Source organism: Narcine bancroftii, chromosome 13, assembly GCF_036971445.1.
Source record: "Narcine bancroftii isolate sNarBan1 chromosome 13, sNarBan1.hap1, whole genome shotgun sequence".
NCBI classification, from domain to species: domain Eukaryota; kingdom Metazoa; phylum Chordata; class Chondrichthyes; order Torpediniformes; family Narcinidae; genus Narcine; species Narcine bancroftii.
In genome coordinates, this window is record NC_091481.1 from 88,737,835 (window position 1) to 88,809,923 (window position 72,089).

Sequence of the window (72,089 nt, forward strand, 5' to 3'; positions counted from 1 at the left end):
AATCGTTTATACCGGTTTGGCATAAAAATAAACCAAAAAAGGTGACTCAACCGTGGATAACAAGGGAAATTAGAGACAGCATTAGGTCCAAAGAGAGAGCATATCAATTGGCCAAAAAAAGTACCACAACCGAAGACTGGGAGCAGTTCAAGATGCACCAAAGGAGGACAAAGGGATTAATCAAGAGAGCAAAAATAAATTACGAAAGTAAGCTTGCGGCAAATATAAAAACCGACTGCAAAAGCTTTTATAAATATGTCAAGAGGAAAAGATTGGTGAAATCCAGAGTAGGTCCCTTGCAGTCGGAATCAGGGGAATATATAATGGGGAATAAGGAAATGGCAGACCAATTAAATTCTTACTTTAGTTCTGTTTTTACAAGAGAGGATACAATTGTTGGGAAACATAGAGACTAATGCAAGGGAGGAACTGAAAGAAATCAGTATCTCTAAGGACATGGTCTTGGGGAAATTGATGGGATTGAAGGCAGATAAATCCCAAGGGCCTGATAATCTACATCCTAGGGTACTTAAAGAAGTGGCCATTCAGATAGCAGATGCTTTAAGAATTATTTTCCAGAACTCGATAGACTCAGGATCAGTACCCATGGATTGGAGGGTAGCTAATGTTACCCCACTATTTAAAAAGGGGGGTAGAGAAAAAGCGGGGAATTATAGGCCAGTGAGCCTTACATCAGTAGTGGGCAAAATGATGGAATCCATTATTAAAGATGTAATAGCGGAGCATATGACTAGCAGAGAAGGGATCGGACGGAGTCAACATGGATTTACAAAAGGTAAATCGTGCTTGACAAATCTATTGGAATTCTTTGAGATGGTGGACAGGTAAAATAGATGGGGGAGAGCCAGTGGATGTGGTGTACCTGGACTTCCAAAAGGCCTTCGATAAGGTCCCGCATAAACGACTGGCTTCCAAAATCAAGGCTCATGGGATTGGGGGCAAAGTATTGATGTGGATTGAGAACTGGCTGGCAGGTAGAAGTCAGAGAGTTGGGATAAATGGCTCATTTTCTGAGTGGCAGGCGGTGACCAGTGGGGTGCCATAGGGATCTGTACTGGGACCCCAGCTGTTCACAATTTACATTAATGATCTGGATGAGGGGATTGGATGTAATATCTCCAAATTTGCAGATGACACTAAGCTAGGAGGGGTTGTGTGCACGGAAGAGGGGGTCAGGAAGCTCCAATGTGATTTGGATAAATTGAGGGACTGGGCAGATACATGGCAAATGGACTACAATGTGGATCAATGTGAGGTTATCCACTTTGGTAATACAAACCAGAGGGCAGATTACTATTTGAATGGCAATAGATTAAGAGATGGGGAAGTGCAGAGAGACCTAGGGGTACTTGTACACTAATCTCTGAAGGCGAGCATGCAGGTACAGCAGGCGGTTAAAAAGGCAAATGGTATGTTGGCCTTCATATCAAGAGGGTTTGAGTATAGGAACAAGGATACCTTACTGCAGCTGTACAGGGCCTTGGTGAGACCACACCTGGAGTATTGTGTGTAGTTTTGGTCACCTTATCTAAGGAAGGATGTTCTTGCAATGGAGGGAGTGCAGAGGCGATTCACCAGGCTGATACCTGGAATGGCAGGAATGACTTATGAGGAAAGATTGCGCAAATTGGGATTGTACTCGCTGGAGTTTAGAAGATTGAGAGGGGATTTCATAGAGACCTATAAAATTCTGGCAGGACTGGACAGAGTGGATGCAGAAGGGATGTTTCCAAGGATGGGAAAATCCAGAACCCGGGGTCATGGTTTGAGGATAAAAGGCAAACCATTTAGGACCGAGATGAGGAGGAATTTCTTGACCCAGAGGGTGGTGAATCTGTGGAATTCATTGCCACAGAGGGCAGTAGAGGCAGGTTCATTAAATCTATTTAAGAGGGAATTAGATCTATTTCTTCAGTATAAGGGTATTAAAGGTTACGGAGAGAAGGCGGGGACGGGGTACTGAACTTTAAGATCAGCCATGATCTCGTTGAATGGCGGAGCAGGCTCGAAGGGTCGAATGACCTACTCCTGCTCCTATCTTCTATGTTTCTATAACTGGACAAAATATAGTTTTTCAAATATCCACTGCTGGTGAAACTCAAATGGATCGAGGAAAAGAGTGAGCAACTCTGCTGATGAACACCTAATGTCCTCACATTCAGAAATAAATGATCATCCTGTGGGCAGATAGAAATACTGCACAAATCTCCAGTGTTGTTAGGGTCAAAGTAGGCATTGTTCACACAGCGATTTGTATAATGAAGCAGAGGGATGCCTCAACAATTAGTGCTCTTGCCCCACAGCTGCATCTGACAGCAGGAGGGGGAGGTTAAATTGGATAGCGAGAAAGGATGCCTACATTTATAGCAGGATCTATATCAGTTGGGTAGGTGAACCAGGAAGTGCTCAATGGAGTTTAATTTTGACAAGTGTGAGATGTTCCACTTTGATATGACCTGAAGACTTGACTGATCATGGATCCTCCCTGACCATCAGAGACCCCCCAGCTCGCATTGATGGCCTAGGTGAACTCCATCTTTGTTCAGTCCATATGGGGGGGGGAGGGAAGAGTGCAAGAGAGAATATGACAGCAGGGTGGGGGTGGAAGGAGGGGAGTTGGACCCACATGTTTAGAGAAAGAGGGCCTCATCCAGGAAGAGATGTGGTGGACAAACAGGGAAAATGGGAGTGTCTTTATGTGAGACGGAATGGGAGGAGGTGCAGGTGCCAGAAATAGTTTCAATATCACATTTGCCTTTGGCCAAGAAAAGATGGAAAATACAGAAGAGATCTGCTGAGTTTCTCCAGCATTGCTGTGCATTAACAGAAGAAAAAGTGGTAGGTTTATGTTACAGATTTCAAGCACAGTGGGTGGAAAGGAATGTTCACATCTCTGAAGGAATTAGATAGATCAAATGTATGGCCTTTTCATGAAGAGATGTTGCAGGTCATGGATAGGATGGACTAATGATTGTGGCTTAGATTTCATCTAGTTTCTTGAGTACAATGAGAACAGGGTGGACCTGTTTCTAATGCCCACATTGATTAAAGAAACATTGAGTCCAATTCATTAAAATTAAAACCTTTTAATTTGGTGGCACACCAGCAGAGCTTACAACCTCAGGAGACAAAGAATTACAATGGGGGCAAGAAGAAGAAACAACATTACACTGGGCTGCTGCCTTTCCACAGACAACCAACGACACTGTCTTGAAAGAGTAAATCCCCAAATACTTCCCTAAAGAGGGGAGAAATCCTGAGACATTTAAGTGCTGCAGTACACGAAACCTTGAAGAAAAGTTCAGGCCTGAAACATTAACTGTCTTTTATTTCCTGTGGATGCTGGGTCAACTGGCTGAGTTTTTCCAGCACTGGACCCCAGCATCTATTTGTTTACCTGCATTAAAAGATTGTTTTTTTATCCCATCCAAATGTTTCACCACATTTCCAAAATACTTTATTAATTGTAAAATCATTTTAAGATGCTCTGATATCTGAAGTCAGAAAAGGGCAGACATTATTGGAACCAGGACGGAAGCTGCAGGACCTGTCATCTTCGTATGAATATAAAACACAGTGTCAACAATTTGTGAACCTTTCCAAGGAGCAACAATTAACTGGAATGCTGGTCTGAACACACCCCTCTTGTCCATTATGTTACCCCCATCAGTTCTGGTGCATCATGTTTTTAACAAAGAACATCTCTCTGAGAATATCGGATATTTCCCAAGTGTTTCCATAACACTATCCCCTTTATGCATTTGGGAAAAATGAGTCTTTCTTCCAATGGCATTGAGAAATTCAACAGGTCGTGTTTCCATCATGCAGCTGTGCCTGAGCAGGGATCCAGATGTTCCTAACAGGTGTTTTTGCTCAGTGTCTGCTGAATTCTCCATTAGATAGCAAGCTCTCTTTCTGCCACATGTATCCAATTACAGAGGGAGGGGGCAGTGGGTTCTTTATGCCACTTGTTTGTGCTTCTGCGGCAGGAGTTCTACCTCTAGCAGATGAGCTCCTGTTGCAAGGATGCCTCATTCCTTCAAGGACCCCTGTACCAGATATTTCTCAACAACAGGAACCTTTGTGCTCCTCCTGCTGTGTTGTGGCCCATGCAATCATTTGTTCCTTCTAGGAGGACTATCAGTGACGAGTGTTTGATGGTTGGCACGGGCTCAGTAGGGCAAGGGGAACCCTCTCGTGTTATTTCTATTAGTCTTTGTGGTGGGGAGGGACTGCACTGGCCACAACCAGCAGTCAACTTGCTCCCATTACACTGGACAAAGAAAATTTTGCTTCCTGAACACTTGGATATATTTTATGGATTTTGGGCTACATTTTCCTATCACATACCATTTCTATTTTTAGATATAACCTAATTTTGTGATTCATCCAGCTGACTGATGTTTCAAGCATACAAATCCATGAAGAGCACATCCATGAAAATTAATTTTCTGCATTCGCCTTGGACTTCTTCCCTGCTGATATTGGTGCAGTCAGTGATGAACACAGGGAAAGTTTTCACGAAGACATTGTGACTATGGAAAAGCAGTATCAGGTAACTGGAATCCATCAATGCTGGGCAACTATTGTTGGACACTAATATGAGAGGCATCAGATGCTATCCAAACAAAAATCAGTGGCAAAACATTTTTAGGTCAGTTGAACTAATGCAATGTATTAGTGTCACTATTCGATTAAACCTGCTAAATTCAATAAAAGTTAATTTAATGTATCTCCAACTTCCTACGTGATACAGCAAATCTGAAATGATCTTTGTGTTCAGCTTGAAGTTGTTAATCATAATCCCCAATATATTTTCAAGAAGCAAATCTTTTGAGAAAATTTGTTGTCCGGTGTTCTAGGAAAACAAGACGTTTCACCTGGTGCATGAAAGAACCTTCAAAGAAGCAAAACCTCGTTGACTGATGACTGATTCTGTGTCAGGGCAGTTGTTGGGTGATCTGAAAATACTCAGCAAAGGGATCACACAAAACTCAACTTTGTTCTGCAAAGTCAAGTTCAATCCTTGTGGTAAAGGCGTGTGCATACCCTCTAATTTTGTCACCCCACGCTCTGGCATTTGATTATCTCAGGTCACCCCGCTGCGACCAACAGCCCAATGAAATGCTGTTTGCAAAGTCACAGTGAAGGAAACTCAACATATAGTAAAATCAAAAGTCTGCAGACATTGGGGTTGAAGCAAAAAAAATGCTGGAGAAACTCAATAGATCAAACAGTGTCCTTTATATAGCAAAAATAAAGATACATAAACAACGTTTCAGGCCTGAGCCCTTCATCAAGGTATGAGTTGATGATGCCTTGATGAAAGGCTCAAGCCCGAAATGTGGGTGATCTTTACGATATAAAGCACACTGTTTGGTCTGCTGAGTTTCTCCAGCATTGATTTTAAACCCAACATTCAGACCAACTTCCACAAACTACAAAGACATACCAAGCAGATATCTATTTCACAGAGCAACAAAGTGGGCTGGGCTTCAAACATTTTCTTTGTTAAACAGAGTTTTACACAATCCCTGTGATAGAACAGTAATCACAATCTTGAAGTAGTTAGTGCCAGTCAAAGAATGAACCAATGGACTATTTAATTACAAGAGATTTTTTGGTAAATAATTCTCTAAAATAATATTTGTCAGAGCAGAAAGATTATAGTGCAGGATGGGAGAGAAGACAACTGGAGATAATGAGAAATTTGGTCCCATCAGAGCTTAGAGTAAGTTATATCTCTGGGAGACTTCTTCTCCATTGCAGCTTGAGCCGACTTAATGATGTCCTCCGTTTGAAGCATCGACATGTTCCACGTGGCCTGCAGGGAAGTAAGGAGGTCTTCGTTAATCTGTGATGTGTGGCACAGGAACTAGAGGTTGTGTGGCACAGGAACTCTTATTTATTTATAAAGCTTAGAAGTTGGCACACCTCACAAGAGTGTAAAATAAACCCCATAATTATCATTACTATAGATATGGATTAATCCATAATATCTATTTCTCGATATCTACAGAGCTGGATATACAGGTAAATAGATATAGATATTAGGAACATAGGAAGTAGGAACAGGAGTAGGCCAAAAATGGCCCATCGAGCCTGCTCCGCCATTCAATACGATCATGGCTGATCTAAATTTAGAGGATCACAAGGTAACAGTCCCTTCTGGGTTCATGAGCCCGTACTGTCTAATTATCTTTCTTCTTTGGCTTGGCTTCGCGGACGAAGATTTATGGAGGGGGTAAAAAGTCCACGTCAGCTGCAGGCTCGTTTGTGGCTGACAAGTCCGATGCGGGACAGGCAGACACGATTGCAGCGGTTGCAAGGGAAAATTGGTTGGTTGGGGTTGGGTGTTGGGTTTTTCCTCCTTTGCCTTTTGTCAGTGAGGTGGGCTCTGCGGTCTTCTTCAAAGGAGGTTGCTGCCCGCCAAACTGTGAGGCGCCAAGATGCACGGTTTGAGGCGTTATCAGCCCACTGGCGGTGGTCAATGTGGCAGGCACCAAGAGATTTCTTTAGGCAGTCCTTGTACCTTTTCTTTGGTGCACCTCTGTCACGGTGGCCAGTGGAGAGCTCGCCATATAACACGATCTTGGGAAGGCGATGGTCCTCCATTCTGGAGACGTGACCCATCCAGCGCAGCTGGATCTTCAGCAGCGTGGACTCGATGCTGTCGACCTCTGCCATCTCGAGTACTTCGACGTTAGGGGTGTAAGCGCTCCAATGGATGTTGAGGATGGAGCGGAGACAACGCTGGTGGAAGCGTTCTAGGAGCCGTAGGTGGTGCCGGTAGATGACCCATGATTCGGAGCCGAACAGGAGTGTGGGTATGACAACGGCTCTGTATACGCTTATCTTTGTGAGGTTTTTCAGTTGGTTGTTTTTCCAGACTCTTTTGTGTAGTCTTCCAAAGGCGCTATTTGCCTTGGCGAGTCTGTTGTCTATCTCATTGTCGATCCTTGCATCTGATGAAATGGTGCAGCCGAGATAGGTAAACTGGTTGACCGTTTTGAGTTTTGTGTGCCCGATGGAGATGTGGGGGGGCTGGTAGTCATGGTGGGGAGCTGGCTGATGGAGGACCTCAGTTTTCTTCAGGTTGACTTCCAGGCCAAACATTTTGGCAGTTTCCGCAAAGCAGGACGTCAAGCGCTGAATTATACAATGTGACCAAATAACCTTCTCTTCCTGTGCATCTTTGGAGCATGGGAGTAACCCACGCAGACACAGTGAGAGTGTACAAACTCCTTATAGACAGCACCGGATTCCAACCTGTAATCGCGTTGTGCTAACAATGACACAAACATGCTGCCGTTTTATATCACTAAGGTGGCTTTTCTTTGTCTTGTATCTGAAGACAGATGACATAGGAGAACCACGTATAAAGGAAGAAAGTGACAATGAAGTGAAACACAAAAGTCTGCAAACACTATGGGTGAAATAAAACACAACACTGGAGAAACTCATCAGGTCAAACGGTGCCCTTTATAAAAGAACGATAAAGGTACATAACTAACGTTTCGGGGTTGAGCCTTTTATCAAGGTATGAGCAAAATATGGGCGGGCACCTGAATAAAACGGTGGAGGGGAGGGGCAGGGGGAGGAACACATCCCACAGGCAGGAGGTAATAGGTAGGGAGGGAGGGCACAAGAGAAAATGGGGGAAGGGTCATTGCTCTGAATGGAGCAGGAAGAGGATGGAGAGCTGGAGAAAAGGAGTGGGGAAGAGAGGGAGAACGGGAGTGATCTAACAGATCTAAACCGGAGAAGTCGATGTTAATGCTATCTGGTTGGAAAGTGTGCAGAGAGATTACGAGGTGTTGCTCCTCCATTTTACAGGTGGCACTGGTTTAGCTGTGCATGAGGCCATAGACAGACATGTCCACACAGGAATGGGACTCAGAAATGAAATAGCTTGCCATTGGGAGATCCTTGTCATAGATGTGGACAGAGCAAAGCTGCTCAGTGAAGGAATCTCCCAGTCTGCGACCAGTCTCCCAAATGTAGAGAAGCACACAATGGGAGCACCGGATGCAGTAGATAACTCCCACAGTCTCACATGTGAAGTGTTGCTTCACTTGTAAGGACTGTTTAGGGCCCCGAATAGTGGTGAGGAAGGAGGTGTAGGTGCAAGTGTGGCACTTCCTGCAGTCAGAGGGGAAGGTGCCAAGGGGGAAAATTGGTGGGGAGGGATGAGTGGATGAGGTGTCGCGGAGGGAGCGGTCCCAATGGAAGGCGGAGAGAGGAGGAGAGAAGGTGTGTCTGGTGTTGTTGGTGATGGAAATGGCAGAGGATAACATGTTGAATGTACAGGCTGGTGGGTTGGTAAGTGAGGTCAAGGGAAACCCTGTTCTTGTTGGGTTTAGGAGTGGAGTGGGGGCAGGGAAATAGAGGAGATGTGGGTGAGGGCTGAGTTGATGGTGGTGGAGGGGAAGCCATGTTTATTTTTAAAGAAGGACATCTCGGATGATCTGGAATGGGACCTCAACTTGGGAGCAGATGTGATGGAGACAGATGAATTGAGAGAAAGGAATAGAATCTTTACAGGGGACTGGGTGTGAAGAATTCTAGTTGAGGTTGTTATGGGAGTTGGTAGATTTGTAGAAAATGTCTGTAGAAAGTTTTTCTCCTGAGATGGAGACAGAGAGATCAAGGGAGAGTGTCGCTGGGGATGGACCAAGTGAAATTGATGTCAAGTTGAAAGAGAATAAAGTTGACAAGCTCATCAAGGGTGCATGAGGCAGCCCCAATGTAGTCATCAATGTAATGGAAGAAGAGTTGAAGGGCCTTGCCCGTGTAGGCTTGTAGCATGGATCGCTCCACAAAGGCCACAAACAGGCAGGTGTAGCTAGGACCCATGCAGTTACCCCTTTGACTTGGAGGAAGTGAGGACTAGTTCTGCCGGGTGGAGGAGACAGGGTGAAACATGAAAGTCAGCAGACGCTGTGATTGTAGTAAAAACACACAGAAATGCTGGAGGAACTCGGCTGGTCTCACAGTGTCCATCGGAGGTAAAGATATATTACCGACATTTCAGGCCTGAGCTCTTCATGGAATAAGGAAGTAACAGGTAGGCATCAGAATAAAGACTAGTTGGATCTGTTAAGAGAGAAATGAAGGTCTTTGATACCTTCAGTTTGGGAGGATGCAGATGCAGGGAGAGATTGGATGTCCATAGTGAAAATGAGGGCTGAGTTGATGGTGGTGGAGGCGGACGTTCAAGGAATTGGAAGGTATTGAAGAGAAGGAGGTCATGTGAGGTATTGCGGATGCAGGTGGGGAGAACCTAGACCAGGGAGGGAAAAAAATGGAGTTGAGATGAGATCATAAAAGCAGGCAAAGAGAATTTTGGGATAAAGCAAGTGAAAATGGAGGAAAAAAATAACAAAAAGTGGCAGAAAAGCCAGTATTTTATAATTTTCTTTAGACATATAGCAAGGCTACAGGTCCTTTCCGCCTACGAACCCGTGCCGTCCAATTACACTCAATTAACCTATAACCCCCAGTACATTTCTAATGGTGGGAGGAAACCAGAGCCCCCAGGGAAAACCGGCGCTGTCTATAATGAGCCTTTTATCAAGGTATGAGCAAAATATGGGCGGGCACCTGAATAAAACGGTGGAGGGGAGGGGCAGGGGGAGGAACACATCCCACAGGCAGGAGGTAATAGGTAGGGAGGGAGGGCACAAGAGAAAATGGGGGAAGGGTCATTGCTCTGAATGGAGCAGGAAGAGGATGGAGAGCTGGAGAAAAGGAGTGGGGAAGAGAGGGAGAACGGGAGTGATCTAACAGATCTAAACCGGAGAAGTCTATAATGAGTTAGTACGTTCTCCCTGAGACTGCATGGGGTTTCCTCTGACCTTCCAAAACTAACAGGATGGTGTAATTGAGAGCCAGAAGTGGCTTCCACTGTGTTCGTAAATATTTGCGAATTTTGTTCACATTCCAAATATAAAGTTTACAAAAAGGCACATTTGAGTCACATGGTCAGCCCCCTGCAGAGATTTTACCTAGCAACCCAAATTATTGAGCAGAATTGCCTAATTTGTGGTGATTGCAGCATTATTTGCTACTGGAATGTCGTTGTGATGCCCAATGGCGCATAAGCTTATGTCAGACAAGAAGTAGGGGAGAGTAGAGGGTGTTGACGAGGCAACCTCAAGCATGGACTTGTACTCACCATATAGTCCAGGCCTTCTTTGACAGAGTGGTCCCTGGAGTAAATCATGTTCAGCTTCGTTCCCTGAACCGCCACGGGGCTCTTGCTGGCAATCTCAGCTGCCATGTCAAAGGTACCTTCCATCAGGTCTGCTTTGTCTTGGAAAATTCGGCTTTGGACGAAAAGAGGGAAATGGAGCTTGTGATAATGGACATGGATATGCAGGCCAGGATCCTCCAGTGCCCATTATTATACTGAAAGAGATGGGGTAGGGGTGGGGGAGCAACAGAGACCACTACCCTAAACCTCAATGCCTACCTAGCCAGGAAGAGGAGATAGATTTGATGAAGCTCATGGAATTACGGTGAAGCAACGAAAATGTTCAGTTCTGGTCGCCTCGTTACAGGAAGGATGGTTTGGAGAGGGGACAGTGGAGATTTATTGGGATGCTGCCTGGATTGGAAAATATGTCTTATTATGCAAGGTTGACACAGCTAGGGCTTTTCTCTTTGAAATGACAGAGGATGAGGTGATTTAATAGAGGTCTACAAGATTATGAGGGGCTTAGATAAGGTGGAAGTCAGTGCCTTAAGGACATCTGTTTAAGGTTTTTGGAGGAAAGTTCAGGAGACCTGGAATGCTGGAGGTGGGAGCTTGTACAATGGGGACATTTAAAAGACTCTTAGACAGGTACCTGGATGTAAGAAAAATAGAGGGTTGTGGGTGTGAGGGAGGGAAAGGTTAGATTGTTATGGAGTAGGTTTACATGGGCCAGCACAACATCATGGGGCTGTAATGTTCTATGTTCTATAATCACCAGATCATCTACTGCCTCAGGGACAGATTTTGGCCATGATCTTTTTTTTTAACCTCTAAAACAGTGGAGTGCGTCCTTCTGCAACCCCGATAGGGAAACAAGTGGCTCCTTTCAACCAACAGCACTTCTGTTGATGCAGCACTCCCTTGGTATTGCAGCCTAAGACACTGGGGAAGGATCCTGAATCTACAATCGTTTTGAGCTGTGAGAGCTGCCAGGGAACCAAGCAGAACAATACAGCGGGTAACGATGTGGTTCAGGTCTGGGGATTCAACCTGCAGCAGCGTCAGTCAACGAGGTCGTGATGAGATGGAGCTGACTTCTTCATTCTATAACTCAGTGCCCCAGTAACAAATCAGTCACAATTCTCAAGGGATCAGATGCAAGATAAATGCAGGTGGATTACCTCATTAGTCCACAGCGCACAGCTTCATCTGCCATCATCTTTCTCGCTGTGTACACAAGTTCACTCACAAGGCTACAAGCGGAAGAACACAGAGAATTAATTATATGTTGTACCAACCCTCCCCACACTACAATGCAGGTGAAAGTATTAAAGAGCCATCAGATAACTCTGAGGGCCTTGCAAGACCGAGCAAGAACAAAAGCCAAGGACATTGTGGAGCAAAAGCTACATTTTGCTGGTTGCCCACTCTCTCGAAGACTCACGGGAGATCACCAATTGCTTTGCCAGTGCTGCCAAGAGCTATGGATTGACAACCAGACAGTAGCAGACTCCAACCCAAGTCGCTGGCACTGTAACACTGTAACCGCTATGCTGGGGTGGCTAAACTTTTCTGGTTGAGGGCCACATACAAAAAAGTATGAGGAGTCACAGGACAAACAATATTAAGCCCAACCATTTCCAACCAATTACACTGCAAGAAGCATTGTCTATTTATTTAATTATGTAGCAACATCTACTGTTCAAACTAAGAAGTGCAATGTACATGAAGTGCAACTTATGGTTAGCGACTATGATCCAACGGGCCACTTAAAAATGGGCAACGGGCTAAAGTAGTTTGGCCACCCATGCGCTATGCTAACCGATGAAAAAAGGTGGTGGGATAAACTCACAAGATTGGCAAAATGGGATTTATAAACATCAGACAGAGGACTGCGATACATTTGTGGATGTTCAAGCAAAGGAACAGAATGGTCGCTTGTCACAACTGCTAAGTTTGAAGGGGAATGCAACTTGATATCAATTGGATGAATCAGCTCAAGAAAATGGGTTCTGACAAAACTAGAATCGAGTAAATGTTTATCCTTTACCGAACAGATTGCTTTAAAAAGCAATTTTTCAATCCTTAATGACAAACATGAAAGCAAAGTTTTCTGAAATGGGCGTACGCTGAATGGTGGATCCTGCCCAGTCTGTCTATCTTCATTGACTTTCCAAAAGGGTAAAATTTGAAACCTGCCTCAGTTTTCTGGGACTTGGAGGGATGCAGGTAAAACCTCAGATTCTTGCTGATGTTGCCAGCCAGGAAATCCAAGAAGGAATTGAGGAAACAGAAGGTGGGGAGAAGCGGGGCCGTTTACACAGTGGATAGGAAACAAGCTGAGTAATTAGAGAAAAAGGAACCGAAGGTTTCACTGATAATGATTGATAAGATGGATCGGGAGGTTAGTTCCATGGAGCAGGAACCACAGTATATGCAGACGTTGCTCTGAATGCAATGTGATTTTGGTAATAGTTTTACACAAACTAAAATGTGAAAATTAAAACAAATTAGCCTCATTATTTTCTTACCGAGCGCAGAAAAGAAAGGGTCAGTTGGTTATGGAAGGCTTGGTGTCAGAGAGGCAAGAGGACAGAGGAGAAAAGAGAGAGTATCAACAGTATCAGCGGGAGGGCACAGCAGCACAGACTGCATTGACAGGAGGCTTAATAATACCTGGCATTTCCAATAACTTTGGGAAGTCGCTGCAAAGTTCCCACATCAGCTGCTATTCCGATATCTACCTCCTGTGGAGGAAAAAAAGGATTGGATTTAAATGTTTTATGGACTGGAGGTAGACAAAGCTTTTGACAACACCTCACAACAAATTACAAGTACAGGGAAGTCACAAAAACTGATCAACATTCAGAACTTTAATTTCTGTTGCATTTTTCCTCTCTCAAACTTATTCAATGAAGTTCATCTGTCACCAAGATTTCTTTATTGTCAGGTAACAGTACATGAAATTTCCATCTGCATGCCGTAAGGCAGAGACACCATGAGTGTTGTCTGGCATGCCCTACAGTATGAGAGAAAGAGAAGCAGAAGAAAATCCCTTCAGAGGATTATACAGCCTCTGCAGCACATAGACCTGTCTGATCCATTGGCAACCAGACCTCCACATGCAATTCTCCAATCAGGAAGCCTTTAGCGCCTGTGACCCTTCGGGAGCTCTTATTGCCCTCGGCACCCTCTCGAATCCCAGCTCCAATACCTGGTTCCCATGAGCCAGTTCCCCTCATTCTTCTACACTTCAGGGAATAAAGTCCTAACCTATTTAACCTTTCCCTGTAACTCAGTTCCTGAAGTCCAGGCAACATCCTAGTAAATTTTCTCTGAATTCTTTCAACCTTATGGTTATCTTAGTTAGGTGACCAAATTTGCACACAATACTCCAAATCTAGCTCCACTTAAACCCAAAACTTTGATTTATGAACTCCAATGTCCCAAAAGCTCTGTATACCCATATCTACTTGTGACACCATTTTCAGGGAATTATGTATCTGTATTCCCAGAAACCTCTATTCTACCGCACTCCTCAATGCCCTGCCATTTACTGTGTATGTCCAACCTTGGTTTGTCCTTCCAAAATACAACGCCTCACACTTGTCTGCAGGAAATTCCATCTACCATTTTTCAGCCCATTTTTACAGCTCGTCCAGATCCCTCTGCAACCTTTAAAAACCTTCCTTGCTGTCGACTACACCTTCATTCTTAGTGTCATCTGCAAACTTGATGATCCAATTTCTTCTTTGGCTTGGCTTCGCGAATGAAGATTTATGGAGGGATAATGTCCACGTCAGCTGCAGGCTCGTTTGTGGCTGACAAGTCCGATGCGGGACAGGCAGACACGGTTGCAGCGGTGGCAAGGGAAAAATTGGTTGGTTGGGGTTGGGTGTTGGGTTTTTCCTCCTTTGTCTTTTGTCAGTGAGGTGGGCTCTGCGGTCTTCTTCAAAGGAGGTTGCTGCCCACCGAACTGTGAGGCGCCAAGATGCATGGTTTGAGGCGATATCAGCCCACTGGCGGTTGTCAATGTGGCAGGCACCAAGAGATTTCTTTAGCCAGTCCTTGTACCTCTTCTTTGGTGCACCTCTGTCACGGTGGCCACTGGAGAGCTCGCCATATAACACGATCTTGGGAAGGCGATGGTCCTCCATTCTGGAGACGTGACCTACCCAGCGCAGTTGGATCTTCAGCAGCGTGGATTCGATGCTCTCGGCCTCTGCCATCTCGAGTACTTCGATGTTGGAGATGAAGTCGCTCCAATGAATGTTGAGGATGGAGCGAAGACAACGCTGGTGGAAGTGTTCTAGGAGCCGTAGGTGATGCCGGTAGAGGACCCATGATTCGGAGCCGAACAGGAGTGTGGGTATGACAACGGCTCTGTATATGCTAATCTTTGTGAGGTTTTTCAGTTGGTTGTTTTTCCAGACTCTTTTGTGTAGTCTTCCAAAGGCGCTATTTGCCTTGGCAAGTCTGTTGTCTATCTCATTGTCGATCCTTGCATCCGATGAAATGGTGCAGCCGAGATAGGTAAACTGGTTGACCGTTTTGAGTTTGTGTGCCTGATGGAGATGTGGGGGGGCTGGTAGTCATGGTGGGGAGCTGGCTGATGGAGGACCTCAGTTTTCTTCAGGCTGACTTCCAGGCCAAACATTTTGGCAGTTTCCGCAAAACAGGACGTCAAGCGCTGAAGAGCTGACTCTGAATGGGCAACTAAAGTGGCTTCGTCTGCAAATGATCCAATTTACCACATTATCATCCGGATCATTGATATAGATGGCAAACAACAGTTGACCCAGCATCAGTCCTTGAGGCATACAACTCGTCACAGGTCTCCAGTCAGAGAGGCCATCATCCACCACCACTCTCTGGCTTCTCCGGTACAGCCAATGTCTAATCCAATTTATTGCTTCGCCTTGAACACCCAGCGACAGAATCTTCCTGACTAACCTCCCTTGTCAAAGGCCTTTCTAAAGTCCATGTAGACAACATCCAAGGCCTTGCCTTCATCAACTTTCCTGGTGACCTCTTCAAAAAAACTATAAGATAGGTTAAACACAATTTTCCAAGCACAAAACCATGTTGACTTTTCCTAATCAGTCCCTGGCAATCCAAATACTTGCATGTTTGATCTTTTTGAGTATCTTCCCCTTCCAATAACTTACTCACTACTGATGTCAGGCTCATAACCTATAATTTCCCAGGCTATCCTTAGAGCCTTTTTTAAACACAGAGCAATGTTAGTTATCGTTAATCCTCTGGCACCAATCCCGTGGCTAAGGATGTTTTGAAATATCTCTGCCGGGGCCCTGCAATATGTATACTAGTCTCCTCCAAAGTCTGAGGGAACACCTGAGGATGTATCCACCCTTATTTGCCTTAGGACATCAGGCACCTCCTCCTCTTTCATCTGTGTAGGTTCCATGGTCTCACTGCTTGTTTGCCTCACTTTGATAGATCCCATGCCAGTTTCCTTAATAGAGATTCAAAAAACTCATTTAAGATCTCCCTGATTTCTTCGGGCTCCATACATAGCTGTCCTCTCTGATCTTCAAGAGAACAATTTTGTCCCTTGCTATCCTTTTCCTCGTAATATACCTGCAGAAGCCCAGAGGATTTTCCTTCACATTGTTTGTCAAAGCAACCTCTTTTCTTTTAGCCTTTCTGATTTCCCTCTTCAGTTATCGACTACATTTTTTATACTCAAGTACTTCATTTGCTACCTCTTGCCTACACCTCTTTCTTCTTCTTAATCAGATCTTCAATATTATTCAATAACCAAGGTTCCCTATGCCTGTAAACTTTGCCTTTAATCCTGACAGGAACAAAGTTCCTCTCCAAGATTCCACATCAGAGAACCCCTGCCAGGAATGGAACTCACCAAACAGCCACTCTCACCTTCACTTGGAACCAGGCATCTTGTGAACAGAGTCGAACATCACAGGCTGTGATCAGATCTACCCCTGGGAAGGAGAGAGAGAGGGAAGTGAAGGGACACATTGCCCACTGGACATTATTTCAAGAATGGCCTCCTTTGGGCACCAAGACACTCCTTGCAACTGTACAGATTTGGAAGAACATCAAGAACAAAATTTGAACACTATCTGCTAGACGAACTCGGGAGGTCAAGAGCCATCTGTGGGAGATCAGCCATCCTTTCTCACCTACTGACACAGCTTGACATGCTGAGTTCCTCCAGCAAAGTGGGTCTTCAGAGTCCAGCGTCTGCCGTCTCCTGTGCGATTCCAAGGGCAATGGTGAGGCTACTGCACCCACTGCCTATTGGGCATGGAGATACACTTGAGCCACTGGCACAGCAGATACTGAGTTGTTTTCATGTGTGAAGACGGGTGACACATGCGTCCGGATAAAGGGGCTGCCCTGGAATGAAGAAAGGGCTTAGTGCGGAGGTTGTAAGGACCCAGTGTCCTTGGCCAGAAGGTTCGCAAACTTTGGGGTGAAGGTATGTTGACAATGGTCAGAGTATATTTAAAAAGATGAGAGTTAATTAATACTCACAACAATCCTAGGGCAAAAATAAAAGTGACCTGCAATTGTGTATTCATTTTGTGGTGTCAGAGCAGCCCATGATAGGTGCAACAAGATAGTTGTTGGAAGAGAACCTGGAGGTGCCTCTGGACCTTCTGCCTGAAGGGAGCAATGAGAAGCAGTTATGACCAGGTTGATGGGGGTCCTTTATGATGTTGGCTGCCTTTACTGGATGCGAGGTCAAAATCTGTGCTGGACCTGGCTATATTTGCTATTTTCTGTGACCCATGTTCCTGGAATTGCTGCAAGAATTCAGGAAAGGAGAAAACCAAACAGTGGCAGATTCTAGAACTCACAACCCAAAGGTGTGTGGGGCAGAATCTCTCATTTCATTGATCTGTAAGACCCGTTTTAAGAGCTGTGATCACCAGGCCATAGACAGAGGGCTGGAAAGTGGGAGGAACCTGAAGGTTCACCTCTGGTTAGAATGGTGGGGGTGAATGGCCGCTTCCTGAAATGTTCGTTTCAGTGACAATTAGAGAGATGAGCACTCACCTGCTCCGATGCAGGCTCCGTGAACTGCTGCAATGACAGGCTTCGGGCACTGCAAGAAACACAAGGTGAAAGTAAGCTCAGTGAGTGTGAAGAATCACGTCAATCTGCCATCCTGAGGGTTCGGAATTTGCCTGTGCTAAGAAACGACCACAGGAGGAGGAGAGTCCTGACACGGACTTGTCCGAGAAGGGGCAGCACAGTTAGCACGATATTGTTACAGCACCAGAAACAACCACAGGAGGAGGAGAGTCCTGACACGGACTTGTCCGAGAAGGGGCAGCACAGTTAGCACGACACTGTTACAGCGCCAAAAACCAGGGTTTAAATCCGGTGCTGTCTGTTTGCACGTTCTCTCCGTGGCTGCGTGGGTTTTCCCCAGGGGCTCCAGTTTCTTCCACCGTTCAAAATGTTTGGGGTTACAGAGCAATTTGGCATAACTGGGCAGCACAGGGTTGGGGGCCGAAGGGCCAGTAACCGTGCTGTATATCCAACTTAAATTATCTAATGGTCATAGCTCTCTACCTGAAAAGCAAAGTAAATCTGAATCAGAATTTATTGTCATCAAAATGTCACAATATTCATTGTTTTGCAGCAGAATTATTGCAAATTAATGACATTTCAAAAATCAGTAAAGAGCTCAAGAAAATAGGAGACAATGAGGTGGAGGTGGGGAAGACTGTGTACAAAGTGTTGTAATTTCTATAGGGGAAAAACAAAGTGTATACATTTCTAATACCTTTAATAAAATCTGGAATGCGCACTTTAATCAACTGTTTGATTACAAATTTAAAACAGGAGCAAGGAGATAAAAAAAACCACCATGTTTTTGTCCCAAACATTTTGGAGGGTACAGTACAGTCTTAACATGATCTTTTTTCACTCCCACTTCACTTTCTGCTCTGACACTCTGGTTCCCAACCCCCTGAAAATCTTGTTTAAACCTGCTGGAGCAGCACCAGCAGACCTTCCCACACGGATAATGGTGTGTGCACGTGTGGGGTGGGGGGGTTATGTGCATGTGCACAAGCGTTTGCAGGACGGCAAGTTTTGTGTCAGTATGCCCTGGCATGCTATGATATGCGGCTTTGTGTTGTACGCACAGCGAATGTGAGGTCATCAGGTGACACAGCTGGGTCATCACTGTTACTGGTGAGGCTTGTGCTCTTTTCTAAAGGCACCTCTTCATTCCCTGAATGGTTGAAGGTAGAGCCCATCTCCCACGATCCCTGCAACTCAGGGAGGGTGAATCTTGTTCACCTGATGATTGAAGGTCCTACCTTTTCTATCACGTTGAAGCTCTCCTGGAATCGGAGGATTATGTTCCTTATGTGCCATGCCTTTCGCGCTATGTCCCCTCCATCAGACTGCAACACGTCTCCTGCCACATCCACCAGGTCAATCCCTGCATGACATCAATACCATTTTTTGTAGAACATTACAGTACAGGCCCTTTAGTGGAAAAGATCATTGGGGGGGGCTCTCTTCCTTCCATGAAGAACATCTACAATACTCAAAGCAAGCAAAAGGCAATGAAAATTGTGAAGGACTCCACACACCCCTCACATAAACTGTTCTCCCTTCTGCCATCTGGTCGGAGGTACCGTAGCATTCAGGCCCTTACGTCCAGATTGGGCAACAGATTTTTTCTTCCAAGTCATCAGGCTCCTAAATTCCCAGAACAGATGTGGATAGAATACTGCGGACCTTTATTGAATAAGTCTTAATATTTTAGTATTTCAATGTGTTTAATTTCTATTCTAATTTCTATTTATGTAAATCTGCTCTGTAGTCCTGGAGAAATGCTATCTTAATTAACTGAACATGGTATGAACGAAGTTGTGCTGCTACTCCACAATAATCTAATCCTTCTATCCCTCACACCCACAACCCTCTACTTTTCTTGCATCGATGTGCCTGTCCAAGTCTTTTAATGTCCCTCTTGTACCAGCCTCCAGCACCATCCTCAGCAATTAATTCCACAACTCACTGTGTAAAATAAATTACCCTAAACTTTCCATCCCTCACCTTGAACAGAAGACGTGTGGTATTTGCTATTGTTGCCACAGAAGGTACTGACTGTCCACTCGATCTTAGGTCCTTTTAATTAAGTCATCTCTCATCCTTTGTCGCTCCAAAGAGTAAAGCCCTCTGACAACCATGCTTCATATGACATGCTCTCCAATCGACAGCTACCTGGCCGTCTCTGGAACATGGGAGGAATCCAGAGCACCCAGGGGCCACCCACATAGTATGAGGGTGAATGTACAGCACCGGCAGTCAGGAGTGAATTGGAGGTTGGTGGAGCTGGTTGGTGGGAGGGGGGCAAGAAGGCTCAATACTAAACTCTGGGCTCTCAGCACCCCTGAACCCAATCTCTTACTGACATTGGATGACACACGTTTAATTTTTTAATTAAAAATTTTACATTTAGACATACAGCACAGTAACAGACCATTTCGGCCCACGAGTCCATGCCACCCAATTAAGCTACAACCCCTGGTACTTTTTATATCATGGGAGGAAATGGGAGCCCCCAGGGAAAATCTATGCAAACAGGGGAGAACATATCAACTCCCTACAGACAGTGTGGGATTTGAACCCCAGTCTCATTTGCTGGTGCTGTAACAGTGTTGCATTAACCGCTATGCTACCACACTGCAAAGGTTCTTTGTACAACCTACAGAAAATTTATATCAAGGAATAAAAGCCTATTCTTGAAGTGGATTAACAGGATGTAGGCAGAGAGTAAATTGACCTTTGGTCATTAACAGATTACAATGCACAAAGACCATGTATATCTTCTGTGGGCAGGTACATTATCCTTCTCATCCCATTCCCTCCTCAATAGGCAGCTTCAATGACCGTGATTCCTCATGCAACAGTTGCACAATCTTTCACACTTCCCAACCTTCACGTCCCTGGGTGCCCACATTTCAGAAGAGCCTCCTGGAGCCAACACATTAAACCAACTGTGTGAAGGCATATCAACACGAGGACATTCTGAGAATGTTGTTGCATAAATTAGAAGTCCAAAAATCCAGATGCCAGGAATCCAGACCACCTGAAAATCTAGACTTTTCAAAATCTCTAAAACATTTAAAATGTTATGGCCTTTTGTGTTCATGCCTGTACATAAGCATCACAGACGCACAGTGGCAATAAGTGACCACTTTATTTTTGTTTCAAACTGTTTGCTTTGTTAAATGAGGCATGGTATATTTGCCAATGAAGAAACTATCAAAATTAGCCTGTTTATCCCTTCTTTATTCCTCTTCAAATTTGAATTTTACAAGTACTGCCCGAGAAACTGGAAAATCCAAACCAACCCAATCCCCAAGCAGTCCGGATTTTCGGACTTCTGTTGTCATTCTACAGATGCACTGTGGATTGATTCAATCAAAGCCTGGTTTGAAAATTCAACTGGCGAGGAGCACAGAAGACTGCAGAGGGTAGCAAACCCAGGCAGGTCCATCACGAGCTCAAGAAGGCAGCCAACATCATCATGAACCTCCATCACCTGGTCACACCCTCTTCTCACTGCAACCTTTGGCCAGAAGCCTGAAGATCAATGCCTCTAAATTCAAGAGCAGTTCCCTTCCAATAGTTATCAGACTCTTGAATCTCCCTTTGATACCCTGATCAGGGACTGCTCGAACACCACAAAAGAACCATCTCCACTATTGCTGAGTCCCTTTTTTTGTACAAGGATAACAATATTTATCTTATTTTGAATTTATTGTCTCTTTTTAATTCAAATAAGTGTACTATTAATGTACAGTAAAATCACTGATATCTGGTATTCAAGCAGCTGCCAGCCTCGAGCAACTGGCAAAATAACCAGAAAAAAAGGTTAAAAAAATACGTCTCCAATAATTAAACATTCAATACGAATATGATTTCAATTTCATAAATGTTTTGGTTTGAACGAATTTATTTTATTCTATCTAATATTTTTCTTCCAACCATCTAGAATTGATTAAGCCTTTCTTTAATGGAACATGAAGGGAATAGTATGTTTTCGTGATTTATTTATGAATAACTGCCTCATGTCTTTTGAGCAGTTGTCGAATAAATAGAATTTGCCTGGATCACATTTTTTCAGCTATCTACAGATTAGCAACTTTTTAATGTTACTTTATCTACTTTTCCGATACCACATCAGACTGAAGTTACCAATAAAACTTTATGTTTAAACCCCTTTCAGAAGAGTTTAAAAGCAACAATTGATGATTTGATCCTGAAAATACGTCCGGTAATTTCTGACAAAAAGAAGAATGAATGGGAAGGAGAACTTCAGATCCCATTAACTTGTGGAGACGTGGGAGAAAATTCTCCAATTAGTTAACTCTCCTTCAATGTGTGCTCGACACTCTGATACAGTTTAAGGTGGTTCATAGGGCCCAGATGTCCAAGTATAAGCTAGGTCATTTTTACTCCCATATAAACCCTATCTGTGTCAGATGTTATTCTGAGGTGGCTTCCTGACTCATGTGTTTTGGTCCTGCCCTTCCCTGAAAAAATATTGGAAAGATATTTTTGATATTATTTCAGCAGTTTTGCTCATTGACCAACAACCTCACCTTATGACTTTGTGGACGACCAATTTTGGACTCTGGCCTCTTATCTGCTTCAACTTGTTGTGTGATTGCATTTGTTATTTTAATAGCCAGGAGATCCTTTCTACTCGAATGGAAAGACCCGAAACCTCCTGCTACATTTCAATGATTTTCGCAAACTAGAGCATGTTTACATTTTTTTAAAAACCAGAAGTGATACTGTTGACCCTTTGGTTAAATTTTAAGAATCATGGAGGCCACTTATTCAATATTTTCTTATGATGTAAGTCGATCCTTTCCAAATCCTCTTCCACATTTTTTTGTGCGTGTAGAGGAGGGAATTAACCACAAAATAATTGTTTAACCCTGAAACATGGCCACCCAGCTTTTGTTTTCTTTTTAGTTTTGTTTTAGTTGGGGGATATTTTTGTAATAAAGTTTGATTCCTTTTCATGTTTGGCCTTTGAGAGATTGGGAGCTGTTTTCATATGTTGCTCGATGTTTGTACATGTTAACTGTTGTTAATGCAACCCCCATCTCTTTGTATCATTCTTATGTTCATTAATCTGAAACTTCATAAAAAGATTGAAAAAGAAAGAAAAATATGAAAGTTTTAAAATGTGACCCCAGCAGGTAGTTCACCAATCACGCAACACGCAATCTCAAGCAACCAGGCATTCACCAATCCTAATAGGTGCCAAATACCAGTTTTACTGCAAATGACCAAAAACTCATGATCACTTTCCTCCTGTTCTCACGTGCTTTTGTCACCATACTTACCTGCTGTAAACATTTTCCCAGCCCCTGAAATCACAACAACTCTGAAATCGCTGTCCTGGGCTACTCTGTTGAAGCATTCCACCATCTCTCTGTTGGATCAAGACAGTTGCATTATTATTTGACCTCAAATCCACTGAAGGAAATTACTTTGAGTGAATATCATGGATTCTCTTCTGTTCCTAATGAATCTCAGCAAATCTCTCCCACAGCAGAGTTTATTGACGAGCAAAGATATTAACAAACCCACAGAAAATCACACTTGTATCAGGTTGTGTTAAAGTGTAAAGAGTTAAACTGCAGCGCAAGGGAGGGTGATGGACAGGGAAATCACAAGCTCATCTTCTCATTCAATGGGCTACATGGATGGGTGAATATTGAGTTTCATTCCCAAGATCATATCAAAGTTTGAAACAATTCTTTTAACATAGTGAAACCCACAAAGTGAGCTTCTAATGGTTAAGGGAACCTCATCAAAATGAAATCACATAGCTGCTGGATACATGAAATAAAAATCAATAGAAAATTATGGATATGTTCAGCAGATCAGAGAGTGTCTGTGGGGAGAGGGTGAGAGATGAGAGAGCAGGGGAGGAGGAGAGAGAGAGGAGTGGAGGAAGGGGACAGAGAGCAGGGAGGGAAGGAGAGAGAAGGGGAGGAATTGGTACTGCTTTAAATTTAAACACAGCGTGGTAATAGGCCCTTACAACCCATGAGCCCATGCTGCCCGATTACACCCAATTGACCTACAACACCTGGTACTTTTTTTTGAAAACTGGAGCACTCAGAGGAAACCCACTTCGACACTGGAGTAAGTACAAACTTCAGGTCAATGAACTTTAATCAAAACTGGGAAATGGTGGAGATATAAAAAGCTTTAAGATTTAGAGACTCAGAAAGCAATCCATGGATTGAACTGCTGCCCTGGAGGGATCAAACCAATAGCTCAGAGACACTGTGTTCTGCCCCTTAACCTGCAGGCAACCAGAATGATGCCTGGACTGCTTCAAATAGAGAGTCTGCACTGAGAGTCTTTTATACAGCAACACTGGTCAACGAACATTTTGCTTCCTGAACACTTTTGGGTGTATTTACAGATTTTGGCCTGCTGGTCACAAGACTCACCTTACAATTTTCCTATCACTTACCGTTTTTTATATAGAACCTATTTTTGCGATTTCCTGTCATATCTTAAAAATCTACTTCAAACATATAAACGTCATTGAAAACTCATTTTCTGCATTCGCACTTGGTCTTCTTCCCTGCTGATCAGTGATGAACACGGTGAAAGGTTTGATCTGGACACTGCGACCATGGAAAAGTGATATCAGGGTAACTGAAATCCATCAATGCTAGACACCAACACGAGAGGCATCAGATGCTGAGTACAGATGAAAATTAGCTGCAAAACATTTTAGGGTCAGTTGAACTAATGCAACATATGTCAGCATCATTATGTGATTAGACCTGCTAAATTCAATAAGAGTTCATTTAATGTTTCTCCAACTTCCTACGTGATTCAGCAAATCTGAAATTAGCTTTGTGTTCAGCTTGAAGTTGTCAATCATAATTCCCAAGTTCTTTTCATAAAGCAAATCTTTTGAAAAAAATGTGTTCAGTGTAATTAGTGGGCAGCACGGTTAGCGCAAAACTATTACAGCGCCAACGGTTTGAACCTGGTGCTATCTGTAAGGAGTTTGTACGTTCTCTGTGTCTGCGTGGGTTTACTCTGGGTGCTACAGTTTTCTCTCATGTTCTAAAAATGTACTTGGTTGGTGGGTTAATTGGGTGCAATTGGGCAGCATGGTCTTGTGGGTCGGTTACTGTATTGTACCTCTAAATTAAAATTATAAATCCAAATTTAGCCAAGGACACCACAAGCAGGGGGTGGCCAGATACACACTCCTGAGATCCTTCAGGCAGTGAGGAGACAGGCATAACTGAACAGCAAGTGATATGCACTGGGTAATGAGGGGACAGGCAGTGAGGAATCAGGCATAACTGAGTGAGCAGCAGGTGACATGGTGACACTGGATAACGATGGAAAAGTGACCTCCAAAGGGTTTTGTTCATCACGTTCCTCTTCTCGGGTCTGTTCAGTTCCACGTGCAGCACGTGCTCCCTCACTCCTGTGATGCGCAGGCTCTCGAAATCGTACGAGGCTGCCGGCTTCTGCGTCTCCGTGGACATGGTCTGCTTTCCCACTTGCACAAAGTGCCACAATCGCCCTTGGGGAGGGGTTAAAGGACAGAGACCAGAAATGAGATGAGGATGGCAGGCCAAACCCCCAACGTCAGGCAGTGAGAGAGGCCAGGAGACAAGCTGGTTGTATGGGGAAAGGTTGTGGCAGACACTGGACAGCATTGCCCCCTACCTAGTCATAGGACACAAACTGCCAATCAAGTTTTGGTCCCACCCCACATTAGTGCGCACCTTGCCTTTTGCCAATTTAAATTCCTTTGTACTTGGCCTTGGGACAATGGGCTTCGTAATCAGCTCAACCTTGCTGGGGCCGAGACTGGACTCTCCAGCCTACCTGTACTTGGCCTTGGGCCATTGGGTGTTGAAATTGGATGAACTCTCCTGGCACCAAGCCATTTTACCCTGCTAATGACCTGGGCTGGACCTCTCAGCCCTACAACACTATAAAGGCATCACGTATTCTTTATTTTCCCTTTTTACCAGTTTGGGACCACCCTGCTCATTCCAGTGGAAGGGAGCTGTTTGAAAGGATTGGGAGTGTTTAATTAGTGTCCCTTGTAGCATTGAGCCATGCCTGCACTGAGGCAAGGGGTGGTGGCACATCGTACTGATTTTTCCCTGATCATTGTATGTACCCAGTTCATCGTGTGTGTGTGCATGTACTTTGTACCCATGTAATTTTCCCATGTTGGTTATTAATTGTATGCTTGTGTTTCCGTGTCACTATTTACTTTTCCCCACAACTGCTATTAAACTCTGCGCACTGTTCTATGGCCGCTACTATTTTCCCACAGCTGCTGTAAAGTGTGTGTGTGTGTGTGTTGCCATTCTCCCATGTTTTGCCTTCTGTAAATAAAATTCTTTACTCCCAAAACTGTATGTATAGAGTTCTTGCCTTTGAGACCTTCCAAACCTGTTTCCTCACTCTCTACACCATTGGAGCTGGGAGTCTCCATCCCTTTCCACGCTACAGCCAGTGATGAGCACTGCTGTTTGGTCCCATGACCACATGGAGGCATCATTAACCCGTATCATCGTCAATTCTGACTCAGTTGCCATTTCCCACCAGATGGCATCAGACTTTAAATAGGTTGGAGCTTTATTTTCTGGACCATTGGAGATTTGATGAGGGGGGGATAGACAGTAAATGCAATCAGGCTTTTTTCACTGAGATTGGGTGAGACAAGAAGTAGAGTACATGGGTTAAGGGTGAAAAGTTTAGGGGGAAAATTGTGGGTTTTTTCCACACAGAGGGCGGTGGGAGTGTGGAACAAGCTGACAGCTGAAGTGGCTTGATTTTTGACACACAAGACCTGTCCTGGAATCCCCTGGAAGCACAATCTCTTTCTCTTACCCCCCCCACCCCCCACCCCCACCCCGCCCCCCACCCAATGATCCCTTGAAGTTGACAGAACAGAGAGAGGCAACATGGCTCAAACACCCTTTTAGTAAATCCAGGGGACTTGGTCAACTGTTGGGATTCAAATTAAAACCTGTTCCAGGAAACTGAGCTGAGGATTTGGCCTGCGCTGGTCATGTTCTATTCCCCTCTCAGAGCCCTCTTCAGAACTGTTGGGAGTCTCAAACTGTTCCTCAGGGGAAGTGGCCTCTCTGAAAATCTGCCCTGAAATCCACTGTGGCTAAACTGAGAGCCTCAGCCTCTTAGCCCACATCAGAGAGGGTATTCCTTTAGTGTGTCAATGCTCCCCTCCCCTTTCTGAACCTGGGCTGCTTCTTGCAGTATGGACCTTGTCCTCTTGATTAGAGATGACATTTGTAGTGGGAAGGGTCAGGCAAAAGAAGTTCTGCTGAGACCAGGGGTTCTCAACCTTTTTTTTTCCACTCACATCCTACTTTAAGTACTCTTTACACCATCGGTGCTCTGTGATTAGTAAGAGATCACTTCAGGTGGGAAGGGAAGGTTGCGAATCCCTGCTCTAGACCCAATGGTTACCAAAATATTTTGCTTGAGAAAAATTGTCATTGGTCTATGCACGAAACAAGTCAATGAGGTACGATTAAAACAGTGGTTTTCAAACTTTTTCACCCACCTACCACCTTAAACAATCTCTTACTAATCACAGAGCACTGATGCCACAGAGATTACTTAAGGTGGTATGTGAGTGGAAAGAAAAAGGTTGAGAACCACTGATTTAGACTGTCAGGCAGATGGGAACTTTCTCAAGGGGTAGTGGCTGAGCCAACATTTATTGCCCCTCTCCAGGGGCACCTGAGAAGATGTTGGGGGAGGGTGGAGTGAAACACGACAGTCCTTCTGGCAAGAGCGGTGCCAGTGTGCTGGCATCATGGTTAGCATCTCAGTTAGTGCAATGCTTTTATAGCACTAGAGCCAGGGACTAGGGTTCGAATCCCACTCTGTCTGTAAGGATTGGTACGTTCTCCCCGTGTCTGTGTGGATTTTCCCCGGAGGCTCCAGTTTCCTCCCACACTTAAACCAGGATTATATGTTAATTGGGCGGCAGGGGCTTGTGGGCCGAAAGGGTCTGTAGCCATGCTGTATGTCTAAATTAACAAGTTCCGAGTTGGATTTCCAAAATAGATGCATTATTCAAATAAAAATATGTACAAAGCAAAACAGTCCAAAGTCTTTTCACATTTGTAGGGTCTTATTTACATATGCATTTTGTCTTACTCTGCCATATTAATCATTTATTTTACTACAAGGCACCATGGTCACTGATGTCACTCTCTGGGATTTCTCTAGCTCCAGTTGTTTCAGGGGCTTCTCCTCTGGTCTCAGCTCATCCCTGATCACTGAATTATCTGGAGTGTGGTCCTTCCCTTCAAAGCCGTTGCATTGGCTGTTGCAGGATTCAGACCCGGCAACATTTCAGGAGGGAGTTTAGTTGGGGGCAAGAGGGTGGAGGGGTTCAGTGGATGTTGAGTATTTGGACTGTCAAAAGGCCATTGACAGGGTACCACATGAGGCTACTTACCAAGATGATGGCCCCTGAAGGACAGGAAAGATGCTAGCATTGGCTGTTCAGCCGTGAACAGAGTAGGAATAAAGGGATGCTATTCTGGTTGGTGACTGGTTACTAATAATGTTCAACAAGGCTCCATGTGGGACCCACTTCTTTCTATGTTTTATGCTAATGCTTTAACAGAACAAAGTTTGTAGATGGTACAAAGAGAGATGGTAGGTATTGAGGAGGAAATAAAGAGGCCACAGAGACTTGGATGAGGAGAATGGACAAAAAAGTGGCAAATCTAATGTAGGAAAGTGTACGGACATACACTTGGGTGCAAAGAGTCTTGAGAGTCCTCATGCAGGATACTGTGAAGGTTCGCCTCCAGTTTGAGTCAGTGGTGAAGAAGGTGAATGCAATGTTGACAGTCAAGAGGAATAGGATACAAGTGCAAGGATGTGATGCTCAGGCTTAAAAAAGGCACTGGTGAAGCATCACATGGTACAATTTTGGGCTCCTTATTTAAGAAAGGATGAGCTGGCCTTGGAGCGGGTTCAGGGAAGATTCAAAAGAATGATTCCTGCAATAAAGGGATTAGCAGATGAGGAATGTTTGATGGCTCCTGGACTGCATTCCTTGGAATTAAGAAAAATGAGAAGGGACATTGAAGCATTTGGAATGTTGAAAGGCCTGGAAAAGTAGATGTGGGAAGTTGCTTCTCATGGTAAGGAGTCTAGGACAAGAGGGCACAACTTCAGGATTTAAAGAGAGGGTGAACTGCTGGAATTTGCTACCATGGGTGGCTGTGGAGGCCAGGTAATTGGGCAGATTGATAGATATCTGAATTGGGGCTTAGTGGGAGAATTAATCAACTCATGATGGAATGGCAGGGTGGACCTCATGGGCTGGGGGGGGGGGGGGGGGGGTGTGAGTGCAGTGAGTTCCCAAAGGTGGTGGACCCACCACCCATTGTGAAGTTCACTCAGGGTCAGATGGAAGGAGATGAGGCTGGAGAAGCGCAGGAGGTCAAACAGTGTACTTCATCTTTTTTTTTTTCTTTGGCTTGGCTTCGCGGACGAAGATTTATGGAGGGGGTAAAAAGTCCACGTCAGCTGCAGGCTCGTTTGTGGCTGACAAGTCCGATGCGGGACAGGCAGACACGGTTGCAGCGGTTGCAGGGGAAAATTGGTGGGTTGGGGTTGGGTGTTGGGTTTTTCCTCCTTTGCCTTTTGTCAGTGAGGTGGGCTCTGCGGTCTTCTTCAAAGGAGGTTGCTGCCCGCCAAACTGTGAGGCGCCAAGATGCACGGTTTGAGGCGTTATCAGCCCACTGGCGGTGGTCAATGGGGCAGGCACCAAGAGATTTCTTTAGCCAGTCCTTGTACCTCTTCTTTGGTGCACCTCTGTCACGGTGGCCAGTGGAGAGCTCGCCATAGAACACGATCTTGGGAAGGCGATGGTCCTCCATTCTGGAGACGTGACCCATCCAGCGCAGCTGGATCTTCAGCAGCGTGGACTCGATGCTGTCGACCTCTGCTATCTCGAGTACTTCGACGTTAGGGATGTAAGCGCTCCAATGGATGTTGAGGATGTAGATAAAGGTACAGAACCAACGTTTTGGGCTTGAGCCCTTTGTCAAAGTAGGAGCAAAATGTAGACAGGTGCCCGAATGTTCGGGGGGGAAAAGGTGGCTTAAAGCGGAAGTGGGTGGAGAATCCTGGTTGTGGGTTGCCATGGAGACGTAAACAATGCATGATGAGTTCATCATTTAGCATGTATGGAACTCATTAAGGTGTGGGCAGAGGGGGCAGAAAGTGAGGTCTTGACTGAGGGCTGAGCATTGGGTCTCGGAGAGAGGGAAAAGGGAAGAGTGAGAGGGCAGAAAATGTGGGGAAAGATAGGGTGGGTGAATGGTCTAACCGAAACGAGAGGTCAATGTTAATGCCCTCCGATTGGAGGGTGGCCAGATGGAATATGAGGAGTTATTTCTCCAATTTGTGGGTTGCATCTGCTCCCATGCCGGCTTATTAGAGATGTCCTTCTTCAAACAATGTGGCTTCCCCTCTACCACCATCAACTTGGCTCTCTCCTGCATATCCTCCATTACCCACACATCTGTCCTGGCCCCATCATGCAACAAGGACTGGATTCCCCTTGTCTTCACCAACCACCACATCCAACACATCCTCCTCAGGCATTTCAGCCACCTACTACGTGATCCCACCACTAGACACATATTCCCCTCTTCTCTACCTTCCGCTGGGTCAATCCTTCCATGACTCCCTTGGCACCTATCCCTGCTGCTGCAGGAGATGCTCCACTTGCACCACACCTCCTCCCTCTACCATTTGAGGCCCCAAGGTCCTTCCAAGTGAAGCAACATTTCACTTGTGAATTTGAAGGGGTCGTCTACTGAATCTGGTGCTCCCATTGTGGTCTCCTCTACATCAGAGTGACTGGGTGCAGACCTCAGCTTTGTCTACCGCAATAGCGTGGATCTGCCAGTGGCCACCCATTTCAATACCCCATCCCTTTGCTTTGCTGGCATGTCTGTCCACAGTCCCATGCACTACTAGTCTAAGACCACCTGCAAATTGGAGGAACACCTCATCATTCCTCTGGGCACCCTCCAAGCAGATGGCTATAATATTGACTTCGGTTTCCATTAAACCCCCCCTCCCGCACTTCTTCCCCTGTTGCCTTTCCCCAGCTCTGTCCCTCTCTCTCTCTCTCTCTCCCCTCTGTCTCCTTTCATTGGAGCTTTCAATCTTATTATATCCAATTAACACTTTTTATTGGTCTGGACTCCTCCCCATGCCAGGCTTCCCCCTTTCTCTCCCCAACCTTTGAAGAAAATTCCTCGAGGACGCCACTTAAGTTGATAGGATAGTTAAGGCCTATGGGATGCTGGGTTCATTAATTGGGGGATGGAGTTTAAGAGTCGAGAAGTCATGTTGCAACTCCACTAATCTTGGGTGAGATCACACTTGGAGTATTGTGTTCAGTTCTGGTCACGTCATTACATAAAGGATGTGAAAGCTATGGAGAGGGCACAGAAGATATTGACCAGGATGTTGCCTGGATTGGAGAACATGTCTTAGGAAGGAAGGTTAGCAGAGCTGGGAGTTTTCTCTTTGGAGCAAAGGAGGATGAAACGAAACTTAGAGGTCTACAAGATTATGAGAGGTGCATGAATGCAATGCCGGGAAAATTGCGGAAAACATTAACATAACGACTGCCGGTGTGGTCATTCACACTGGGTGCCTTTTTAGACTGCAAGTCCATGAGTTCAACTGTCCTGGAGGTTGGACGTGCAATAGAGTCAATTAATTTTTCCGGTACAATTGACATTGCAGGCTTCCTCTAAAAAGTTGTAGGGGATCCTGCAGGATAAATTGCGGTGCAGGAATGACTCCATATTCCTTCACATTCCTTTTTAGACAAAATTCCTTGATGGTGCCCTGACGTGCCTTCAGTCTACAATGCATAATAGACAGGGTGGACAAGCCAGCGCCTGTTTCCAAGGCAGGACCAGCGAACACCAGTGGACACGAGGACAGTAAGGGGAAGGAAGTTTAGGGGAGACGTTTGGTGGGATCCCTGCCTTGCCAGGGATGGTGCTGGAGGCTGCAACATTGGAGGCCTTGAAGAGACTCTTAGACAGGTTATGGGGTAGGGAGGGGTTGGTACGTTTGTAAGAATAAATGGGTCAGTATAACGTTAGGGGCTGAAGGGCGTGGACTGGACCGGGCCAAGCTCTTCGAGGCCGAACCGTGATGGGTTGGACTAGGCCGGACTCGGCCTGTTCCATGTCCGCCCGAAACATCGGGAATCTTCCTGCTATAAAGGGGACTCCGTGTAACCCTCGGCGTTTCACTTCAGCCCCGGCGTCTGCATTAAGGTAGCGCCGCTCCTCCTACCGTCGTCGCCTGGGTCAAACCCCGATACTCACGGACGGCCCGCGGCGCCTTCAACACGTACGCAGCCATTGGCCGGCACCTCACCCACACTGCAACTTAGCGCCCCCGGGCGGGACCTCACCCACACTGCAACTTAGCGCCCCCGGGCGGGACCTCACCCACACTACAACTTAACACCCCCGGGCGGCACCTCACCCACACTGCAACTTAGCGCCCCCGGGCGGCACCTCACCCACACTGCAACTTAGCGCCCCCGGGCGGGACCTCACCCACACTGCAACTTAGCGCCCCCGGGCGGGACCTCACCCACACTGCAACTTAGCGCCCCCGGGCGGGACCTCACCCACACTACAACTTAACACCCCCGGGCGGCACCTCACCCACACTGCAACTTAGCGCCCCCGGGCGGGACCTCACCCACACTACAACTTAACGCCCCCGGGCGGCACCTCACCCACACTGCAACTTAGCGCCCCCGGGCGGGACCTCACCCACACTACAACTTAACACCCCCGGGCGGCACCTCACCCACACTGCAACTTAGCGCCCCCGGGCGGCACCTCACCCACACTGCAACTTAGCGCCCCCGGGCGGCACCTCACCCACACTACAACTTAACGCCCCCGGGCGGCACCTCACCCACACTGCAACTTAACCCCCCCCGGGCGGCACCTCACCCACACTGCAACTTAGCGCCCCCGGGCGGGACCTCACCCACACTGCAACTTAGCGCCCCCGGGCGGGACCTCACCCACACTGCAACTTAGCGCCCCCGGGCGGGACCTCACCCACACTACAACTTAACACCCCCGGGCGGCACCTCACCCACACTGCAACTTAGCGCCCCCGGGCGGGACCTCACCCACACTACAACTTAACGCCCCCGGGCGGCACCTCACCCACACTGCAACTTAGCGCCCCCGGGCGGGACCTCACCCACACTACAACTTAACACCCCCGGGCGGCACCTCACCCACACTGCAACTTAGCGCCCCCGGGCGGCACCTCACCCACACTGCAACTTAGCGCCCCCGGGCGGCACCTCACCCACACTACAACTTAACGCCCCCGGGCGGCACCTCACCCACACTGCAACTTAACCCCCCCCGGGCGGCACCTCACCCACACTGCAACTTAGCGCCCCCGGGCGGGACCTCACCCACACTGCAACTTAGCGCCCCCGGGCGGGACCTCACCCACACTGCAGCTTAGCGCCCCCGGGCGGGACCTCACCCACACTACAACTTAACACCCCCGGGCGGCACCTCACCCACACTGCAACTTAGCGCCCCCGGGCGGCACCTCACCCACACTGCAACTTAGCGCCCCCGGGCGGGACCTCACCCACACTGCAACTTAGCGCCCCCGGGCGGGACCTCACCCACACTGCAACTTAGCGCCCCCGGGCGGGACCTCACCCACACTACAACTTAACACCCCCGGGCGGCACCTCACCCACACTGCAACTTAGCGCCCCCGGGCGGGACCTCACCCACACTACAACTTAACGCCCCCGGGCGGCACCTCACCCACACTGCAACTTAGCGCCCCCGGGCGGGACCTCACCCACACTACAACTTAACACCCCCGGGCGGCACCTCACCCACACTGCAACTTAGCGCCCCCGGGCGGCACCTCACCCACACTGCAACTTAGCGCCCCCGGGCGGCACCTCACCCACACTACAACTTAACGCCCCCGGGCGGCACCTCACCCACACTGCAACTTAACCCCCCCCGGGCGGCACCTCACCCACACTGCAACTTAGCGCCCCCGGGCGGCACCTCACCCACACTACAACTTAACACCCCCGGGCGGCACCTCACCCACACTACAACTTAACACCCCCGGGCGGCACCTCACCCACACTGCAACTTAGCGCCCCCGGGCGGCACCTCACCCACACTGCAACTTAGCGCCCCCGGGCGGCACCTCACCCACACTACAACTTAACACCCCCGGGCGGCACCTCACCCACACTGCAACTTAGCGCCCCCGGGCGGCACCTCACCCACACTGCAACTTAGCGCCCCCGGGCGGCACGTCACCCACACTGCAACTTAGCGCCCCCGGGCGGCACCTCACCCACACTACAACTTAACACCCCCGGGCGGCACCTCACCCACACTACAACTTAGCGCCCCCGGGCGGGACCTCACCCACACTACAACTTAACGCCCCCGGGCGGCACCTCACCCACACTGCAACTTAGCGCCCCCGGGCGGGACCTCACCCACACTACAACTTAACACCCCCGGGCGGCACCTCACCCACACTGCAACTTAGCGCCCCCGGGCGGCACCTCACCCACACTGCAACTTAGCGCCCCCGGGCGGCACCTCACCCACACTGCAACTTAGCGCCCCCGGGCGGCACCTCACCCACACTACAACTTAACGCCCCCGGGCGGCACCTCACCCACACTGCAACTTAGCGCCCCCGGGCGGCACCTCACCCACACTGCAACTTAGCGCCCCCGGGCGGCACCTCACCCACACTGCAACTTAGCGCCCCCGGGCGGCACCTCACCCACACTACAACTTAACACCCCCGGGCGGCACCTCACCCACACTGCAACTTAGCGCCCCCGGGCGGCACCTCACCCACACTACAACTTAACACCCCCGGGCGGCACCTCACCCACACTACAACTTAACACCCCCGGGCGGCACCTCACCCACACTGCAACTTAGCGCCCCCGGGCGGCACCTCACCCACACTGCAACTTAGCGCCCCCGGGCGGCACCTCACCCACACTACAACTTAACACCCCCGGGCGGCACCTCACCCACACTGCAACTTAGCGCCCCCGGGCGGCACCTCACCCACACTGCAACTTAGCGCCCCCGGGCGGCACGTCACCCACACTGCAACTTAGCGCCCCCGGGCGGCACCTCACCCACACTACAACTTAACACCCCCGGGCGGCACCTCACCCACACTGCAACTTAGCGCCCCCGGGCGGCACCTCACCCACACTGCAACTTAGCGCCCCCGGGCGGCACCTCACCCACACTGCAACTTAGCGCCCCCGGGCGGCACCTCACCCACACTACAACTTAACACCCCCGGGCGGCACCTCACCCACACTGCAACTTAGCGCCCCCGGGCGGCACCTCACCCACACTACAACTTAACACCCCCGGGCGGCACCTCACCCACACTACAACTTAACACCCCCGGGCGGCACCTCACCCACACTGCAACTTAGCGCCCCCGGGCGGCACCTCACCCACACTGCAACTTAGCGCCCCCGGGCGGCACCTCACCCACACTACAACTTAACACCCCCGGGCGGCACCTCACCCACACTGCAACTTAACCCCCCCCCCCCGGGCGGGACCTCACCCACACTGCAACTTAGCGCCCCCGGGCGGCACCTCACCCACACTGCAACTTAACCCCCCCCGGGCGGCACCTCACCCACACTGCAACTTAACCCCCCCTGGGCAGCACCTCACCCACACTGCAACTTAACCCCCCCCGGGCGGCACCTCACCCACACTGCAACTTAGCGCCCCTGGGCGGCACCTCACCCACACTGCAACTTAGAGCCCCCGGGCGGCACCTCACCCACACTGCAACTTAGCGCCCCCGGGCGGCACCTCACCCACACTACAACTTAACACCCCCGGGCGGCACCTCACCCACACTGCAACTTAGCACCCCCGGGCGGCACCTCACCCACACTGCAACTTAACCCCCCCCCGGGCGGCACCTCACCCACACTGCAACTTAGCACCCCCGGGCGGCACCTCACCCACACTGCAACTTAACCCCCCCCCCCCCGGGCGGGACCTCACCCACACTGCAACTTAGCACACCCCCGGGCGGCACCTCACCCACACTGCAACTTAACCCCCCCCGGGCGGAACCTCACCCACACTGCAACTTAACCCCCCCCGGGCAGCACCTCACCCACACTGCAACTTAACCCCCCCCGGGCGGAACCTCACCCACACTGCAACTTAGCGCCCCTGGGCGGCACCTCACCCGCACTGCAACTTAACCCCCCCCGGGCAGCACCTCACCCACACTGCAACTTAACCCCCCCCCCCGGGCAGCACCTCACCCACACTGCAACTTAACCCCCCCCCCGGGCAGCACCTCACCCACACTGCAACTTAACCCCCCCCGGGCGGCACCTCACCCACACTGCAACTTAGCGCCCCCGGGCGGCACCTCACCCACACTGCAACTTAGCGCCCCCGGGCGGCACCTCATCCACACTGCAACTTAGCGCCCGCGGGCGGGACCTCACCCACACTGCAACTTAGAGCCCCCGGGCGGCACCTCACCCACACTGCAACTTAGCGCCCCCGGGCAGCACCTCACCCACACTGCAACTTAGCGCCCCCGGGCGGCACCTCACCCACACTACAACTTAATACCCCCGGGCGGCACCTCACCCACACTGCAACTTAGAGCCCCCGGGCGGCACCTCACCCACACTGCAACTTAGCGCCCCCGGGCGGCACCTCACCCACACTGCAACTTAACCCCCCCCGGGCGGCACCTCACCCACACTGCAACTTAGCACACCCCCGGGCGGCACCTCACCCACACTGCAACTTAACCCCCCTCGGGCAGCACCTCACCCACACTGCAACTTAACCCCCCCCGGGCAGCACCTCACCCACACTGCAACTTAACCCCCCCCGGGCGGCACCTCACCCACACTGCAACTTAGCGCCCCTGGGCGGCACCTCACCCACACTGCAACTTAACCCCCCCCGGGCAGCACCTCACCCACACTGCAACTTAACCCCCCCCCCGGGCAGCACCTCACCCACACTGTAACTTAACCCCCCCCCGGGCGGCACCTCACCCACACTGCAACTTAGCGCCCCCGGGCGGCACCTCACCCACACTGCAACTTAGCACCCCCGGGCGGCACCTCACCCACACTGCAACTTAGAGCCCCCGGGCGGCACCTCACCCACACTGCAACTTAGCGCCCGCGGGCGGGACCTCACCCACACTGCAACTTAGAGCCCCCGGGCGGCACCTCACCCACACTGCAACTTAGCGCCCCCGGGCGGCACCTCACCCACACTGCAACTTAGCGCCCCCGGGCGGCACCTCACCCACACTACAACTTAACACCCCCGGGCGGCACCTCACCCACACTGCAACTTAACACCCCCCGGGCGGCACCTCACCCACACTGCAACTTAGCACCCCCCGGGCGGCACCTCACCCACACTGCAACTTAACCCCCCCCGGGCAGCACCTCACCCACACTGCAACTTAACCCCCCCCGGGCAGCACCTCACCCACACTGCAACTTAACCCCCCCCGGGCGGCACCTCACCCACACTGCAACTTAGCGCCCCTGGGCGGCACCTCACCCACACTGCAACTTAACCCCCCCCGGGCAGCACCTCACCCACACTGCAACTTAACCCCCCCCGGGCAGCACCTCACCCACACTGCAACTTAACCCCCCCCGGGCGGCACCTCACCCACACTGCAACTTAGCACCCCCGGGCGGCACCTCACCCACACTGCAACTTAGCGCCCCCGGGCGGCACCTCACCCACACTGCAACTTAGCGCCCCCAGGCGGGACCTCACCCACACTGCAACTTAGCGCCCGCGGGCGGGACCTCACCCACACTGCAACTTAGAGCCCCCGGGCGGCACCTCACGCACACTGCAACTTAGCGCCCCCGGGCGGCACCTCACCCACACTACAACTTAACACCCCCGGGCGGCACCTCACCCACACTGCAACTTAACCCCCCCCCGGGCGGCACCTCACCCACACTACAACTTAGCACCCCCGGGCGGCACCGATGCACGCCGTAAACACTAGACAGATGAACAGTTTTTAACCCATAGAAAAAAAAATAACAAAAATATGGTGACCATATCTATTTATGGGCCCAAATATAAAAGGAGCTACTAAAATAAGTGACATCGCCAATGAAAATTTTCATTGTTAGTGCTGGGAAGGAGTTGCTGTTTAAAACAGTTATAATTTCAAAAATGGAAAATTTTGATGTATATTTATGTAAAAAAATTCAAAAAACTCATATACCCTATCTGTAAAACAGACTGTTAGTGTTTTATGTTTGAAACTCTGCAGCACTTTTTTGTGAAACAAAAACGTTTTATTATGCATTTTTCATAAACTTTTTTTTGCCAAGTGTCAGCTTGGATTTTATTTTGAAAACTTCACACACATATTACAAAGCGACTTGTTTTTGATTTGCATTCACATTTCAGAAGTAGCCTTTCTGTGCACTGTTTTAAGATTTTGCGCATGCATTTGGCCCAGCACAGCACAAAGCAGCCTCATGTTAGTGCTGCTGTATTTCGGTTGAAGCACTGCATGCAGATTTTACAAAGCAGTCTGAAGCCCCTTTTCCACAGAATCCCAGTTCATTGGCCAGGTCAAGAAGCCCCTTGTGCCACTTCCACTAGGCCACCCTTAACTGGGACACAAGATTGCTTTTCCATTGAACACAACTCATCCCCAGGGATCGAAGTGTTCTGCCTTCAACAGGAAACAGGTGATTTTCTGCTGTCTCTGTTCCACTGGTTTTACCAGCAGGCCAACATCAGCAAACACCAAGGATAAGAGTAGGGGTAGAGGTGGCGTGAAATGACATAATTTGACGCTGGCGTTTGGACAGTGTCCCTTTTCCACCGGACCCTGTCCCAGTAAATTCCCAGGACAGGGCACAAGTGGAAAAGGGGCTGTATTTTGAACTTTAAACACTTTTCTTCAACTATACACGCTATTCTGGTGCTCCAACCTATAGGATTTAGGCGGTTCCTTTCATACCACCTGAATCAATCCCTTATTAAATCAAAGAGCACTTGGTGTAGGGATTGCTTCAGGTGGAATTTGAGTTTGGCAGCAGTTTGAAAACCACTGATCAAAGTTATAGGGAAATGTTAAGCAAGGTTTTTATTCCATGGAGCATAAAAGATTGAAGTTGGATTCAGTTGAGGTATTTAGAATTATTGGGGTATAGATAGAATTGACGTGGGGAGATAAATACAAGAGGACACTAGCTGAGAGAAAGGGGCAAAAGTTTAGAGGAAATGTGAGGGGGGGGGACTTTCACTCAGTGGTGGGTGTGTGGAACAAGCTTCCAGATGAAGTGGTTGAGACAGGCTCAATATTAGCACTTAAGGAGAAGTTGGATTGTATATGGATAGGAAAGGAATGGAGGGTCAAGGGTCATGGGTCAAGTCTAGGTCAATGGGGTTAGGTGGGACAAAGTGTTCGTCGTGGACTAGAAGGGCCAAGTTGGCCTATTTCTGTGCTGTAATTGTTATATAGGACTCAGCACAGAGCACTGATGGCATAGGGATTACTTAAAGTGGGATGCGAGTGGAAAGAAAAAGGTTGAGAACCACTGGTACAGAGTGATTTTATAGAATTACTGAAAGTACATAACTAAGTATTGTCTTAAGATTGATTTGCCTGGGCCCTTAAAGAATGAGTTTTCAGCAGAAACTGGGTTGAATTAGATCAATGTTTTGCTGTTATTTGAAATGCTTATAAACTCACAAGGCAGAACAGGACTGAGATGATGTTACTTGTGTTAATGATCACTTATGTACAGCCACTAACCAAAGCACTCAGCCCACACTCACAGGGGCAGGAGATGCAGAGACATCTGGAGGAACCCATTGGAGACAAGCAGGTGTCCCTCCTGCAGCCCAGTGAGAATATGCTTTGAAGTAGAACAATGCTGGATATGCGTCACAAGACCTAAACACTACAATTTCCTTTGAGCTGAGGACTCTCCTCAATCTTAAGTAAACCAGCAATCAAATTGAAAATGAACAAGATCACAAGATTTCTGAAGCCATTGAAATATGCAAACAGCAGAAAAGTTTTGCTAACTTGGTTGCTTGATTATACCCACATTTTTCCTATTAAAAAAAATACTGATTTGACTTTAAGATACAGTTTTTCTGCTTTGGTTTAAAATTTAGTGAAGAATAATTCCCTGCTGTGGTCTCACCTGAGGCATTGAGTTCAGGACATGGTCCTCACTTTGTGGCCAAGATAAATGAAGAATTGGATCTTGAGTGTTACTTAACTTTTGTTACTTAATTTTGAACATTCCCACATAGAATGTAAAGAAACTATTTCTTTATTCCATCTAAATCATTTATCTGATAAATTAGAATCCATTCAATTTCTGTGGAGTAAGATCTAGTTCCATTCTATACCTGACGTTAATTGTGTCCTGACAAAGTTCTAACAAAGTTTCCTCTTCGATTCAGATATAGAAGTCTCGCCTGATAGGGGATAACTTCAGGGCCATGCTAATTTATTTTTAAATCTTTCCCTCATCTTTGTCTCGACTTGTGAACTCCTTTATATATTCCTTTTTGAAAAATTGTCTACATAATAGAAATAAACTTTTAAAATATTTATGTCTGATTAATTGTTCCAAATAACTTTGTTTAGATAACATCAAATCTGGACCCAAATTTTCTCTTAACTATGCCTTTAATGCAAATAAGAGAATATTGTTTTTTGTATCCCATATCTACATACCAATTGCTCAAATATCATTAAAGTTGAACCTTTTATGCAGTGGTTCTCAACCTTTTCCTTCCCACTCACCACAATATTATATATACATAGACCTTAAAGCAGTGGTTCTCAACCTTTTTCTTCCCACTCACCACAATATTATATATACATAGACCTTAAAGCAGTGGTTCTCAACCTTTTCCTTCCCACTCACCACAATATTATATATACATAGACCTTAAACCAGTGGTTCTCAACCTTTTTCTTCCCACTCACCACAATATTATATATACATAAACTTTAAAGCAGTGGTTCTCAACCTTTTTCTTTCCACTCACCACAATATTATATATACATAGACCTTAAAGCAGTGGTTCTCAACCTTTTCCTTCCCACTCACATCCCACTAAGTAATCCCTTCATCATCGGTGCTTGGTGATTAGTAAAGGATTCTGAAGGAGGTCTGTGACTGGGAAGGTTGAGAATCACTGCTCTAGATCTAATAGTTACCAAAATATTTTGCTTGAGAAAAATAGTTGTTGGCCCATTTCCTTTGGAGATATGAAACTGTGCATATCACGAGTCAATGAGGCACAATTAAAACTTTCTTTCCACCACAGACCATTTGAAGCAATCCCTTACTAATTACAGAGCACAAATGACAGAAGGATTACTTAAAGTGGGATGTGAGTGAAAAAGGTTGAGACCCAATGTTTTATTGTCTTAATTCCTTTGTTAAACCAAATAACAAATATTTACTTGGAAGTTTTTCAGAATTGAAATTAAACATCAAAAAGAATCTGTTCAAATAGCTGGCCTTTATCAACTAATGCATAGATTACAAGAGTTGGGAAATGATGTTGAGACTGTACAAGGCAAATTTCAAGTACTGTGTGTAGTTCTGGTCACCAAATTATAGTGTGAGAGATGAGTAAAACTGATATAAAAATATGAAGATGGGGAAACTAATATAGATAGATGGGTAAATGAATAAAGCCAGTATGAACAGGATAAGAAATGGATATTAGAATGTAGGAAGCAGTCAGTCTGAGTAAGATAAGGGTCTTCTAGCCCTAGATAGAATTAGCAGGTTTTGCATATGTAATTAGTAAGCCCTAGACAGTATTAGCAAGAGTTGGGAAGGTGTAAATTAGAACAAAGACAGGGTTGTGAATAAGGACAATGAGGAAAATAACATGATGAGACACCGACAGGAGACCCCCTGGTCCTCCAAGTTCACAGAAACAGCACATAGGCAGGCAGGATTGCCTAATGCCAAACCTATCCAGGAGGCAGAAGAATGTAAGGGGGAGGGTACTTCTGTACTGAGATCAACTGTATAAAAGTTGGGTGAGCCCCAGTGTATGTGTGTATTCCCAGGGTAAGGGGAAGCACCCAACTTTGCATTGATGTATAATAAATGTTCTTTGTTCTCAATTTTTGTCTCGAGCAATTTCTGTGAAGGTACTTCTGTTTCTCACAGGATGGATTAGATGACATAAGCAAATATTAAGGGACACCTCCCCGACCCACCCCCACAGATCCCCCACCCAGAGAGAAAGACAGACCCAGCCTTGATTTTGTTTTTATATTGATAGAGAGATTGATAAACAAATGTACCGAGACCCCACCGCATGTTATCAGTTAAAGGCAACATATTCCTCTCTAATGGAACTTTTACTACCTCTATTACAGGAAACATCCTCTCTGCTTCGTTTGCCATTGGGCTGTTAGGACCGCTTGTCATCACAGGCCCAGAAAACAGAGTCGGAAGACTGATCATCATTTGAGGAGTGACGAAGGAATTCTCTGGTCTGAGATTGGATGGGAAGTCCTCAGCTACACATCCCTGCAACACACACTCCCCTTCACCTGCAATCCCCCCCACAACCCCGTGAACCTGCAACCCCCACCAAAGGGTGGGTGAACATACAGATGGGGCCAGATTTGAACCAGAGTCATTTATGTGACAGGACCACTGCACCTCCTGTGGCATTAAATATTCCTAAACCAATGCTCCAGGGCACTGGGAGAGCAAATAGCTCAAATTAAACCCAATTCTGCATTTGAGAAGTTTGAATTGCTGTCCAACCATCAGGATCAAAGAAAACCCTAGTTTGCATTGTTAAAGTTTTCAGCTGTCATAGACCACAAAAGGCTTTCAAACCAAAACTGAAAGGAAGGTCCAAAAACAAACAAATCTCATAAACCAAGGCTCCTTCACTCCCCTATCTGGAAGCATCATCTCCTCAAACATCTCAATGCCACAGGTGAGAAAACAGTTTTAATCCTGTCTCCGAACTAAAAAGATGCTATTCCTTTAATTGCTGCTCTCTTGAAGGTCCCAGCTGGCCCTTGTTTGAATGCCCAGCAACAATTTGCTGTGGAATTTCACATGTGAATTGTCCTCCAGATTCCAGCTCAGGGTTTAAAAACATTTGAGTTTCCCCACTCTCGTCACTTGCAGGTTTCAGGCAGAGATGAGGTGATGCTGCCATCAGAGGAAGGTAGGAAGCCTGGTTTTACTGTGGCTGCTTTTTCTGGGGTGGTTCTTTGAGTTGTTGGGGTGAAAGGAATCCGGTGTTTGTGGGTCGTTTGCAAACTGGTGTTCCATGTGGTTCGTGGGTATTGAGCCAGAGAAATGTGTTGCTTTAATGTGTGTGGTTTACGGTGCCTGCAACTTTAGCTCTTGTCTTGGGATGATGGTTTTGGGATGTTTGTGCCTGAGGTTTGGCTCTGAAGTGGGCGCTGTTGATGGTTTGTTCCCGGATTTGGGGGGGTTGTTTGTGGGTAAGGGTTGGGTTGGGGGCAGCAGGGAATTCCCTTTTGCTCTCATCTGCAAGCATTTAATTTAATTTCTGCTAATGTAACCATCTTGCCTTATGACTGAATGAAGTATGTATAATATTGAACTTTATTACAGGACAATCAGTTGAATTTTGATCTTGGCATGTGACAGTGACCCAGGTTCAAATCTGTCCCTGTGTCAGGAATTTCCCCCCCCCCCACCCCCTCACCTTTAACAAAATGGGAAGGTGAACAGGGGCATTTGTGTGGGTCAGGGATTTTTAAAAAATATATTTTTAAGAATTAAAGCCACAATAAAATTAAGTTTACAAGTATATAATTCAAATCCCAATACATGTGGTTGATTCTTAGAAACATAGAAGATAGGAGCAGGAGTAGGTCATTTGGCCCTTCGAGCCTGCTCCGCCATTCAACGAGATCATGGCTGATCTTAAAGTTCAGTACCCAGTCCCCGCCTTCTCTCCGTAACCTTTAATACCCTTATACTGAAGAAATAGATCTAATTCTCTATTAAATATATTTAATGAACCTGCCTCCACTGCCCTCTGTGGCAATGAATTCCACAGATTCACCACCCTCTGGGTCAAGAAATTCCTCCTCATCTCGGTCCTAAATGGTTTGCCTATTATCCTTTAACCATGGCCCCGGGTTCTGGACTCCCCCACCATCGGAAACATCCCTTCCCCATCCATTCTGTCCAGAATTTTATATGTCTCTATGAGATCACCTCTCAATCTTCTAAACTCCAGCGAGTCCAATCCCAATTTGCGCAATCTTTCCTCATAAGTCATTCCTGCCATTCCAGGTATCAGCCTGGTGAATCGCCTCTGCACTCCCTCCATTGCAAGAACATCCTTCCTTCGATAAGGCGACCAAAACTGCACACAATACTCCAGGTGGGGTCTCACCAAGGCCCTGTACAACTGCAATAAGGTATCCTTATTCCTATACTCAAATCCTCTTGATATGAAGGCCAACAAACCATTTGCCTTTTTAACCGCCTGCTGTACCTACATGCTCGCCTTCAGTGACTGGTGCACAAGAACCCCTAGGTCTTTCTACACTTCCCCATCTCCCAATCTATTGCCATTCAAATAGTAATCTGCCCTCCGATTTGTATTACCAAAGTGGATAACCTCACATTTATCCACATTGTAGTGCATTTGCCATGTATCTGCCCAGTTCCCCAATTTATCCAAATCACACTGGAGCTTCCTGACCCCTCTTCAGTGCACACAACCCCCCCAAAACCGTCTGCAAATTTGGAGATATTACATCCAATCCCCTCATCTAGATTATTAATGTAAATTGTGAACAGCTGGGGTCCCAGTACAGATCCCTGTGGCACCCCACTGGTTACCGCCTGCCACTCAGAAAATGAGCTGTTTATCCCAACTCTCTGTCTTCTATCTGCCAGCCAGTTCTCAATCCACATCAATACCTTGTTCCCAATCCCATGAACCTTGATTTTGCATGCAGGTCATTTATGTGGAACCTTATCGAAGGCCTTTTGGAAATCCAGGTACACCACATCCACTGGCTCTCCCCCATCTATTTTACTTGTCACCATCTCAAAGAATTCCAATAGATTTGTCAAGCACAATTTACCTTTTGTAAATCCATGTTGACTCTGTCCGATCCCTTCTCTGCTAGTCATATGCTCTGCTATTACATCCTTATGCTCCGCTATTACATCTACCCAGACCCACCCTCTCCACATCCCATACTAGGGACCAGAGACCTTTAACAGGTTTTTTTTGAACCATAATAATGTGAATATTTAAAAAATTCACTTAAACCCACCTTTAGGAAATATGGGATCTATATTTTCAAAAATATTACATTATTTTTGAGTGGTGTAAAGCTCTGAACCTCAGCCCTCCACCTCTCCATGTCCAGTTTGCAAGCTATGGCCATGTACTTTCTAGCTGTACAATTTACAGCAATTTAAACCTGATAAATATTCAGTTTTAATTTATTTTAATTCATTTAACATCTTCTAATGAATCCAGTGGGAATTTTTAAAAAATACTTAATTTTCAACCAAGAGGCCGAACTTTAGGACATTGTCAAGTCAAATGCAGAAAAGTACAAATGACTTGTTAACATTTAAAACAAATCTGATTCCATTTATTTATATTTTGAGGTGTCTGGTGAATAAAATTGTATTGAACCAGCCTGTATCTCATTTATAATTTTATGAGTCCATTTTCTATGTTCAAATCTACATCCCATCTTTGCCTCAATTTATGAATTCCTAATTTCTCAGCTTTCTTTTGCAGTCATTTGTACATTACTGAATAAGTTTATATCCCCATTACCTGTTTCTGGTGAAAATTTCAAATCTTGACGAAATGTTTCTGAACAAACTAGTATTTTCAGATGGTCAGGGCTTGTTATGACCTGTTACTGTTCTGTACGTTTGAAGTTCCTGTCTATGTGGATGCAGAGTTCAGGGGTGAAATGTCCTGATGCCAATTCTTCAGTGTTCAAATGTAGTGACTCAACCAATTTCTGTCACGACGCAAATGTTGAAGAAGCTCAGCAGGTCAAGCAGTGAACTTTATATAGTACAGATACTTGACCTGATAAAAGGCTCAAGCCTGAAACACTGGTTGTGTATCTTTAAAAATCTTTATGAATATATAAAATACAAACAAAACAATTCAACCCCAAAAAGAAAAAAAACTATATTCCACCACTACCCCCCCACCCCCATAATCTCCCAAAATCTCTCTCTACTGAAGAAGAGAAAAAACATTAATTGCTGAAGAATATGCCAACCCTTTACATTTTATAAGAAAAGAATAACCATTGTACTTCCAAACCCATATGTCTCAAATATGGAGACCACATCTTCACATAAAAAGAATAACTATTATGGAAATAGTATGTTCTTTTTTCCAAACCAACACAAACTTACAATTCATTATGCCATTGATTCACATTTAAATCCACATCATGTTTCCACGTCATCGCAATGCATTTCCTGGCCACTGCTAATACTAATCAAATCAACTCAATTTGAGATTTATCCATTCTTAATCCCATTGTTAAAAGTTGTAATATACCCCATTTAAAATAAAAACAGTGGATCTAACATTAAAGTAGTCTCAAATAAATCCTCCAGAAACTAATTTTTATCCAAAAAGGCTCAACTTTATCAGACAGACAAAAAAAAAACAATTTGAATCCAACAATGAAAACAAATCTGAATTATTCAATCTGTATCGAACTTTTCCAGCATTAAATACAACCGATGTAGAAAATTATAATTCACCAAATTATATTGTATATTAATCAATTTAGTCACACTATCTTCACACATAGTAGTCCATTCTTCTTGGGTTAATTCTAAAGAGAAATCTTCAATTTAATCTAAAGCCAGTTTAGCCATTTTCTCTTACAACAAAGAATATATATTTGAAATAAATCCCTTTATTTTCCCCATTTACATTTTTCAAATTTAGTTAACTTGGGTATCTTCAATTCCCACCCAAAATTTTTCACTGCTAGAGCATGTACTTGGTAATATGCAAACAAAAAAATTCAATGGTACCTCAAATTTTTCCCAAAGTCTATCAAAAGAAATCCCATCCTCAAATAAATCCGCCTTACACTAATAATTTCAGCTGCCAGATCTTTAAATATTGATTATTCATTGAAAAGGATATTAATTTATTCTGACAGTGCAATTAGTAATGAAACCTTATCTCCAGTTCCCATTGTCAGATTTCTTCTATACCAAATATCACATCAATGTCATAATTACTGGTACATTATAATATTGCAAAAGATGAGTCCATCTAAATATAAATTGGTGTATAATGGAATCAGAAATCTGTGCTAATTCCACTTTAGCCCAGCTAGGAGGTTGACCAACAAACATCTTATTAATACATTTTAACTGCTTTATAATAATTCTGCAAATGAGGCAATTGTAATCCCCTAATACATATTTCCATGTCAAATTTTGCAACAATACTCTAGCCAATTTACCATTCCATAAAAATATTCTTGTTGCCACATTTAACTTTTTTTAAACATCTTTGGAAGTGAATATGGAATTGATTGAAAAAGATATTGAATATGTGGAAAAATATTCATTTTAACACAATTTACATGTCCCATTCATGTAAAAGGAAGATCTTTCCATTTAATTAAATCAGTTTTAATTTTTGTTAGTAAAGGAATATAATTAAAATTATACAAATGTTGATAATCCACATCAACCATTATCCCTAAATATTTAATTTTCTTAGTCCATCTCAGCTGTGTAATCTGTTTGCATACCATTTTTGCTCACCATATAATCTTTCTTTGTCATTCACTCTTATCCCAATTAACCTTATAACTAGCCATTTCTCCATATTGTACCAAAGTTTTGCTGATGTAATGATTGTTCAGGATTTGTTAAATAAATTAATACATTTTCTGCAAACAAATTAATCTTATATTCCTCTTCATTTATTTTAATTCCACTAATTTTATCATTTTGTCACCAATGCAAACAAGGCTGGTGACAAAGGACAACCTTGCCTAGTGAAGTATGTTAAATTAAACGTATGATATTTGTCCATTTGTCACCCCCCAGCTGAAAGATTTATATTTTTATATATTTATCTCTCTCTCTATATACACTTACACATACACTTACACAAACACAAAGCTTTAACCCAACCAGTTAAAAAAGTTCCAAACTTAAATCTTTCAATTACTTAAAATAAAAGTACCATTCAACTTAAACACTTTTCCACATCGAATGCCACTATCATTGATTCAAACAATGTCTTGACGCATTAATCAACATCAACAATATTATCGAAAGAAAATCTGTTCTTAATAAAACCTGCTGGAGAAGCTTAGCAGGTCGAGCAGTGAACTTTATATAGTACAGATACTCACCCTGAAAAAGTAATACTGGTTGTGTATCTAGCTGAATACTGTCTGTAGGAACCAAACCAGGGTCTCCAATCAGAATTAGGTGGGGAGTTTTGTGGTTTACAGTCCTATCAATGCAACATTTAAAAATCTTAAGTTCATCTGTGGTTTTAAATCTAACACCTGCAGGACAATAACAGGCCCTTCACCCCCACAAACCAGTGTTGCCCAAATCCCCCCAATTAACCTCCAGCCACCAGAGAACATGACAGCACAGAAACATGTTCTTCAGCACTTCCAATTTGTGCAGAACTATTGCTCTGCCCAGCTCCACTGACCTGCACCCAGTCCATAGCCCCTCTGCCCCCTTCTCATTCATAGCCCCTCTGCCCCCTTCTCATTCATAGATCTGTCCAAATTCTTAAGTGACCCCTCATTCACCACACAACCTTGCAGCTCATTCCACACTCCAACTATCTGAACAACTTTTCCCTCTCTTCTCTACCCCCTCCACCCAAAAAATTTGGCCTCACCAATTTCTTGTAAAGCTTAACCATAACATTCAAATTTCAAAATTCATTACTTTGATTTATGAAGGCCAACATAACAAAAACTCTCTATACAACCCAATCCACCTGTGACAACACTTTCATGGAATGACCGGTTTCTCAGGTCCCTCTGCTCAACCTCACTCCTCAGTGCCCAACTGTTCAGTGTCTTTTCTTGGTTTGCCCTTCAAAACATGACACCTCACACTTGTCTGCATTAAATTCCATCTGCCCTTTCTCCAGCTGGTCCAGATCCCTCTGCAAGCTTTCCTGACTGTCCACAACTCCTGATCTTGGTGGCACCTTCAAATTTTCTAATCCAATTCACCATATTATTGTTCCAACACTAATCCCGGAGGCATATCTCGAGTCACAGGTCTCCAGTCTGAGAAGCAATGCCTTTTTATCCAAGGGAAACATTATAACCATATATAACCATATAACCACTTACAGCACAGAACAGGCCAGTTCGGCCCTACTAGTCCATGCCGTAACAAATCCCCACCCTCCTAGTCCCACTGACCAGCACCCGGTCCATACCCCTCCAGTCCCCTCCTATCCATGTAACGATCCAGTCTTTCCTTAAATGTAACCACATCTGCCGGAAGCTCATTCCACATCCCCACCACCCTTTGCGTAAAGAAATTTCCCCTCATGTTCCCCTTATAATTTTCCCCCTTCAATCTTAAACCATGTCCTCTAGTTTGAATCTCCCCCTTTCTTAATTGAAAAAGCCTATCCACATTTACTCTGTCTGTCCCTTTTAAAATCTTAAACACCTCTATCAAGTCCCCTCTCAATCTTCTACGCTCCAGAGAAAAAAGCCCCAGTCTGCACAACCTTTCCCTGTAACTCAGACCCTGAAATCCTGTCAACATTCTCGTGAACCTTCTCTGCACTCTCTCTATTTTGTTTATATCTTTCCTATAATTTGGTGACCAAAACTGTACACAGTACTCCAAATTTGGCCTCACCAATTGTGATAGTACAGATCTATCACCAATGTACATAGTGTATATAGTTACTGTATCTAGTCTGTGCTTACAGCGATTGGCTGAGAGCTTAGCCACACCTATTGTTTGGGCCTTAAAGGGTTGTGTCCCTAGCCAGGTCGGATCATTCCGGACTGGTCGGCCACCTGTGAAGAGCTCCGGTCTTTTGCTAATAAAAGCCTTGGTTTGGATCAACAAGTCTTTGGTTCTTTCGACGAGCTCTACAATTTTATTAGCAAAAGGAATTTTTTTTGAAAGGGATGGAGCGTTTAACTCGGCCAGAAAAACTTGATATCGACCCACAGTCAGCTACAGCCTTCAAAGCCTTTAAGTTCTGGCTGCTGAACTTTGAAAACTTCCTGAGATTCATTCAGGTAGAGGAGGATAACCAGCGTCTAACAGCATTGCTGTCTATGGTGTCCTTGAGAGTCTACGAGAACATCCAGGATGAGACCACTTACACCGCAGCCATAAAGGTACTGAAAGGACTGTATGATCAACCGGTGAACAGAGTTCATGCCCGGCTCGTGCTTGCGTCGAGGAAGCAACAGCCCGGCGACTCCAGCAGGGCATATTTACAAGTATTAAAGGCATTGGGCAAGGACTGTAACTGTGTGGACAAAACTGCTGCCGAGATCACTAGCGACCTCGTCCGGGATGCCTATGTGGCCGGGCTCCGATCGAACGAAGTGAGGCTGCGTTTGCTTGAACAAGGGGTAGAAAAACTAGAGGACGTGGCCCGGATTCCAATCACAATGGAGGATGCAGCCTTAAAGTCCACCGAGCTCTCTAGGGACTGGACCCCTCGTTCTGATGTGAGTAAAGTGCCCTTCTACCCTACCCCTGACGGCCTGTCGGCTGCTGCTACCCTGCCCCCTGCGAACCCGAAATGTTATTTCTGCGGGAGGAACAAGCACAGCAGGTCCCAGTGCCCAGCAAGAAAAGCCAGGTGTCAGAAGTGCCTTAAAAACGGCCACTTTGCTGCAGTCTGTAGGTCTAAAATGGCCGCCAGCAAACACAGTGCCTGGTGTGAAGCCCAACCGCCACTATCCCATTCAAACTCTTCTTCCCCAGAGCTCTCGTCCAATGAGAGCGAGGGCTCCCCTGCACGGCAACGCCTGACGTCACGGAGACGCCGAACCCGGAAGGGGCAACCCACCGTCGCAACCATGGTGATGGCCTGCCTCTCGCCCCCGTGCGGAACACTTGACACTACCGCCGCTGCTGCCGCCGCCACAGCCACCCCCGGGGCCGACGCTACCGCCGCTGCTGCCGCCGCCACAGCCACCCCCGGGGCCGACGCTATCGCCGCTGCTGCCGCCGCCACGGACACCTCCGGGGCCGACGCTACCGCCGCTGCTGCCGCCGCCACGGACACCCCCGGGGCCGACGCTACAGCCGCTGCTGCCGCCGCCACGGACACCCCCGGGGCCGACGCTATCGCCGCTGCTGCCGCCGCCACGGACACCTCCGGGGCCGACGCTACCGCCGCTGCTGCCGCCGCCACGGACACCCCCGGGGCCGACGCTATCGCCGCTGCTGCCGCCGCCACGGACACCCCCGGGGCCGACGCTATCGCCGCTGCTGCCGCCGCCACGGACACCCCCGGGGCCGACGCTACCGCCGCTGCTGCCGCCGCCACAGCCACCCCCGGGGCCGACGCTACAGCCGCTGCTGCCGCCGCCACGGACACCCCCGGGGCCGACGCTACCGCCGCTGCTGCTGCCGCCACAGACACCCCCGGGGCCGACGCTACCGCCGCCGCAGCCACCCCCGCGGCCAACCAGGTGCTCACCCTAGCGTCCATCGCTGACGACCGCCAGGGCCCGACCACCGATCACGAGCAACTACTAACCCCACTACTTACCATTCACCTGCCACAACAGCACTTCCGGGAGGTTCTCCAACCTTCTCCTCGAGCGTTGCGTGACGTCATCCCGTTGCGTGACGTCATCCCGTTGCGTGACGTCATCGCGCAAAACTCGCCTGTCAACTGCTTCAATAACATTAAACCAGCAATGCTCTCATCCCCTCACCAGAGCAATGGAACTGATTAAAGTGCATGGACACTACACCAATTGCTTATTTGACTCTGGGTCAACTGACAGTTTTATCCAGCCAGATCTGGCCCTCCATTGGGGACTTGACATTATCCCCACTACCCAGAGGATCTCATTAGCGACGAGGTCGCACTCGACTGGGATAAAGGGGTATTGCATCGCCACGCTGGAAGTACAGGGCGTGACGGTCACCCACTTTAAATTATTCGTCCTTCCCCAATTGTGCGCCCCAGTGTTGCTGGGATTAGACTTCCAGTGTCAGTTCCAAACGGTGTCCCTACACTTTGGGGGACCCCACGCCCCCCTCTCAGTCTGCCATCGCCCCACTCCCGAAGCACCCGAGCAACCCGCCCCCGTGCCCCGGGGCCAATCCTGCGGCCTTTCCACACTCCGGATTGCCCCGCCAGCACTCTTCGCAAACCTCACCCCTGGCTGGAAGCCTGTGGCCACCAAAAGTCGGCAATATAGTTACGAAAACAGGCAATTCATTAGGAGTGAGGTGCGTAGATTGCTGGATGAGGGCATCATCGAACCCAGTTCAAGCCCCTGGAGAGCCCAGGTGGTGGTTGTCAAGAATGGGGAAAAACTACGGATGGTGGTCGACTATAGCCAGACCATTAACCGCTTCACACTCCTGGATGCGTACCCCCTGCCACGCATCACGGATGTGGTGAACCAGATCGCCCAGTACCGCATTTTCTCCACTATTGACCTACGTTCGGCCTACCACCAGCTCCCGATCCGCTGCGAGGACCGACCATTCACGGCCTTTGAAGCGAATGGGCGGCTATATCAATTTCTCAGGGTACCATTCGGGGTCACAAATGGTGTCGCGGTCTTCCAGCGGGAAATGGACAGGATGGTGGACCAGAACGGGCTAACCGCTACCTTCCCGTATCTGGACAATATCACCATCTGTGGCCACGACATGCAGGACCATGACGCCAACCTAGACAAATTTCTTCAAACTGCCCGTCAGCTAAACCTGACTTACAATTTGGACAAGTGTGTTTTCCGGACCACACGACTCGCTATTCTAGGTTGTGTGGTGGAAAACGGGATAGTCATGCCAGATCCTGACCGCATGCGTCCCTTAATGGACTTACCCCCCCCCACATACCCAGAAAGCTCTCAAACGCTGCCTGGGCCTTTTCTCTTATTACGCCCAATGGGTTCCAAACTACGCCGACAAGGCACGTCCTCTTATCAAGACCACCTCTTTTCCCCTCTCGACCGAAGCCACAGCGGCTTTCGATCGAATCAAATCTGACATCGCTGCTGCGACGCTGCACGCGATCGATGAGTCTGTCCCGTTTCAAGTCGAGAGCGTTGCATCCGACTTCGCCCTGGCAGCCACCTTGAACCAGGCCGGTCGGCCTGTAGCCTTCTTCTCCAGAACCCTCCAGGGTCCGGAGAGTAGACACTCCTCGATCGAGAAGGAGGCCCAGGCCATAGTTGAAGCGGTACGTCGTTGGAGACATTACATCGCTGGGAGGCGCTTTACACTGTTGACTGATCAACGCGTGGTCTCCTTCATGTTCAGCAACACCCAGCGTGGTAAGATAAAAAACGACAAAATCGCCAGATGGAGAATCGAACTCTCCACCTTTAACTATGACATCCTGTACCGGCCTGGTAAGCTCAACGACCCGCCTGACGCGCTCTCCAGGGGGACGTGCGCCAGCATACAGATGGACAGACTACGGAAACTCCATGAGGCGCTCTGTCATCCAGGGGTCACTAGGTTTGCTCACTTTGTCAAGGCGCGCAACTTACCCTACACAGTTTTTTTTTTTTTTTTTTTTTTTAAATTTTTTTATTTTTCACACCATAAATCACATTAGCCATGATATACACTATTTCTTTTCACACATATACAGTGACTTTTTCTCCCCCCCCCCCCTTTCCTCCCAAACCACCCCCCCACCCCCCCCTCTCATCCATTTTAGGTATACAATCTAGGTTGCATTAAGCCAGTCAGACAATGTTGTCATTCAACAAAATTACACCAGAAATTCTACTGAGTCCATTCTTTTCTTTCCTTCTCCTTCCATCAACTTAGGTAATGTTTGTCCCCGGTAGGTTTTCGCTATTGTATTTAATGTAAGGCTCCTATACTTGTTCGAATATTTCAATGTTATTTCTTAACCAATATGTTATTTTTTCTAATGGAATACATTTATTCATTTAAATTTGGTAGTTTCTTCCTTTTAATTTGGTTATGTATTCCATTAATATTTAAAGACATATAGTTCAGCGTAGCCCTTTTATATTTTGTTTATCTTCTCTTTCCGTTTTTCCATCATTACCTTTCCTCCTTTTCCATTTCTGTTTTCTTATTTTCAACTCTTTATAAGACAACATTCCTACAACATCTAACATTTTCCTTATTCTCCTATTTCTATCTTATTTATCCCCAATCTCCCCTTCACCTCCTGAGTTGTCCTTTATCCCTTGTCGGACAACCACATCTCCCCTCTCCATTTGGATTTGCGAATCCACTCGCAAGCGTCAACTGATTTTGCAGTGACCGCTATTTCCCCCCATCCCGCCTCCCCCAGAAAAGATTTCACTTTTCATATGTCACAAAGGTCCCTCTTTTAATTCCCTCCTTATTCTCTCTATTTCATTACCTTCCCTTATTAATTCTTGTCTATACTATCCATATTTTCCTCTAAGTACAGATACATTCATGTATGCTCATTGTCTCTATTCACTCTTATACCTCTTTACCTGCATACATATCAATCGTGATCATTTTTACTCTCATTACCCGTCTTCATCCCTCAGTCTATTTTTGTCTTTACCCACATACATATCAGTCGTGATCATTTTAACTCTCATTACCCGTCTTCCTCCCTCAGTCTATTTTTGTAATTGTTCTGCAAATTTTCATGCTTCTTCTGGATCCGCGAATAGTCTGTTTTGTTGTCCTGGAATAAATATTTTCAATACCGCTGGATGCTTTAGTATAAATTTATACCCTTTCTTCCATAAAATCGCCTTTGCTGTATTGAACTCTTTTCTCTTCTTTAGGAGTTCAAAACTTATATCTGGATAAATGAAGATTTTTTGCCCTTTATACTCCAGTGGTTTGTTGCCCTCTCTTACTTTTTCCATTGTCTTCTCCAGTACCTTTTCTCTTGTAGTATATCTTAGGAATTTTACTACAATAGATCTTGGTTTTTGTTGTGGTTGTGGTTTAGAGGCCATTACTCTATGTGCCCTTTCTATTTCCATTTCATGCTGTAGTTCTGGACATCCTAGGGTCTTAGGGATCCACTCTTTTATAAACTCCCTCATATTCTTGCCTTCTTCATCTTCCTTAAGGCCCACTATCTTTATGTTATTTCTTCTGTTATGGTTTTCCATTGTATCTATTTTTTGAGCTAGTAGTTCTTGTGTCTCTTTAGTTTTTTTATTAGATTTCTCCAATTTCTTTTTTAAGTCTTCTACCTCCATTTCTGCTGCTACTGCCCGCTCTTCCATCTTGTCCATTTTTTTTCCCATTTCTGTTAAGGTCATCTCCATTTTAATTATTTTCTCCTCTGTGTTGTTTATTCTTTTTCTTAAATCCTTAAATTCCTGTGTTTGCCATTCTTTAAATGATTCCATGTATCCTCTAATAAGAGCAAGTATATCCTTTACCTTGCCTCTCTTTTCTTCTTCTATTTCACCATACTCTTCCTCTTCTTCTTCCTCTGGGTTGACCATCTGTTGTTTCTTTGGTGCCCTTTCCTCCTCTTCTATCTTGTTTCTATTGTCTTCTGTGGTCTCTTCTTGCTGCAGGTGTTCTGCAGCTGTCGTTGCCGGCTGTGGAGATCGACTCCCCAGCTGGTCCCCCCTCCCGTCGGTGTGTTTTTTTCATTCGCATCGCGCATGCGCGAAACTTCGCGCATGCGCGGTTGCGCACTTTTGTTCGGCTCTGCGAGCCATTTTTGTAGTCCATTATTTACCGACCTGAGGGAGCGGGTTTCTCTCTCCGCAGCGGGCCTCTTCGGACAGGTAAGGCCTTCACCTTTTCCCTCCTTTGTCTTCTCTTCCTCTCTTCTTACCGTTGCTTTCGACTTTTCTTTTTTTGTCGCCATCTTCTTTCCACCTTTATACTCACTTTTCTGTAACTTTTATTTCTGTGCCTTTGTGTTTTCTCTTGTTTTTCCCGACTTTTCTGGAGAGGGCTGGAGTTCACCGTCCGGCCACTACTCCATCGCGTGACTCCTCACTTACCCTACACAGTTGAGGAGATCCGCTCCATGACCCGAGCCTGTTCGGTGTGCGCCGAATGCAAGCCCCACTTCTTCCGTCCGGATAACTCCCACATCATCAAAGCCACCCGCCCCTTCGAGCGTCTTAGCGTAGACTTTAAGGGACCCCTACCGTCGACCAACCGTAATACCTACATCCTTACGGCCATCGACGAATACTCCCGCTTCCCATTCGCTGTGGCCTGCCCAGACACCACTGCCACCTCAGTGATACAGGCCCTTCACAGTATTTTCACCATCTTCGGGTACCCCAATTCCATCCACAGTGATAGGGGGTCCTCATTCATGAGTGCAGAGCTGCAACAGTACCTTCTGGAGTGTGGTATTGCTTCAAGCAGGACCACGAGCTATAACCCACGCGGTAATGGCCAGGTCGAGAGGGAGAATGCCACCATATGGAGAGCGGTTACACTGGCTCTCCGGTCTAAAGGTCTCCCCACCTCTCACTGGCAGGAGGTTCTCACTAGTGCCTTACACTCCATCCGCTCCCTCCTATGTACTGCAACAAATGCCACCCCCCACGAAAGGATGTTCCTTTTCCCGAGGAAATCCGAATCGGGAACCACTGTACCGGCATGGCTCACCGTCCCTGGCCCTGTCCTTTTGCGACGCCACGTCCGGCACTCAAAGAACGACCCCTTGGTCGACCGAGTGACTCTACTCCACGCGAACCCACATTACGCATACGTGGAGTACGCATACGGGCGGGAGGACACTGTTTCGGTGCGGGACCTAGCTCAGGACGCGGTAGACCCAGCAAACCCCCCAACTCCTTATGCTCCAGGCCCCGTGCCGCAACAGAAGGACCAACAGCACCCCAATGACTCGGGCCACCCTGCCGACAAAACGACTGGGGAATTGAGCGACGGAGCAGTCGCACCCGATGAGCCCGCTGGCGACACCACTCCAGCGACCCCAATCCCGGCACCACGGCGGTCACGCCGGATGGTCAGACCCCCTGACCGCTACAGTCCTTGACCTACCCCTTCCTTTTCATTCTCTCCCTCGTTTTTGTTTTTTTTTTTCCAGGGTCAATTCTCCAAGAAGGGGTGAATGTGATAGTACAGATCTATCACCAATGTACATAGTGTATATAGTTACTGTATCTAGACTGTGCTTACAGCGATTGGCTGAGAGCTAAGCCACACCTATTGTTTGGGCCTTAAAGGGTTGTGTCCCTAGCCAGGTCGGATCATTCCGGACTGGTCGGCCACCTGTGAAGAGCTCCGGTCTTTTGCTAATAAAAGCCTTGGTTTGGATCAACAAGTCTTTGGTTCTTTCGACGAGCTCTACAAGGGGGAACTTCTTTACTCAGAGAGTGGTAGCCGTGTGGAATGAGCTTCTGGGAGAAATAGTGGCGGCGGAGTCAATTGTATTATTTAAGAAAAGGTTGGACAGGTATATGGATGAGAAGAAGATGGAGGGTTATGGGCATTGTGCAGGGAGGTGGGACTAGAAAGGGGTGTTTGGTTCGGTGCGGACTAGAAGGGCCTAATGGCCTGTTTCCGTGCTGTAATTGTTATGTTTTTTTTTATGCTGTGCTGTGAAAAGAAAAAGGTTGAGAACCACTGAGTTGAGGCTTGGCATGTGGTTTGACATCAGAAACCATGGAATGTTTCTGCAGAGGGTTGATGGAAAATGTGCTGACCAGCTGCACTCTGGTCTGGTATGGGAACATCAAAACCGCTGAACTGAAGCCCTCCAAAAGGTCTACACACAGCCCAAGATGTAACATCCAAAATCCTCCCTTAACCGCAAGTCTCCAGGGAATGTTGCTGTCAGAGGGCAGCAGCAATTATCAAAAACGCACACCACCCCACAAAATGCTCTGTTCTTGCTGCTACCATCAGGTATCGTTGCCATAAGTCTTGAACCGTCCACCATCAGACTTCTCAATTACCATCTGAGACTGATTTGAGGACTCTTGCTTGGGCACTTTATTGAGGTTTCTTTTTGTTCCCTGGATTGCAGTTGCTTTGTTTACATTTGTTACCTGTTAACACTGTACGGTTTAATTTTTGCGCTACCATTAGTGGTAGTTTTGCTGTGCCTGCAGGAAATGGGAATCTTGGTGTTGTATGTGATGCCAGGTATGTGCTTTGACGATAAATCGAAATCTAACCTTCCACAAGTGCATCACTTCTCATTTATCACATCTGCCACTTCTCTGCCCAACTCTGCATCCTCTCGATGTCCTGAAGGATCCTGCAACAACCTTCCCCACTGTGAAAGCCATCAGTGTCTGCAACCTTGCTGACCCAGGTCCTTTAGATTTAAAAACAAATCAGCAAGATGCCAGACTGATTCCTGCAGAACTGATCTCTGGGCAGAGTATGTTTCATCCACTGAATGGGCAAGCAATTCTGAATCCACACAGCCATGGATCTCATGACTTTCTGAATCAATCTCCCATGGGGGAACATTGTGTCTGGGCTTTATTTTGACTTTTGATAGAATTGTTGAAGGCGATGCCCTGCCAGAGGATGTGATAACCCAGGATGGGGCAACAGGCTCCCTGTTGGTTGATGGAAGTCACATGTGGATATAAGTTTTGAAATGTGATCTTCATAAATCAGTGAGTACAGGAATTAGGATGTGATGATGAGTTTGTTCAAGACCTTGGAGACCCCAAATTCTGGTCACTTAACTGCAGGAAGGGTATCAGATTGGAAAGAGTACAGAGAAGATTTACAACAATGTTGCTGGGTCTTCAGGAAAAGATTTACAGGGAATGATTAAACAGGTGAGTACTTTATTCCCTGGAATGTAGAAGAATGAGGGGAGATTTGATAGAGGTTTGCAAAATTGAGGTATGGACAGGAAATGCAAACAGGCTGTTTCCTCAAAGATGGAGATAAATAAGAGGATCTAAATTTAGGGTGAAAGGGCAAAGGTTTAGGGGGAACATTAGGAGGAGCTTCATTGAGTGGTGGGAGTGAGGAACAAGCTTCATCTTGTGTGGGGAATGTGGGCTCAATCTTGGATTTTATGAAAAATTGGATGGACACATGGATGGGAGAGGTCTGGAAGGGTGATGGACTTGGGTGCAAGTCAATGGGATGAGCAGAATGATTTGGCACAGATGAGAAGGGCTGAATGGCTGTTTTTTTGTTCAATAGTATTCTATGATTCCCTGATTTATAATTGTTGGGCTCGTATATTTGGGCTTTTGAATTGCCTGCTATAATGGTATAACCAGTTTGGGGTGGGGGTGGGGGGAGATTTCCAGAGAATGGTGGGTCTGAAATGATCTGCCAAAGAAAGTGGTTAAGATGGCATAGACACAACATTTAGACTCACTGATAGGTACATGGATAGGACATGATTCATGGTACGAGGCAAATGCAGAAAAACAAGACCAGCTGAGACTGATCTTGTACCCATGCAGAAATGGATAACGTTAACCTTGCAGGAGAATTTCACAGCATCTTCAAATTGACTTGGACTGTTTCAAACTCGTTTCATCCCTCTGGACTTGTCTCCCTTTCAGGTGACGTCCTCCCATGGAAAGCGGTCACCAAGGAACTCCCTCCCCAGGGTTACTCACCTTTTCCAGCCTGTCTGTGGAAGGATGGGTGCAAGTGACAACTCCCAGCGACCATCCATTTGAATCAGAATGGCCAGGCAGTCACGATGGCCCTCGGCTCTGCCCACCTGCTAAACGTCGACTGGAGGAACAACTTGGAACATTCCTCAATAGCCTTAACACTGACAGCATGAAAATAGAATTTTCCAATTGAGGATATCCCCCTCCCCAGCGCAGTCCCACTGCTTGATCTCTCCTTCACCTGTTCTGGTCTACATGGTCTCAAACCTTGTCTGCCCACTATGTCAGGTTTCCCCTGGTCCCACCTCTCGCCCGTCTTGACCAGTATCCGCATACCTTCAGCATGTCTTCTCCTCTCCTACTTGACCAATCGAGCATTGCCCTCAGATGGACCCCTTCCCATATCAGCCTCAATGAAGGGTCCTGATCTGAAACATTGATTGCATTTCTCTCCGTGGAAGCTGCCTGACATGTTGCCCTCTTCCAGCTGGTGATTGGTAGGTTGATATTGAGGCAGTCAAGCAAGGAGTGTATTTGATGGTAGTGCAGACTCTGTGGGTAAATTGGCCAGCTTCTGCTCTGAGATTTAATATCAGAACAGTTGGAATTGTAAAGGTTTTTCTTGTTCTCCTGGATTTCAGCATTGAGCAAATGTATAAGGTTTGGAGAATCATTCACCCCAAATATCACTGTTTCCCAGATCTGTGGGAATGCACAGAAATCTAATTGATTCTTCCATGTGATGAGTTGAGCCCTCCCAGGAAAGAGCCACAGAGAATGACCGAATAAACAAGGTGTCAACATCGCCACCTCAATCCTCATTTAAAACATACTCAAGTCTTTATTGTTTTGATTTTTAGACAAGAAAATGCCCAAGTCCATCCAGAACATACCCAATGATTTGGTTTTGTTGCTTGTTGTGGAAGGGAATGACATCCTGCCCCACCCAGGCAAACCCCAGGTCCTGGACTCATGATCAATCAGGGTCACACCCTTATGGTATTTAATCCATGTTAAATGTTTTGCAACTTTGATTTTGAACATTGACTGGAAGACACGAGCAGACTCATCCCCACTCCATAAACAAGTCCATAATATACATTTTTACCCCAGGGAAAACGTCTCCTTGTCCACCCTGACAATGCCTTGGTGTTGAAAATACTATCAAGTCTTTAATTGGCCTCTAATGCTCCAGGGAAATGACCCAATTCCCTGTAGCTCACACTCTCACAACACATACCACATTGTAAACTTCTGTTCCTCCATGACCATCCAACAATTTGGATGTCCTCCTCAAACGTGTCCCATCAGCAATCTCTGTACACCATGGGTCACATCCACCAGCCAAGAATATCATGCTCTCTATGTTCAATCTGAATAGAAATCATAACCTCACATGGGATCCCATGGATCTGGACCTTTTGCCTCAGCTGACAATGTTGGCTTGTTGTCCTGGTTGCTGCAGAGGAAGTCACGTGGAGCAAGTTAACAAATTAGTGTGGCAATTGTTCCTCAATATTGGCCAAGGAGTCCAATCTTCCATTGGTGTCCACGGTCACATGGGACGTGTTTGGCTGCACGTGGAGCATCATCTTGACTCTGGCAGTTTCCCTCAAATGAACCTGTTCGCAAATAAATAGATCAAACTATACGACCTCCTCGTGGGTGTGCATGGATGTTGATCATTAAGTGTAATTGCTGTCAGAGATGATGTTGTTGTTGTTTCAGTTGGATTGTTCTCTGTTGCTCCACATTGATGTCCTTTCCATCACGGAATCTTTAAAATTCAGTGTCACTAAAGGACACTGATTCTCAAAATGCTCGTAAATTTGTGCTGGAATTTCCCGATGACCTTTTTAAACAAGGTGACCTCATCACCTTGGGTGCGTGTCACAACATCCAGTCCAGGACAAAAGAGTCATTGTGGCTCATCAAGTTGCTCAAAGGAGGTATTACGTGGGCCTGGATAATTTTTCTCTTGATGCAATGTCCAAACTTTGTTTCTCTCTCTCTCTCTCTCTACCTCAATGTTAAAATGCCCCATATTTGCCAAAACATTGCCCTTCTGACATGCTAATTCCTTTACACTTGACATTTCCTGTCTCAACCCACAATGATTGCACGTCTTCTGATCCCGAGTCCCCTCTTCCTCAGAATTTCAAGGTTATTCTTTCAAACAGTGCCACACCAGCCTATCCTTTTGATCTCGTGTATCCTTGGACATTCAGCTCCCAATGACGCCCATCATTTAGCCGTGACGCTGGCCATCATATCATCTATGTCCTTCCATGTTTTCTGAGGTAGAAGGGTGTGTTCCTGTGCTGGATCGCACTGATAAGTCTTGTTCCAAGAGAAGGTTTGCGGCTTCATGGTAAAAGTGTCATTGGTGCTGATGAGCGAGTCATGTCTCGGTTTCAACAGGGGAGGTGTGTGGTTTTGAAGGGAATGATCAGTCCCAGCTGCAGTTGAAAATGTCTAGTTCCCTCCACGTGTGGAACTATTGTTTGAGGGATGGAGATTGCCAAATTGTGGGACCGATCAACCTTCATCAGATGGAGAATCGCCATTCTGAGGCTTTAATCACCTTAAAGTGTCAGCACAGCTTGCATTTTGCCAACCAAGTTCCAAGGTGTGGACTGAGGGAGGAGTCTGGGGGTAACTGCCTTGACAGAGACATCTGGGAGAGAGGAGTCACAGGTTCAGGGGGGTGGGCCAGCCCATACACCATCTCCAGACGTCAACACACATAGTGGGAGCAGCACAGAAATTCCTTCAGGTTTGTCCTAGACTCCAATTTGTGTGAGTACCTGTAGTGACAGGGAGGGAGGCCACTTGGATTTGGGCTTGTCGTCCATTGTTCCAGCTGCTTACGGTTAATGTGTTTGGATCAATTCACTGGAAGTTCAGTGGTAACTGTTCTTCATGGCTCTGCGTGGTGTTTTTTCACCTGTTGACTGTATGTGCATCAACATGTATTGTTGCTGCCCTTGGCAATGCCGTTGTCTTTATCGAATAGTGTTTGTGATTGGCAGTGACTTTTTTTCCTGGTAAATTGCCATTTGATTTGTAATGTGGGGTAAATTGGGATGTCCTCCTCAAACATGCAAAGGAAAAGGATGTCTCACAGCATGTGCAGTTAATGAAAATGCTCAAGTTACCAAGGTGGTAATTGGTCCAGCCAGTGAATTTTCAGTATTTTAAAAAACCTTTTCCTTCCCCAGATGTGAGATTTGTGTTGAGGGACAACACAAGAAGTTGGGGGGGAGGTGGTTGTTGATTGGTATCTTTCTGTTCCAGAGACAGGTAGGTGATTTGGAGCGAGAGAGGACAGAATTTGAACAGGTGAGTGCTGAATGGGTCAGTTTGTGGTCCAGGCTCAAGGTTTGGAGCAAATGATTTTAGTGAACGGTGAAGAAGCCTCGATTGGCCAAGTCCATCAGGTTGCAAACGGTGCCTGCAAGGTATTTCAAAACAAGTGCACGACCGAGTCCAACAAAAAAAACCGGTAACAAACTGCACCTGCAAGGTGTTTCACAACGAGTGCACGACCGAGTCCAACAAACCGGTAACAAACTTCACCTGCAAGGTGTTTCACAATGAGTGCACGACCAAGTCCAACAAACCGATAACAAACTGCACCTCAAGGTGTTTCACAACGAGTGCACGACTGAGTCCAACAAACAGGTAACAAACTGCACCTGCAAGGTGTTTCACAACGAGTGCACGATCGAGCCAAACAAAAAAAAACAGTAACAAACTGCACCTGCAAGGTGTTTCACAACGAGTGCACGACCGTGTCCAACAAAAAAACCGGTAACAAACTACACCTGCAAGGTGTTCCACAACGAGTGCACGACCGTGTCCAACAAAAAAAACCGGTAACAAACTACACCTGCAAGGTGTTTCACAACCAGTGCACGACCGAGTCCAACAAAAAAAATGGTAACAAACTGCACCTGCAAGGTGTTTCACAAACAGTGCACGACTGCATCCAACAGCATACTTTACATCGCAAATAATTTTGACAGAGGTTTGGAGGATTATGGTCTTGGCACAGGTCAGTGGGAGGAGACAGAGTTGTAGTCTGGCACAGAGTAGAAGGGCTGAAGGGTTTGATGCTCCTTCACCTGTGAAATCTAATTGTTGCTCCACATTCCAGCAAGGGCTGTCTCCTGTCCCCTAGGCAGCATCAATTAAGGGGATGGGAGGCTGTTTATCAGGTGACAGGAGTTCACTGGGTTTAAAACAGGGGAGTGGGAGTTTTCACAGTTTTGGCATTCAGATGAAAGATAAGAAGCCTGGTATTATTGTTGAGAGCCATTTGTTTTGAGGCTTTGTTGGTTGAGTTGGTGTGGAAGGCATCAGGTGTTAATGAAAGTCATTGTACTTGTTGGTAGTGGTCTGTAAGTGTTGAATAATAATGCAAGCTCTTATTTTCCTTGTTGCCAATTGTTATATAGTTTGTAAAGCTTCTCAAATATATTTCAACTTAAATAATTTGCTATGCCAGAACTTTTGGACATTGGTTTGGAGTGATGGCTTGGGGATGTTAACATTGAAAATTCAGTCTGGATTCTGCCTGGATGTAGAGTTAGTGGATAAAATGTATTGAAATAAATTGTTCTGTTTTAACATGTATAAAATGTTATGAGACCAGAGGACCCCAAAACCCAGCGGCAATAGATATTCACCAAGACAAATGGTTATTTAAACAAAAGTTGCCTTTAATTATCTTTAAACATGAAAACAGAATCACACTTTAACTTGTCACTATTAACTAACCTAATTTAACCCCCCCCCCCTTCTAATTTTAAGTGCACGTTTATGGAAGTTCAGAAATTTTCTTTAAATCATTGTTTAATCTCACTTCTCAATCTTCCAAGGTTACTGGTTGCAGGCAATTCTTGTACTGTGCACAGAAAGGAAAATGGTTACTGCTCAGGAAGGTTCTTGTTGGTCTTTAGAGAGAAATTTGTTCAACACTGGACACCCACAACTGATACTTTATAGTCAGCCACTTCAGTATCTTGCCGAAGAAACTTGCCCCATCAGGGTTTTCCAGATGATTACCTCTTTCTTTCAGGTCACCACAGAGAAACATTTTGGTTCTCTTATTTCAAGTGAAACATTACGCAGCCAGTCCTCTCCTTGTACACACACACACACACACACACACACACACACACACACACACACACACACACACACACACACACACACACACACACACACACACACACACTATGGCCCACTGAGAACAGCAAGCAGCACTCCCAGACAGCCTGCGCCTCCGAACCTACTCCTCTGAGTTCTTTCATCTGTTGCAAAGGTGTTCAGAGCCAGCCTGTCAGACTTGAGCAGAACTCCAGTATTTTAAATGAGATCTGTTTTGAAATCTTTGTATATGACCCCTACACTAAAAATTCTGCCCCAGTTTATCCTTTAAAATGTCTCTATAATCTGTCACACAACCAACTTTAGTTTCAAATCTGGGTGCTTATCTTGTGATATTCACGGATTTGTTTTATCTCTATTGGTGGATGAACGTCCAACAACTGCAGAAAGATTTGTGGCAGGAAAGAGCTGACTCAAGGTGTGATGTGTGTATTGTTCATCAAACATATTTATCTGTTGCAGAGTTGAATATGGACATCATAATACACTGCAGGCTAACAGGCAAATGTTGTCCTGACCCATATATATGTACTCAACAACCTAAACGTTCCCTACCGCAAAGCCACATCCCTCTGGATGATGATGGCGCAGCACAGCTGCAGTGGCCTCCCCAGATCGTAATACTACTGAAATGGTCTAAGCAGTGTGCCATGCTCAATTTTGAAAGGATGAAGATTGGAAGATAGCACTGTGGAGATGGGAAAGTGAGAAGAACCGCGAAGTCAGGTGAAGATCTGGAAGAAGCGCACGTGGCCTGATCTGCTGTGGTCGGGCTCCTTCTGTGGGTTTGAGGCTTCCATATATTGAGTGCTGCAGGTGGCCGAGGAGGAGATGCTGTGGCAGATCTGCATCTGGATGCCTGGAGTGAATGGTGTATGGCTGGCTGTCTGATCTGCGGAGAAGGTGTCCCGGAGACTGGAGTGATCATGTCATGTGCCTGGCTTGGAGGTTCCAGAGGCTGTGCCATCTTAGAGCATGGGATCCTGCGGCAGATAGTGGAGTCAGAGAGGAGGACGTGGCGGGGGGGGGGTGGGGTCCTCTCAACAGTTACAGTGCAGAAGCTGATGGGCTTGTCTAGACGTGATCTGTGCTCTGGTTTTTCTTTTCAAGTCACTGCACATTCTAAAATATGAAATGTGCTTATTGTTGAGTCTTTCATCATTTACTGTATTGTTGGCACTTTTTCTTCTTCATTGTGTAGGTGCATTTTAGTCTGTGTAATTTTGATCTTTTGTCTGGAGTTGAAATGGCATCTTGTGTTGCCTGATGTGGAATCACGGTTTGGTGGTTACCATTGTAGTTTCTGGAGGCTGTCATTTCATTTTTAAACTCTGTCCTGGTTTTAAATGACAATACAGGCTACTACTCTTCTTCTATCCATGTCTTTTAAATATCCCCATTGTAGCAGCCTCCATCATCACCCAGCCAATTCATTCCAATCCCCTACTAATGTGTAAAATAAAAAAACTTACCAATGTCTCCTCACCGCTCCCCCTCACCTTGAACAGATGTCCTCTGGCATTTTACTGTTGCCTCAGGAAAAATGTGCAGGCTGCCCACCCTATCAAGGACTTTCATCATCTTTGAGACCCTTTCAAATTGACTCTTTTTTTTCCCCAAATGAAATAGCTCCAATAGCTCCCCTAATCTTGCTTCATAAGATGTTGCCTGATCTGGGCAACTCCTGGTAAATCTCCTCTTCACCCTCTACAAAGCTTCCACCTCCTTCCTGTAATGAGGTGACCAGAACTGAACATAATATTCAAAGTGTGGTCTCAACAGAGCTTTGTAGAGCTGTAACATTACCTTGCAGCTCTTGAACTCAATCCCTGATGAATGATCTGTAAACCCCAGATGAATGGGGCACCATGGTTTTTTTTTTTTTTTTTTTTAAATTTTTTATTTTTCACATCATAAATCACATTAGCCATGATATACACTATTTCTTTTTCACACATATACAGTGACTTTTTCTCCCCCCCCCCCCCTTTCCTCCCAAACCACCCCCCCACCCCCCCCTCTCATCCATTTTAGGTATACAATCTAGGTTGCATTAAGCCAGTCAGACAATGTTGTCATTCAACAAAATTACACCAGAAATTCTACTGAGTCCATTCTTTTCTTTCCTTCTCCTTCCACCAACTTAGGTACTGTTTGTCCCCGGTAGGTTTTCGCTATTGTATTTAATGTAAGGCTCCTATACTTGCTCGAGTATTTCAATATTATTTCTTAACCTATCTGTTATTTTTTCTAATGGAATACATTTATTCATTTAAATTTAGTAGTTTCTTCCTTTTAATTTGGTTATGTATTCCATTAATATTTAAAGACATATAGTTCAGCGTAGCCCTTTTATATTTTGTTTATCTTCTCTTTCCGTTTTTCCATCATTACCTTTCCTCCTTTTCCATTTCTGTTTTCTTATTTTCAACTCTTTATAAGACAACATTCCTACAACATCCAACATTTTCCTTATTCTCCTATTTCTATCTTATTTATCCCCAATCTCCCCTTCACCTCCTGAGTTGTCCTTTATCCCTTGTCGGACAACCACATCTCCCCTCTCCATTTGGATTTGCGAATCCACTCGCAAGCGTCAACTGATTTTGCAGTGACCGCTTTTTCCCCCCACCCCGCCTCCCCCAGAAAAGATTTCACTTTTCATATGTCACAAAGGTCACTCTTTTAATTCCCTCCTTATTCTCTCTATTCCATTACCTTCCCTTATTAATTGGGCACCATGGTTAATGCAATGCAACCACAGCAGCAGTGATTGGGACCAAGGGTTTGAATCCCATGCAATCATCAGTTTGTATGTTCTCCTGTCTATGTGGTTTTCCTCCCACCCTTCAAAAGGTGCTGGGCGTTGGAGGCCAATTTGGCAGCACGGGCTTGTGGGCCGAAAGGGCCTGTTACTGTGCTATATGCCTACATTTAAATTTAAGATCCATGAACCTTAAACAGATTCCCATTTTGTCTGAATTATCCTTATCCATAGCTATATGAAAGTTCAGAGATGTGGTCACTCTCACCAAAATGCTTGACCACTTTAAAATCTGCCACCTGACTAGGTTCATTACCCAGACCTAGATCCAGTGTGCCTGCTCGCAGCTGGTCCACAGGCTGTCAGGACTGCTTCTTGAACACTTGGCAAATTCAGACCCATTTATCCCTCTTGCAATCTGGAAGTACTAGTCAATATAGGGGAAGTTCAAGTCTCCCATTACTACAACACTGTGTTTCCTGCACCATTCCAAACTCTGCCTGCTTATCTGCTCTTGGTGCCCCAAGGACTATTGGGGGTCCTCTGGCACATTCCCTGTTTCTGACTGCCACCCACACTGTCACACTGGACACCCCCTCTGCAGTTACTTCCCTTTCTATAGCCATGATACTATCCCTGACCAGTAATGTTATTCCCCCCACCCCACTACCCCTCATTCCATTTCTTTTAAACCCAAACCCTTGGACCTGCATCAGCAAATCCTGCCCTTCCTCCAACCAAGACTCTGTAACAGTCACAACATCATAGTTGTACATACTGATCCATGCTCAAAGTTCATCCCCTTTATTCCTTGCATTGAAATAGACATTTCAAACCCTCTGACTGACTACATCTGTTTTTTTCCCCTGCCTGTCCTTTTTTTTTTTACAAACTCAGAACATGTCCCCTCATGCTTTGAACTTCTGCTCTCATATTATGGTTTCCATCCTCCTGCCATCTAGAATTCAAGGAAAGCATCTTGCCCGGTCCCCATCTGTTTCCAACAGGTGTCAATCACACCAGAGCCCAAGAAGAGTGTAATAACCTGCCTGAATGACTATCGACCAGTTGCACCTGCATCAACAGTGAAGAAGTGTTTGGAAAGGCTGGTGATGAAGCAGATCAGCTCCTTTCTGAGTGGTGACGTGGATTCATTCCAGTTTGCCTCTCATAATAACAGCAGATGTTGTCTTACTGGCCCTACACAAAGCCCTGGAGCACCTGAACAGTAAAGATGCTCTTTATCAACTACAGATCAGCATTTAACACCATCATCCCCTCCAAACTGACCAGCAAACTCCAAGACCTGGGAGTTAACACCTCCAGACCACAATCAGTGAAGGTTGGTAAGAATATCCCCTCCACGATCTCCATCAGTACCAGAGCACCACAGGGCTGTGTTCTTAGCCCCCACTCTACTCATTTTACACCCACAACTGTGTGGCTCGGCATATCAATAATATCCCCTACAAATTTGCTGACGATACCATGGTCGTGGGTTGTATAAAGGAAGGGGATGAGTCCACATGCAAGAGGGAGTTTGAAAACCAAGCTGAATGGTGCATCAACAACAACCTCGCACTCAATGTCACCAAAACCAAGGAGTTGATTGTTGACTTCAGGAAAGGAAAGCCAGAGTTTTAAAATCCAGTGTTCATTGGGGGATCAGGGGTGGAGAGGGTGAGCAAATTTAGGTTCTTGGGAGTCACCATCTCAAAAAATCTTCCTGGACCCAACACCAATGACATCGTGAAGAAAGCACGTCAGCACCTCTACTTCTTCAGGGGTTTGTAGAGGTTTGGGATGACACCAGAAACCCTGGCAAATTTCTACAGAGATGTGGTGGAAAGTGTGCTGACTGGCTGCATCATGGACTGGTATAGGGATACCAATACTCCTCAGAATAAAGCCCTCCAAAAGGTCGTGGACACAGCCCAGGACATCACAGACAAAACTCTCCCCACTATTGAGTTTATCGACAGGGAATGGTACTGTCAGAAAACATCAGCAATCATCAAGGATCCACACTCTCTCTTTCTCTTCTCTCTGCTGCCATCAGGAAAGAGGTCTCGGTGCCTCAAGACTCACACCCCCAGGTTCAGGAACAGCTGCTCCCCCTCCACCTTCAGACTCCTCAACAACAAACTCAATCAGGAACTCATTTCAGGACTCTTGCAGCACTTTATTGATTTTCTTTGTTTTCAATTCTTTTATCTTTCCAGGTTTCCACTGGGCCGTTTATTTTTGCACGACCCATTCGTGGTAATTCGGCTGTGTCCACAGGAAAAAGGGAATCTCAGGGTTGGATGTGATGTCGTGTATGTTCTCTGCCAATCAATGGGAAATCTCCAAATCTTCAATCTTGGTGCAAGAGCCCACGAGGTGCAAACCAACCATCTCCTGTCCAAGCTGCAGATTGCAAGGGCTGTAAAGTGCTGCCACCGCCTGTTCACACTGAGTACTGCATGCATGAAGCGAGGGAGAGAGAGAGAGATCTAGGTATAATACCACCACCTGGTGTCCGGACTCGCGAACTACAGGGTACATGATTTTTATTTTTCATGGGCGTGTTGGAGAATGAGAGGAGACTTGATTAAGGTTAACAAAATAGAGCAAGATGGATAATATGGAGCTCCAATGCACAGGGAGGTCTCACCTGTGAAGGAGCAAGTGTGAGATCTCCCAGTTCATTCTTGCTCGGGCAGTGGTGGCCAATTGAAAGAAAGCTCCAATTAGGGGAAGAGAATATGCTGTTTCAGGTCATGAGTTTGAAACGGTTTCCCCAGTTGTGCCATTCAGACTCAAGAGAGCAGATGCTTGCAGACAGGAAGGAAACCTAGTTTTATTGTGGAGAATTGCTTGTTTTTCTGGGTGAAAGTTGTTTGTGGTCTGAGATTCCTCAATGGAAACATAGAAAATAGATGCAGGAGTAGGCCATTTGGCCCTTCAAGCCTACACCGCCATGCATTTTGATCATGGCTGATCATCCACTCAGTACCCTGTTACAGCTCTCTCTCCATACCCCCAGATCCCCTAGTCACAAGTACTAAATCTAACTCTCTCTTAAATATAGCTATGGAACCGGCCTCAATCACTTCCTGTGGCAGAGAATTCCATAAATTCACCTCCCTCTGAGTGAAAAAATTCTTCCTTATCTCAGTCCTAAATTCTACTAAACGCTTCACAATGGAAGCAGAAATTTTCCTTGTGCTTGATTGTTACATAGCTGGTAAAATGTCTCAAATCTATCACTCGGCCAGTACTTTTGGTCATTGATTTGGAGTGATGGCTTGGGAATATTTATCGCATGGTTCATCCAAAGCTCTTAAAGTGACAGTGTGGAAGGAGTTTCTATGTTCTTTGTGTTTTCTGCCACCCTTGAGAACATAAAAAGTGTCTGTGAATTGTGGTATTGGTGAGACACAAGCTTGTTTTGCCCTGTTTTTGTTCTGTATGTCTATTAAGTTTCAGTTTAGGGATAAAATGTCCAGACACTGTTCTGTTCAAAAGTCTAGTAACCAAATCAGATTCTTCTGAGTTCTTGTCATGGATGTGTATCATGAAGCCTGTTTGGCAGCAGTCGTGCTGCATTAGAGGTGCACATACAATTTTTAAAAATAATGAGTTTGAAACCATAAAAAATATCAGGTCGTGCCCAAAGGTTCATCTGTGCTGTTTAATTAAATTGATGCCCACAGGACCATCATGTGCACTTCCTCCCCATGGTCCTGAGCTTCCCAAATCGCCTTGAGCTGTGGAGTGTGGGAGGAAATCCACACAGACACCGAGAGGATGTAGAAACTTCTTGCAGTCAGTGCTGATTTGATCCATGACTCGTGCTGGAGAGGTGGGACTACTGTCCTGCCTTCACCTTGTGATGGCTGATTTTTGTCTGTTGGTGGATGGCCTTGAGGGAAAGAAGAGTAGAAATTGCAAGGGCCCTGACAGAAATATTTAAAACCTGTTTATTCACGGGTGAGGTGCCAGAGGATTGGATGTAATCTAATGTTCCTTTGTTTAAAAATGGCTTGAAAAGCCAACCAGGTGAGCCTGACAGTGATAGGTTAATTATTGGAGGGTAATCAGAGAGTACCTCGAAAAGTATCTGTTCAAATAGCTGGCCTTGATCAACCATAGCATAGAATACAGGAGTCGGGCAGTGAGACTAGACAAGGTATTGGTGAAGCCCTATTGAGAGTACTGTGTGCAGTTCTGGTCACCAAATGAGAGGAAAGCTATCAACGAAGTAGAGAGGGTGCAGAGAAGATGTACGTCAATGTTACCTGGATATCAGCAACTAGATTACAAAGAAAGATTGAACAAATGATGTCTTTATTCTTTGGATTGTAGATGGTTGAGAGGGGATTTGATAGAGTATTTAAAATTACTAGGAGGATAGAACGAGTTGATGTGGATAAGCTTTTTTCATTGCGAGTAGCAGAGATTGAAACAGGTCTTGAGTTAAGAGGCAAAAGTTTGGAAGGAACATGAGGGGGAACTTCTTTACTCAGAATGGTGGCTGAGTGGAGTGAGCTTCCGGGAGAAATAGTGGCGGCACGGTCCATTTTGTCATTTCAGGGAAAATTGGAGGGGAATGCAGAGAGGTGGTACGAGAGGAGAGTATTTAGTTCAGTACAGACAAGAAGGGCCAAATGACCTGTTTCTGTGCTGTAATTGTTATAGGGGTAAAATGTGTGGCAGTAACTTGGAAGTCCGATGCGTATTTGGGAATGGGTCGATGGCCACACTGAAATAGGCCATTGTATCCCACTTGAAATAATTACATCGAATTCACGGAACAAATTTGAATTTCTCTTTTGAAGATATTGGATGTGTATTTACCAATTGTAGGAATTAAGTTTTAATCACCCAACATGAACTTTCTGACTCCTA

General features: G+C 46.2%; 1 protein-coding gene across 4 annotated transcripts; it reads right to left on the minus strand.

Moving 5' to 3' along the window:
* Positions 1-3,091: 3,091 nt before the first annotated feature.
* ech1 (enoyl CoA hydratase 1, peroxisomal) lies at positions 3,092-51,283 on the minus strand. 4 transcript variants are annotated; one of them, XM_069908659.1, is made up of 10 exons: positions 51,253-51,283; positions 24,653-24,827; positions 22,603-22,691; positions 18,544-18,668; positions 17,267-17,315; positions 16,121-16,185; positions 12,896-12,966; positions 11,401-11,472; positions 10,199-10,349; positions 3,092-5,845 (listed from the first exon to the last, which is right to left on the minus strand). In XM_069908659.1, exons 2-10 carry the CDS (start codon positions 24,787-24,789, stop codon positions 5,741-5,743), a joined length of 864 nt encoding a protein of 287 aa, XP_069764760.1. In that variant the 5' UTR covers positions 24,790-24,827; positions 51,253-51,283; the 3' UTR covers positions 3,092-5,740. The 4 variants fall into 4 exon arrangements, with proteins under 4 accessions (XP_069764760.1, XP_069764761.1, XP_069764759.1 ...); XM_069908660.1 differs by lacking the exon at positions 51,253-51,283 and adding an exon at positions 47,870-47,959; XM_069908658.1 differs by lacking the exon at positions 51,253-51,283 and adding an exon at positions 31,681-31,782.
* Positions 51,284-72,089: the final 20,806 nt, after the last annotated feature.

Coding starts and splice junctions, on each gene's coding strand:
- ech1 (XM_069908657.1), bottom strand. CDS start 29,162: ATGGCGAGCTCTCCACTGGCCACCGTGACAGAGGTGCACCAAAGAAGA. Junction 24,828..29,113: donor AGAGGTGCACCAAAGAAGAG/GTACAAGGACTG, acceptor CCCCTCCCCAAG/GGCGATTGTGGCACTTTGTG. Junction 18,669..22,602: donor TGGGAAAATGTTTACAGCAG/GTAAGTATGGTG, acceptor GATGTCATGCAG/GGATTGACCTGGTGGATGTG.